At 40.3% G+C, this 72,089-nt stretch overlaps 1 protein-coding gene across 3 annotated transcripts; it reads left to right on the forward strand.

The window, feature by feature from the left end:
* Positions 1–29,875: 29,875 nt before the first annotated feature.
* LOC116766624 (fat-like cadherin-related tumor suppressor homolog) lies at positions 29,876–60,213 on the forward strand. Of its 3 annotated transcripts, none has more exons than XM_032656540.2 (36): positions 29,876–30,210; positions 39,894–39,940; positions 40,378–43,440; positions 43,551–43,830; positions 43,996–44,102; positions 44,208–44,418; positions 44,487–44,677; positions 45,248–45,397; positions 45,482–45,643; positions 45,718–45,922; positions 46,412–46,551; positions 46,640–46,881; positions 46,947–47,378; positions 47,458–47,680; positions 47,753–47,854; positions 47,940–48,164; positions 48,234–48,770; positions 48,859–49,134; positions 49,396–49,753; positions 49,839–49,862; positions 50,515–50,751; positions 50,830–51,042; positions 51,111–51,523; positions 51,606–52,062; positions 52,218–52,532; positions 52,618–52,776; positions 52,850–53,145; positions 53,214–53,472; positions 53,569–53,738; positions 53,966–54,187; positions 54,286–56,826; positions 56,974–57,586; positions 57,664–58,140; positions 58,220–58,528; positions 58,607–58,717; positions 59,062–60,213. In XM_032656540.2, exons 3-36 carry the CDS (start codon positions 40,393–40,395, stop codon positions 59,193–59,195), a joined length of 13,839 nt encoding a protein of 4,612 aa, XP_032512431.2. In that variant the 5' UTR covers positions 29,876–30,210; positions 39,894–39,940; positions 40,378–40,392; the 3' UTR covers positions 59,196–60,213. The 3 variants fall into 3 exon arrangements, with proteins under 3 accessions (XP_032512431.2, XP_032512430.2, XP_032512432.2); XM_032656539.2 differs by having other exon boundaries at positions 29,876–30,200; XM_032656541.2 differs by lacking the exon at positions 49,839–49,862 and having other exon boundaries at positions 29,876–30,200.
* Positions 60,214–72,089: the final 11,876 nt, after the last annotated feature.

Consider the following 72,089-nt stretch of genomic DNA (forward strand, 5'->3'; position numbering starts at 1 on the left):
CCCACGGCTGTGAGAGTTGTCTTAGAAAATATAAATACGTACTCTCTTATTATTAGCACGAGAATCAGGCCTTTCAGGCCTTACCGAGTTAATAACCTGACCGTTGTAATTTTTGCGGATAAAATGCTTATACAGACAGTGACATATTTAATTAAGTCTCGTTGTTTTTCAACTATTTCCATTAACTAAAGGACTGACAACACTTTATTACACACAAACGCAAGCCTGCTCCCATGAGACATACCTTCCTTAACTGAATATATGACAGTATATAAACATATTATGACTTCTTTGAGCTAAAATAAACGAAATAATAAATCGTGACAAATAATTGTGTCTTTGGTTTAAAAAAAATCTTAAAAACGTTTTGTAATATCTACCTTTCGTTTTGTTCTTTATAATTGCTTGACTCTTAAATTGTGAGTTACAGTGACTTTATAGCTACTGCGACTTTAGTAAAGAGAAGCTAACAATATACTTCTATAAAGTCAAAAATAAATATCGGCTAAGATAGTATAAAGACAGGTATTTTGAGATATAAATAAAGAATAAAACTTAAAATTTACCCCAAATTACAATTTCGTCCAAAACATTACTTTAAAGAGAATTCACATATTAAATTCCATTTTGTTCGCTCAACATAATATGGCTGTATGTTATTTAATTTAAAGGGTGATGTTTTCACTATTTTCATGAGCTCGAGGACGGTCCGCATAATATTTGTGATCCGCCGGCCACAGGAGCCGGGCTCGCTCCTCCGAGACATAACTTGCTTGTGTGCTATATGTATATTGAACAAGTTAACATATAACATAATTAATTTTAAATCAATGTTCAAACTAATTACTTATAACTCGACATTTACGATGTCAATCTGTCGACGTTATTGGCAGCAAATTTAAATAACAAAATACACAAAACGTACGTATAGTGACTTTCAATATGATCATTCATACTTTATAATATAAATGATCGAAATAACGATGACAAAACAAATAATAACAGAAGAATAACATACATAATAGGTTTCCATTAACTGCGGGATCACATTAAAACATTGTTGTTGTGAAATACAAATGACAAACATCAAACAGATTTTGAGTCGCTGTTTACAGTCGCCAGGACCGGTTCAAATATATACTCGTATTGACTTGGACGTTCATTTTTGTTATAAGTTGATAATAAAGAGACAACTGATGGGAGTCAGGAGCAGGTACTAGTGAAGATATAAATGACTCTATGAATACAATAAACAATACATTTCCGATGGATTTCCTATAATTTCGTATTTGCTTACTTACTTTCGTATTTTCTTACTGCTGTAATACTTTCATAAAAAGCCCATTTAAGGTCAGGATAGTGTTATTGTCTCTTCACAAAGAAGCTTTTTATGTTTTTTGGCAGTAGGTGTAGGCTGCGTGGTGATGACGTCACACTACCGACCACAGCCACATTCATAATCGATATTTTGTTGGTGCGATGAATTAACAATGCACTGACAAAGTTACGGGGCTTGTGACCAACATCAATGAAGTGATCTCGTCACAGCGGCGGTATGCAGACGTTCATGTTTTCTAATATGGGATTACTAGAAATGGCAAATCTATAAACAAGCCGAATACGCCATAAATTTATATTTATTAAGATCTTACTGCTGGAGAAATAATTTCAAATTATAACAACAATATGTCCACCAGAAGTTTGCTGTGAACATTGTCATCACATCCACAGCTTCATAAATAACATTTCAGTCCTAAAACAATATGGAATATATAATAGTAAAATAGAGTTTTATTTAACTTTTCTTTTTCGTTAAAAACGGTGGATTTCTTTTATGTGTTAATGAATATTTGTTGCTTGATTGAGTGTTTGTGTTTGACTGATAATGAACCAAGAAAAATATAAAATTTTATCATTATATTACTCTTCACTGCTTGTTTCTTGATCGTATCAAAACTAATTTGGAACCTTTTTCAAAATCGATGAAGGAAATCAAAGACGCTTTAAAACAGAACTTTTTCCAAATTTTAATTTAGAACTCTGTACATATCGAAAGCCGCTACTACTCTTACGGCTCAATCTTAATTGATTTATTGTACAGAAATAGAGTTTTTTTCATAAACAGTCTTGTCGCCGCCATCATAAACACGTCGGAAAGGTTATCAGGTAGAGAGTCTTTTACTAATTCTATTAAGACCGTGTATAGTGTCGGAGCCCTGCAGCTCGCTTCATGTTCACTGTAAATCTTTCGACAACTTCCTTTTATGTCACTCATTTTGATACTCGAATTTACTCGCTTTAGTATCAAAGAGCGACGGACATTCTTTAATGTTTATCGCGTCACCGCGTCGTTGGCTTTTGATTTATAACTTTAAATACAGATGTTACAATACAGTCACGTTTATTATTTAACGTAAGAATATTCATTTCCAAAGATAGAAGTCGCCAGGTTGTTCAGAGTCGTATCGCCGCTCGTGTGCACAGAGGTAGTGTCGCCACGTCGAGGAAGCTGATCATTGTAACTGACATCCTCCGACAACTAGCGTGGGACATGACGGTCACGGTGGTGTATACACTATATTGTATATCATACACAAGTAAATATTGAAATACCATAATAATAACTATGCGTTGTCTATAAACATAGCATTGGTTTTAATGTTTATTATTAAGTAGAACTATTTATTATGGAAGCCGTTATTTATTCATATACAGAATCGTCAACGAAACTGATATCGACCCTGTCGTCACTGACTCACTCACCACGTCCATCATCAGGTAGTTGTGCTAAACCGAGTGCTTTACATTTCCCTTAGACAACCTGCCTCCGACACTCACACTAACAACTGCCACTGACACACGCACACGCACACACACATACACACATTATGTTATTACAGGAGTTATTGAACTTTGAATATATCAATGATGATAGAAATCAAAACAAATATTATGAAATCAGAGGACAGTGACGGAGTCAATGTTGTATACTCGTACTATATGTCGAAAGACCAAAATAAATTTCATCATATTTTATAAAAAACATTTACGAGTGTGTCCATTATTTTGTAAAACTTTTAGTAGTATGATCACGTGTATTATACCATTGATATGACTCTATTGTGTCTCAACACAACTGATCTAAGAACTACAAAAACTCACCAAATTAATTAAAAACTCAAAAAATTTAAATGCCACTAAAACGTAGTCTGTTACTTTCACATATTTTCTTTTCAAAAAGACGTTGCTAGCAGTTCGTATAATCATTATTTAAACAGCATATTTAATTCTTAGAACAAATTTTTATTTTCTTATTATATGTGAAACTTTAACGTTCACTTTTAATGAGCTTCATGTTAGAAACGGATTGTCATTGAAATCATTCAACAAACAATCGATGAAACAATGTCAGTAGTCAGCGGAGGTTCGAGTAGAGTTTGCTTGCCTTAATATACATTAAAGTTATTTAAAATCTCCCGCAACATTAACTCGCTCCGATCATTACGGACCTCGATCCGAACTATTTATTACGGGCACAATACACGAACATGTTGATGGAAATAATGGGTGTGTAAGAGAGTAGCGGCATTAAGAGTTGTTCAGGCGGCGTCATAATGTAGCGCTGTCGAGTGTCGGTAGAGCGCACTGCAGCGGCTTAGGGGGAAAAATATATACAGCCGCAGAGAGACGGAGCCGACCAACGAGAGGCGCGAACGACGACGGGGGATGTTAGTAGACTATAATGAATTAGTTGACTATAGACAAAAGACGCCCGAAACACTGACGGCAAAAATATGCACTATTAAAATAAATATTATGAGGAATTAAATGTTTTGAGAAGTGCTTGTTCTTGGTGTGTGACGTTCCGAAGTTAAGTTAAAAACTACATGTTAAGAGTTAATCTTTATAAATGTGATCTGTCCGCTCACCTGTGACTGTGTGAACGCTTCCTCTTAGCTGCAAACCGCCACATTTACATACACCCAGATACACGAACACGGCCGAAGTTCACCCCGAGCCTTGTCCAGGTTCTAAATTTAGCAAGAAATCAATTCTCCTGCAATCGGCTTCATATTCACCTTCCTCAGTGAAAATTATTTAAGCGGAACGCATCACACAGTCAATTATTTCAAAACCTTTAAATATGCTGTGTGCTTTTTTTTAAATGAATATTTTTGATAGACACTATTTGTCATGCGTCTAGTTTCCTGCACATATGTATACCGGGTATAAACCTTCAGGTGCATGTTTAATGTACGTTTTAGGAGACGGTGTTAGTTACATTGATAATGAAACTATAATTAGACAAGTTTCCCTCGTGAATGGGTCGCGTGACGGTTCTCTCTTCTCTTGTCTGTTGACATTACATCATACGTCTACATTAACACTTACAACAATATCTATTTTCGTCCGTCCCCACCTCGCTATCATAAAAAAAAGAACCTCTGATAATCAAAACAAAAAATTACGATAAAAACCAAAATATTTACTAAATTATACTTTAAGTACAATAGTTATCATACATTTTTTCCGCATGTCGCCCTATTTTTTTTCATTTCAGTTATACCTATCACGTTACTGACTCATCACACATAATTAACAACAGTCTATGATCAGAACCTCCACGGTTCTAGTGAATATATATGTAATTATGATTTTTTTCAGACGTATTTTTCGCCGCCAGGTATATGCCGCCGCACGTCTTTTTTTGCGACACTTGAACTTTTCTCTGCTAATCGCATGTGAGATATATTCTGCACCTTCCCTGCCCCCCGACCCCGCCTCTTCCTCAAACCTACTCCTCCTCCTCGATCCTTCTTCCTCCAAACCTCCTGACCTCCTGACCTTCCTCTTTCTCGTCGTACTATTTTGCGCTGATTCTTTCAGTAGTGTTATTGAACGAGCACTTGACAAACCAACCAGTACAATACGACCACAGAAATTTCAAACCTCGTGGATTTTCAGTTCGTTTTAGAAATTTAACAATGCAATAACACAATACTATGTTTGGAGAGAAAATAGAATTGAATATAGAACACAATTTGATGAAATAAAATAATGTTATAAGAATTTTACAGTTGAAGTCAATGTCTCCCATTTGAACATTTTAAACTTATTTTTGTTTATAAAAGTAAAAATACTAAATTAAATTATCAAAAAAATTATGATTATTCTTTTTGATTTTAAACTATCATAGAACATCAGTGAGGACTGGTGCAGGCAACCAACGCTGCTTCGAGTGACAGCCAGCGGATATTAAATAAATGAAAGCAATTAATACGAACAGATCGCGCGGTCAAAGTATAAATATAATCTTCGTCCCTCAAGCGTCTATGAAATACTTGTAACTATACAATTTGAGCAAGCTCAATGTCCAATGAAGTTACTCACTGTTTGTTTTATATTACGTATTAAGACACAAATATTAAAATATCCTACAACATTTATGTACATAATATTTCTATTCTCTTCTTAAGGCTCTCAGAAAGCGAACCAAGGTTCGTGTGCATTTTATTTGAGTGTTATTGTTCAATAAAAGTTGACGTCAGACCGCTCTCAAATATATTTAATATGTTCGGATTCTTTCACGATTCCATCTCAATATAATTGCGACGAGAAATAATGATTCTAAGAGAAATCATTCTTATTACAAAGAGAAATAGTCGATATTTGAATATGATCTCGGCTGGAGCCGTCCTCGTCACGGCGCGGCGGTGCCAGTTCCAAGAAGTGGAGGATCAATTATGTATCATTACAACGTTCTCGTGTCACTGAAACATTGTTTGATCTACTTTAATATTATAACGTTCTAAGAAATATAGTCTTCTAAGATTTAATGTAAAACAAAAAACTTGTAAATAAGTCGAACAATATTAACTACGAGCTGATCATGTCGTTCTATTTCATCATAATCGACAACCGGCTGCCGTCAACACGTCGCTTTTTTACCTAAAGACTCAAGCTTCAACTTTTTCAATGAAACTGAAACGTGTTTGTACTCACACGTGTGTCTGTATTCGGCGTTCGGAATATTTAAACAATTCAGATGTAGATGTTCCGTCTCGCGCTCGTCTCGAGACGGTCACGTGGCGTTGAAACTCAGTTACGACAAAATACGATAATGACCGTTCATTGGTTTCAACTTTGAATGATTAGATTTAACCGATCATAGCGCCTATTATGACAATAAAAAATTATCTGCTACCAATATAGAAATAAATGAGAGTTCATCATAATCATAAAAGTGTTCATGTTACAAGAGTTACTGTTACTGTAATGTTTCCGTCCGCTGAGGGTCGATCATTTCTTCCTTACACTAAATAATTGTGTCTTTTTTTCTGCGCCCATACAGCAGTCCCTACAGCTATAACAGAATCCGTCTTTGGCTCATGTTTCTTTAATAAATATCTTTGTAAGAGATAGTTATTCCTAGTGGACTATAATACTTTTTGTATCATTCATTGTAAATGCCGACCTCACAGTTACACGAACCAGATATTTTTTTTATTATAAAGTCGAATGAGAGCAAAATATACTTAACATAAATATTTTGTCGTAAAATTATTTCTGAATGGCTCGGAAAATGAGGAATTAGATAAATAAAAAGATAGCGGCAATAAAACGCGATCCTCCCTTGAACCGACCCTGTTCACTAATGGTTGTCTGTGGAGCGCAGTTTATGTCTCAACTCGGAAGGCCGTATAAAGGGAATGATTATTGTGTGATGTCCTGCTACTGAAACATTTCTTATATCGCGGTTCAAAATGAATATTTTATTTATTTCAATTGCATAGGACTCTACTGTCATTTCACTAGTTGGTGGGCGGTAGATGTAAAGAAAGGGGTGTCGAACCTTCTATTCCAATTTAATCGTTGTGTGAGCAATAAGACGTACTTATATATGTGAAAACTTTTTTATCCACACGAACAGACAGAGAATGATACCAATCCCTAGATAGTTAGAATACTCCAATGCTTCTACATCTCTTTAACTTTATTGTAAATCGTAAATAATGAATGTATCAGCTTTTTTCGGTATACAATAATAATATTTTTGCGTGTACGAAGCTTCAAGATCAAGATATTCCAAAGCGAGATGTTATTTATTCACGAGCCGTCAGCCTTAACTTGTTGTACATGATTTCTTTGTTACTATAACACATGACGTGTTGCCCAAAATTTACACACATAGTTCAAACAATGATTAAAATATTTTATAAAACTAACATTAATTATAAAATGACAGTTTTAACAAGGTATTTTTTTATTCTTAGTTCTGAACAGTGCCTGACTGTCACCCTGCATCTGATGGTGAGTGGAAACCTAGCCGTAGTTGGTAAGAGCACTCCAAACACAGTGATACCGTTTTCACTATTTCCTTAAAAACCTTCCATACTATAAATTTAAAACAACAGACGATGTACGTCACTACTGTTACTGCGTCACTACTGTTATATTTTGCTAGACCTTTACTCATGAGGAGTCATTATTATTATATTTTAATATTAATTTTGATGACATATTTGTAACATTTAGAATAATCAACTACCTGTATAATGCATACAATGTGCTTATACTAAAGCTGTAGATGTCACAATGAAAAAAAATTAATAACCGAGTATGGGCGATGTTAAAAGTTTAGTAGATCTAATTAAAGCTTTTTTAATTTTGTTACTCTGTTTGTCTGTTTGTGCTAACTAATGTCAAAAACGACTTTAACGAATAAATTAATTTTTGTATGATTAAAACTTTTATTCCTGGTCAATTTGAAACATTAAACGAAATTAATGTTGTAAATTTGGCACTATCATGCCTCATGCTGATGATACAGGGTGTGTGTTAGAAATTTTGATGTGTGGCACCTTCACCAACACAATTAAATATAACCGTCAATTTCTCATTAACTGTCTGTCTGTCTGTCCTAGGTCGCGGTTACTGGAAAGTACTTCAAAATGTCCCACATCCAACAACATATACATATTTTTTGGGTTTGATAGAAGTTTTAAAGAGAATCCGAAGATAATTATATATCCATAGTACGAAGTATAATTGGAGTGTCATATTGTAATTTCAAATCGAAAAGTCTTCATTAAACACGTGTAAGCAGGAATGGAAGCATGTAAAGATATAAAGAAAGAAATTATAAACATTTTGATTCATAAGTCGTCATCCGTCTGCATCATTTAAACTTTTAATACAAACCACAAAAATCCCCAAACAAAGGTGAACATAAAAGAAGAATAAAATATAGTTTTTTTTTTATAACTAAGGTTTTATTATAACTATACTTTACTAACTTCAAAACTATATGTCCTTCTCTTCCCTTGTCTGTATTTGATCTCTTATATGAGATATGAATTTAATATACCAATTATTTATTTATATTATTAAAATGAGCGCCGGTTCAAGGCGCCGTTTTAAAATAAAAATATTACACTAAACTAATACTCGTCAATTACAAGTTTAAAGCTTGATATGTTCCGGTGGAGGAACTTCTTGAAACATCTGCTACTAGGAATGTGTTTGTAAGTTATGTCATCCGTCCTTTGAGTCGGTTCACGGTTTCTTCGCTAAGAGCGGTTCACCTGTTATTAGGGCACCCGTTCTGCACAGACTTAGATATAAAAATACTTAATGAAGGTTACACGTAATCTTTTAGAAGTTAATTATTTGTGTTATCAAAGTCAAACTAATATTCGCACACTGGTTCCATTCTATGTAATTGTATCAGTTAGTTAACATAAAAAGTTACATTCATTTGACTGTGAGCGTGTCGACATGTCACTCGTCAACTTTATCTAAGGAGTCAGTAACGTCCCCGCAGTAGCATCATCAAGCCGTCAATGGAGTGACACAATAACCGCAATAATAAATAAAAACTGGTCATATAGAACAATTAATAGATACTTAGAAAATGAAAAACATTTCTGGTCGAGTCTTAATGCTTAAAAAAGTACAAAACCGATTTAACGTAAAAGTAGAAACAAAATGATTTAAATTTATTTACAACTTCGAATGTTCCCTTGAATTTTCAATTACAGTTACTTCGACTTTTAACTACACAAGCTGCAATAGTTATTTTCCTTTGAAAATAGAATCTATTTAGTATTCACTAAGGTCCTCTCGGATAGCAAATAATATTATAAATTATACAATTACATGTTTATCTTGTCACAATTAAGATTCTCATTAAATGTTATCCAAACATGTTGTGTCTTAAAACTCTAAATTTATTATGTTTTTAAATACAACGTATATAAAGTTCCAATAAAATAACTGTAGCAATATAAAGTGAAAATCGTAACACGCTCGTATCCAGTAAGGAACACATTTAAAGTTACGTGGCGTTTTATTTGAAACAGAATAAAGTAATTTAAAATATTTCACTCAACACAGCCGCAACTAGGAATGAAGACAAGTTTTAATGAAGCATCGTCTATACAGTAAACTGTTTAAAAAAAACAAACACAATACACGTACCTCGCTTAATTATTTGTGTGATAGGTTGAATACTTCTCCCGTGTTTTTAGTAAAATGTGTTTTTTTTTTGTATTGTGTTTTACAAGAGTACGTAAGAGTACTTAACTGTAAATAGCGCTAACCCTTTCACATTACTTTATTTAAAGCCTTACATAACGGTTTTGGAATTAAAGTATACATCCCAGTATTTGATAGTGGAAGAACACATTGCAAGGGAAGTGGTGAGAGCCAAAGTAGTTTCGCAACTAAGAAAGGAAAGGTGAAAGACTATTGAAGGATTTAATAAATATCCTTTAAGTGTACGAAGATCACAACATCTAAAACGTTTCTTGTTATGATATGGAAAGTTAAAGGAAGGTACATGCTCCAAAGAATGAGACTCCCCACTCACAACGACCGTAAGGGATCAAATAAATGTAATGTTTTAAGGAGATTTTTGTTTCTAAATCGTTGTATGTTATAATAACTAAATAGGATTATAGAATGACATCACACACACACACCGGTAATAGACTTTGAACTACATCTCCAAAGGTTAAGGTCGAAAGTGTAGTCTGCTCTTTACTGCTTTACAATTTAACGAGTCAAAAAGTTTCTCTTTTTGAGGGAAATCGATACTCTAACACTGTTAAACATATCATTTATTAAAATAAAATTAAGATTTAGAATTAGGTATAAATTTATTCATTCCTTCTTTAAATAAATACTTCATCATTATGTACAAAAATATGAAATTTATAAAATAAGTTTAGTGACAGCAATTTCACTTACGTTAGAAAAACAAACATCAGCCACAGGAAGTGAGGAGGAAGTTAGTGTTAGGTTTAGCTTTACATGGGAGACATTTTTTTAGTCTTAACAAGCTACCCAACATCCCGTCTATATAAATTTAATACCTGAAGCTTTGAGTTGCAAAGAATTAGTTAAAGACATATATAATTTAAAGTCATATATGTCATATAAAGAAAGGTAAAGAATTTGTAAAGAATCAGTCTTTGCCAAACTTTCAGGACCTGCCAATAATAATGAGTCAGAAATAATCAGGGTTGGTTTCAATGGCAAAGTTTTGCAGATCATGACGAGAATTTATATAAACCAGTATTAAGGAAATCTATCGCTATGATAATCATACTAACACCGCAAGACTTTTATAACTACGTGTCATTAGTATATCTTATAGGTGGTAGAGCCTAGCTGTGGTCAAGGAATTACAGATCGCGTAAAGCAGTCTTAAATAGCTGCGTTTCGCCCGATGAGTGAGAGAGCCGGTTGCCCTTTCCCTATTCCCACCTTTTCCTATCATTTCCTTATTCCCCCCCCTCCCTCTTCGTAAACAACCAAAGTTGGGAACGCATCCGCAACAGAAATGTTGCGGATGTCCATGGGCGTCGGTGACTACTGCCCACCAAGTAGGCCGTCTACTCGTTTGCCACCTTTCACAATATATATATATATAGATTGATAAAAAATTGTCAAAACTGACGCTTAATCTAGAAATTTAGAGAATTCCTTTGAACCCAGGAACGTCATCTAAATTAAATTAAAAAAATAATTTTCGTATACTCTACGAAAAACAAAAATAGCAGATCCCAATATAATAGAAAACATACATATATCTTGATTAATACGTCCTTAATTATTATTGTTATGTTTAAACAGAACTTTTTATTTTCATTCAATAAATCACTATGTGATATAACTTGGATAAAAAATTTCAGTGTTTCAAAGCGAGGAACGAATTAGTACTGAGTGCATTTACAAAATACTTTGAAAACTTCGAGCGACGCGAACACTCGGCACAGACCTACCTCGTGTTGTTAAAAGTGTTCAGGCTCACAGGCTCAGGCTCCTCCAAAACCATCTCATCGTTATTGAGTGAATTTGTTTGTTTGTTTCTGTTTTACCTGAAAAATGTCATTAAACAATAGAATTAAATATTAGATTATGAACAGATTATATTTTACAAATTATTACGACAGCTTATAATGCGACGATAATATAATATATCTTTAACAAAGCGGAGACACTTCCTCGCGTTTTGAGTCCCACCGTTCAGTATTCGACATCATGGTCAATAACAAGCGGGTAATGTTGGGACGGCGTCGAATAAAGTTTTATGAGGACAGATAGTGCACGTGCTAGTTGATACTGCCGTTTGGCACCGGACCAGTGACTATATAGAGGAAACGTTAATATTACGCGACCTCTTTAAACTCTAATAAGGTTAAAGAGCAGACGTGCTGTTAACGTTACACAAGCGACCGCTGCTCATGTTAGAAAAAACAGTGTCGAGTCCAGCGACCAGTCGGCTGGTCGGGCGAAGATGATTGGAATTCATGAAGAATGTATTGAAAGAACTCTGATGGTAACTCGCTTCTTTTACCTCTTTTAATATAAGAGATACCTATATAAGACGTATATAGACGTAGATAAGACTTACCTCTTTTAATACAAGAGATACGTCATCTTATTCGCCGGGCGCTCTCAAATATTAGTCTATAAAAAGTGAGTTACCTTTTTACGATCACAGTACTAAGAACATCACATTAAACTACTCGTAGCGATTTCTTAATGTCGCCGGGTTCACGACAGATCACTTTTAGCAAATTAAATTTTCTGTCTTAAAGAAATATTATTTGTTTGTTTACATTTCGTTAGTGTTTTATATAATTGGATCTGTTTATAAGCAAATGGTTTACGTGTTTTATATTTATGAGTATATGACTGATCTTCAATGGTTCAATTCAAATTAATATTAAATATTCATTGTTTCGTACAGAAGTCGGGAACATTGTTGCTAATTAGTACACAAGACTATGTGACTACAGATTTCAATACATCGTTTAATGTTTTCCTTCTTTGTAATGATTGTTTTACGATCTCATTACATAACCGCAACATTACGATCTCAGACTCGTCTTTCTGTGAGCATCTTTCTCTCAATCCTATACAGTAACGAGTGGCTTTCTCTCTATGACTGTGTTCAGTGATGCTGTGATCGTCTTAAGTGAAAAGTGCGTTTTCTCGTGACGTGTCTTTATATGGTAACATTTGTGGTTCGTGTGAAGAAAACATTACGTGATATCAAGAGATACGCGAAATAATATCACAGATTCATTATTATTTTTATATTTCTTAAGATTAAACACTTCTACGCCTTACGTGACGTATGTACGTTTGTCCCATACTATAGTAAGTACAAAAACCAGTATATATTTTTTACGTTGCATAAACACGTTTTAATTAATACTTTTTGTCCGAAATCCTATTGTTTCTACATAATTCTTTATACGAAAGGTTTGCATTGTTATATAGAAGATAGGTGTATTTATATTTTTTTATTCAGATAAATAAAAAAGAGCCGTTTAAAGCAAAGTATAATTGAAAAAATAATATTACCCATTATTATAGTGCTGAATAAATATTCAGTAACTTTATCATCGACAGCTGTAATGTATGACACTAGACGTCAGCAAGGTTCATACGATGACATCACGAGAAAGGTAGGAAGAAAGAGTGGAACTATGGAAAAACCGCGAGAGAGACGAGGGAACACGCACAGAAGAAGTTAGACAGACACGGGGGATAGGATCGTTGTTACAAGTTTGCTACTTTGGACTACATACAGAGCGTTTTCTGTCACACATAGTATTAACGTAGTTTTATGATTGAAGGTCCGGTACCTCTCAGACTGTAGTGGGTCGATGAACAGTTTTGTTAAGACTACTGACCTATAACAGAAACAATGACTAAAACTAAAACGACAGAGAAGAGTAGAATCGTTAAATTTAAATATAATTAAAATAATAACACGAACCAACACCGGTAACTGTTTTGTTCGAGCGGAGAATCATAACGAATGTTAAACTTGTAAATCTCGTGAGTTTCACAAATATTTGAAAGTAAATAACAGAATTTACTTTCAAGGTGATTTTATGACACACTTTAACTGAAGATAACAATCTGTAGAGATACATATTACACAATGACATCTGTGTCACAAAAAAATAACATTCGATAGAGGGACGAATGTATCACAAAAGATTGTTGTTCTGTTGTGAGTCGTGTTTTGTTAATTTCTTTATCAGACCGGCTCCTCCAACAACTGACTGATTACTCTAACGAGACTCTTACCTTCGTCATTCAATATTTTATATCTTAATTACTATCAATTCGTCAAATTTTTGCTCAGTTTCCATAAGACACTGTATCTATTTAAAACACAAAAGTTTACAAAGCCTATCTCGGTCCGGACAAAATATTTGAAGAAACGAAAAATAAACATTGAAATGTACCTAACAAGGAAGAGCGTCGCATCCGAAACTAATGTGTATAGAAAGATGAAGTATTTAAAGACGACTGTGAGTGAGTTGTGTTCGTGATTTTATTGTATCAGATTAATTTATAAATAAACTACTTGGTGTTCAATACACAAACGCACACCCACACACACACCCACACACACACACACACACACACACACACACACAATATGTTCATGTAATAACAGCTCCTGAGAGTTAGCACTATATTTGTATGTGATATACTATTTTTATTAAAGGTGTGTTCTATGCTATGCTAGTGATATTTTGGTTCTTTATTGAATTAAAAACTATACAGACGTTTCACAAGCTTCTGCATGTAAGTAGTGTTATGGTATAATATTACTTTTCTTAATTAAGACATTTAAAATTATATGAAAATTATTCGGTTTCCGAAACATTCTATTAAAGGATAACTGTGATGTTTCATCGTAGGTCAGCCACACACTGTCCACTCTTATACTCATAATTTAAAACAAACGGTCGCCGCAAATAGCAGAATAGCAGTGTGTGAAGCGCTCAGAGGCATGTCGCACCCCAGAGACGCATTAGGACCAGCGCCGAAGTTTAGGACTTTAAAATATGTAGCGTTAGAGTTTGAGTTCACGACCAGTTCAGTAAGTGAATTGTTCAGACCGTTAAAATATTGTCTTAAAGTAGTGGTAGTGTAATAGAAAAAAAAACTCATCACAAGTATATTCTGATTAAAAAATATTAATTCGAATGCTTTGTTTACGGCTGCATGCTCTTTAATTTGAATAATTCTTCCATTAAGTGTAAACGGCGCGCTCTTTCTGCTGTTCTGATGATAAAATAAAGTAAATGAGAGAGAAAAAGGGTGCGTCAAACAGATAACAAGGCCGTTTGTGAGACTGCGACGCTAACACGCCGCGGCGGATACCGCGAGCCGGGTGTTGTACAGCAGACATATATTACAATACAACAGAATATTGTAGCAACATAACAACCAATAACAGATAGTAATGGAGTCATACCTGAACAAACGTTGAGTTAGGAGAGAAGGTTGATTTAAGAAGAGAGGAAATTATCAATTCCCCTATATGCAACAGAAATAAAAGAAAATAATTTTGAAAATTAGAAAATTGATTCCCATAGATGAAATAAAAAATTTCGGTTGTTTGATATACACAGAGAGAAGATCACATAACACGCGAAATAATTCATCATGGTTCAAAGTGCATCTTTTTTATTTGTCTTGCACGGCGTTGCCTGTGTTACTGACACAAATACGTCATATCTCATTGTCCGAAAATTATATTGGATGATCACCTTTATTAGCGTATAGTCTATTATAATAAAATTTTTCACTTAATAATCAAACTTTATAAAACTTATATAAGACAACACACAACTAATCATCATTGGTATGACATCGTTTACATCAAAAGTTTAAAACATACATTTATATTCACTAACATTTTTTGCACAATATTTAGTTCAGTTCAACTTTACTGATCTTTTTTCTCAATTAAGTAATGATTTTGTCGAAAAAATTCCTGAGAAATGAATAATTATTTTAATAAATATTAGTTTATTTTAATTATAAAGCCTAATCGGGTCTAGCGTTGGCTTATTAATTATTACGCGGATTATTTCTTACGGTTTCTTTAAAGTCCAGTAAAAGTAGGCTGAGAACGAACACAGAGCTATTCATTCATTTTTTATAAAAAAAAAACTAGTTTTTGCCCGCAACTTCGTCTGCTACTTTGAGAGTTAGAAACTTATAGCTGACTCAGCGAACTCTATTCCTTCTTCAAGACAGTAAATAAGAAGATTTTGGATTTCATCAACGTATTTTGTTTCGATCAGATGAAAGTATCCTATGTCCTTTTCCTGGTTCTAAGCTGTCTCTCCACCAATTTTCAGCCCAGCCCGTATGGCCGTTCTTGGGTTATAAATAGTGTAAATGACACAACTTTCTCTTATATATAAAGATACCGATTTATGTTTACACTAATGTTTTACACAAATAAAATAATAAAATCTAGTAATAAAAGTGATGTTGATTTCATAAAACGAAGCAGCAATACAATACAAGGGCGGCTAGTAAGGTTCCAATCAAAGGGATGAAATTAGAAGGGCTTCCTCTACATGCATATAAAGCGAATGCCCTCGCCAAACAACATCGGGGGGAGACTATTGTAGGTATTGTTAATTCAGCCATTATTTTTATTTGTGCTTTTTAAGGAAAACGTCTATCTTGTAGAAATAATGATATCTAAGATTTTTGCGTGAACTCATTTAAATGAACTAAGGTTAGTATTAGTTATGGTTTCATCAGCTAATTCTAATCTTATTGGCATAATAAAAACATATGCTTATCCTCCGTTCACTTATTACATATTCAGACTTCCAAAAAACTGCAATATATATTTTTTTCTTCTTATAACATTTTTTTCTTATTATATAATCTTACCAATATAATAAATTCAAAACTTTGTGTGAGGTGTGTGGATCTATGGATTTCGCGCTGTCTAGAAAAGCTCACTTTATGGGTTTTGATTAAACTTTTAGGTAATGTAGGTGTGATAACTAGGCTATATTTGTTGTTTTTACGAATTTTAAATACTTACATAATTTAAAAAAATATTTGTCTTTTCGGAAGTACTTCTGGTACTTGTCATCATTGTCGGCTTATTTACGACGTTTAAATGTAATATTACATAATTTGACAGTCTTATCGAATCTCTGAATAAAAATTTTACAATATTGTTATTCTGAATTATTAAATACAACAATGTAACAAATACGTAAAGAGGAAGCTTTTTACAAAAAATCATCTTTGGAAGCTGAACAATGTGGATTGTATATTTTTTCCAACTACGTGTTTATTTCATAGTACTTTCAAATAAAACGAGCACACGGACGAATTGTTTGTCGTCTGTGGGACGTTTGGCGGATGGTTGGCGGTCAGTTGGCAACACGGTGTGACGTCACTGCCGCTGACATATTATGAATTTCAAAAGGATCAACCTGCTAAATAACAGAAGCGCTTCGGGTACACGGTTTTATTCATTATAAGCGAACAGAGTTCTCTTCTCGAATAACATTTGAATATTTTGAGAATATCTTTTGACTTATATGCAAAGTTTTAATATATCTTTCGCGCTAAACAAATTTAAAAAATACAGATGTGAGTATAACTTCAAAAATATTTGTAACTTATGAATGAAGTAATGTATGAGTGAAGTACTCGCTCAAGTCTTCCTTAACTGTAAGGTTCTAAACTTTAACGATGCGATTCACGCGCCGGCCACACTATTCCCGACCTGTTATCGCTGAAAGATATAGTAAATTAGGTTGCAGGTATTAGGCGGGTCTAGAGACACATTAAACCTCCTGAAACGAGCCACCACACCGATAAGGGTTTCGGTACCGCCGTCTGATTGCACGGTAATATTCCCGCACGGGCACAAATGATCTAATGAATAATTAATTAACTTCTTTAATCCTTGTAATCTTGTTTATTCGTTTACCTTTTTCGCACAACAAAGCTCTTATATTTTATATGTAAGAATGAAAATTCAATAATAATAGTCAATAAACATGAAATTTTCATTTCGCTATCCGTAAGTATATATATATATATACTTACATCACTAAGATGGAAAAGACGGCCTCTCTGTCGAGGAGACCAGAGCCCGCTCGGTTCACTCGCTGGTCTTCCCGGATGTCGATCGTCGGTCTGCTCTCAGGTCTACTCGCCGGTCTGCTCGCTTGTTGCCCCGCGAGTCTCGTTAGCACGGCATTGACCTTTAGCCGCTATTTTCTCGTCACATTGATTTCTGCCGCGTCCTTGCACTATGTACTCATACTGAATAATTTGCGGGTCCGTGTTATACGACAGTACTAGTCTGTATTGCTTTTAGACATAATACTTTTAATGTTTTGTTTAAAATTTTTATATTAAAGTTTGTTTTTAACTTTTTGATAAACATATGTTTCTTTATCAATATTTTTTATAACATTACAGTTAGAACTCCCTAAACCATAAACATTGTTTATATCTCAAAATTTACTTTAAAAATAATTTACAAAGTCAACTGAAAAGTATATAAATTCCACTTTAATTAAGGTTAGAATCATTTAGGACGTTGAAATTCATAAAAAAAAGTACATATTTTATTTATTTCTCTCACAAAAATATTAAAAATCCTTATGAACCATGCGTTCGAATGTTTAATAGAGTTTTATAACAAATATATCGCAACATGTACTAACAAAGAGACGTCTAATAGAGAGTGAAAACAAATTGATAGTAACAGTTAACATAACAAGGTTCAAAGTCAATAAAAGATTAAAATAAAATAAATTATGTACCAAAAGTCTGAGGCAATTTCTAAATGAAACACTTTGTTTCTGTTACTCGCCAGCCGTCAACACAACACTATTGAGAGTAGGCTCGCTACTTATACTCAGAAATATTTAACAACGCTCTTTGTTTATGTAGGTTGCATCAAAAGCTGTACTGAGAAAAACATCTAAAAACAGTTTTTCAATAAAATGAACGATAAATATGATTACGTTTCAAAGTAAGATTAAAGCAGACAGTACTAACAAATAGTAGACGTGTGACGTCACCGAGAGTAGACCAATTGGAGTTCCCGGACCCAAAACGATCACAAACGGTAACTAATATACACACTACACGGCTACGGAGAGAAAGGAGAAGATTCTAAGCAAATGTATTGATAATATACAATTATACACTTTTTTTATGTAATATAACAAGTGTTCTCGGGCTTCAGACTGTGTGATTTCCCTAACTTCTCAGGTTTCATATTAAATCTTTCAATTTCCATTTCAATATTCAAATGAGAACTGTATCCACACGAGACCCGTTCTTTAGCTCTCAATATTTCAGTCAACTTCAAAATGAAAATAGATCGGACCTTCCTGGCGCGCTCTGGCTTTCAAAATAGAATAAATCTTAAATTCGAATATTACCCTTTATTTATTTTAGCTTCGGCTCTCATTAAAGAACACTCCATATACACGAACGACAAACGTTATAACATAGAAACCAAATTAAACACCTGAAGATGGAATTTATAATTGAACACGTTGTTTGAATGACATACTTTGAATGTTACCCGCTTCGTGTTACACGTTCTGTCATCTCTTCATGATTTATATTTTTTTTGTGTTTAAGGCATATCGCGTTATCTGTAGCTGAATCAGGAAGTCGTTCTGTGATGTTTAACCTATAGCGCGATAATCTAACTTGCCGTACCTAGAAATGAAATGATAAATAATTTCTAGACATCAATGACAGCAGTAAATCTTCCCATACATAACATGTTATGCCTCTACACAATCGTCGTTGTCGGTAGGTGAACGTGTCGCACGCAAGACCTCACTAGAGGCAGCTATCAAATGTTCCGCTCTTCTTATCAACCGTACCTCGTCTGGCTTCTCTGGCAGAATGGATTTGATTCATCGAGTTCAACTCTAGAGCTCTCGGAGACAAGTGGCCGTTCATACCTTCGACGGCCTGAATCTAGTCAATTGCACTGCCTACTCTTAACTAAATAATTAAAACAAATAATGACTCACCTCGTTGACTTTATAATTGTCAGTGATCAAAATATGATAATCTACATCATTATATGAGCATGTGACTCAATCAAAGTGAACATTATTCATTGTTTCTTTTAGTCATTAAAGGAAAATGAACAAACACAGTACCATCGTAATTAACTTGTACATTTGAATATATCAGATGAGAGCCGAATGCGGGCGGAATGAGAAGCGCCTCGCCCGTCGTGTGTCGAGGCTACCTTGAAGTCACAAAATTGATGAAGTTTGTTTTAAGTGAAATATTTAAATTAAATTTAATTACTCCGGTTCGAAGGTATCAATTATATTCACTGACAGGAAATCAGATTACCGTCTGTATCGGTTCCGTGTTAGTGACGCCAATATTTCATAGATACCTACTATTGTTCGGAGCTTCATTGTCAAGGGAACCGCGATTTTTCATCGCTAAGTGCAGTACATTTTCAATGCGCACAAAATTTCAAAGCAACATTTTTAGAACGGATTCGTTTTGATATTAAAGACCTTAATGAGAAAAGACAAACAAGCGAATCCAGGTTTTAGACGTGCCTCAGAAGTTCATAGTATTTAGCTGCCGTAGCGCTTACCCCACCTCTCTAAGTTTCTTCGAAACATTTTTCAAGTGATACGTCAATGATTTCTATTTAAAATCATCTTTAAAAGCTATCTCGCCCCACATTGCGATCCGCACACGGGAGTTGGGAGTAACGCAGAGTAATTATGTTAATTTCAAACAGGATTAGAACGTGTTCTCGCTTAATGTTACGGTTTAGGCGGATAATGTTTGCAATATTACATGTATGAATCGGCCATTCAGTCGTCGATGCGTAGATAATTCAATAATAACATTTGTAAAAGTCGTCAACCTCTTCCGAAATATAACTTTGGTAAAATGAAAATATTTTTGTGACTATGTTCCGGTGCTTCATAATAAAACTATAAATCGAATCTTATCGAATATATTACATATTTCAAAATTCGATCAGTTGAGATGAATCGTTTGTGGCATGTTAAGAGGAACAGCTGCTTTTTAATTCAGTCATCTATTACATTGATGAAGAGCGCCCACGCGGTCGTCGACCCTTGGTAATGATCACGCCGGCTGGCGGCTACACACCATGTTGACCACTACAATTTACACTTACTGACGTTTCCTGCACCTACCACCTACCACCTACCTTCACCTAACTTACCTTGTGTTTTGTAACAGTCATACCTGATCGCGAACCACATAGCAATGAAAAAAATTGTAATAATTAATAAAACAATCGTCTTCAACTGTATACAATAAATATTATATAACTAATTAGATTGATTTATTAATTGATTTAAAAAAAACATTACTGTCAGATAGAAATTCTTTAACAAACATACACTAGAACTTAAATGTTCTAAAACTCATTGACTGCCAACAAACGACGTGTCATGAATATCATGAGAGGCTTAATTATGCTATACATATTATATTAAATTATATTTAAATATAAAAGTATTCTGCAGTCTTAAGGGAATAAGATTTATTTGTAATCACAAACAATTATACGCAATAATGAAACGAAGGAATTAGTTCTTTCTCAGAAGCCTTTTAACTGAAACACTATCTGCTCAGTGAAAATTCCATCCTGAGGGAGCTTCTTAAACAAGATTAAAGCATTCCCTGTTCAGTGTCATGAGGTAATGTTATCAGAGCATTATAACTTTGAGGTTCATTGAAGTTAGAAGATTAACTAAAACGATAAGTTATCTGATGAAAAAAGAGTTAAGAAAAATTAAAATAATTGGTTTCTAATCGGCTGCCTTCCGATATTTGAAACCCATTGATGTATGAGAGGACATACACCTAGTTTAAGATTATAAAGGCGTTCATACTCAACACATGTTCAGAGGATCGAGTTCCACTTGAAACGCTTTTTACGACATCACTGTACTCTATTTTAATGTAACTTATCACAAGAATTTTATTATATGAGATTGTTGGATGTAATATATTTCTCAGTGGTTGCGTTCTCTAAGTGTTCGTCTGAAACCTGTTTACACCAAAACAAAAAAAAATACTTTGTTACACTGAAGTATAGAAACGTTAAAAACAGTCATTTCAATATTAAGTCATAAGTCGATAAGGCGGTACACATGTCGCCGACAGTGTCCTAGTCTGTGGTTCGCTTGCGGCTCCACACATACGGTACTAACATCAATCAATCTCACCGCCCAGTCTGATCTAAGTCGGTAACTGGATCAGTGATCGATAGCTCGGGGACCATTAGCATCTCCATCCCCCTCGTGGCTCCGAGTGAATAGCCCTCCATTTAGATGGCCGACATCGGCTTCGTTAGTTGGTAACACAAGAAATACTTTAATTACCAACATTGATGAATAATGAGAAGAGTATGATGTCGTCGATGGTGAAGTGTCAACGTTACAGCGGATGTTTATTATGATCGTATGGAATAATGTAACGTTCGCGGGGAACGTCCATCAGTTGCCATCGGACACGCCCCTGGATGACGCGAGCGCTCGTTGACCTCGCTCTTGACTTGCGCAAACAGACACAACTAGTTCAGTTAACTTACCCAATTAGCGAGTGATCGTTTGAAGCGCTCGATACTAGACATCATCCGTCATGAAGGATCCAGCGAGCGAGGTCCCGACGTACTCGTACATCTGAGATGTACGCTCCTCAATGTGCTTCCATATATAAACTCTTAATCAACTACCAAACTCTTGTGGTTTTCATGAAGCTTCGCGTGTTTACCTTCTCGAGTTGCGCGCGCGTGTCTGTGTGTGTGTGTGCGTGTGTGTGTATGTGCGCACGCGTGTATATTAATTTATCTCATTTATTGTCAATAACTAACTGACGGGTCATGATATATATACGACGTAGATTTGTTCGTTCTTAACTAAATTACACCCTCGTATACAATTTAGCAAACGAAAAGCCGATTGTGTTTCAATTTAATGTCATAATGAATTTTGGAAATCCCTTAATATCCTATTTTATCGATTCTATTATAGATGGCATCAATTTGTAATTTGATTACTAGAGTTTGATAGATGTTTGTTGTTCACACAAATATTTGGCTACCAGAATCAATTCAACCTACATTTGCTTATCATAGACCGAGTGATCATCTACAGTTGTCGTGGCTCAAACCGTAAATAATAATGAACACGGATATTAAAATTTTATATTCATACGACAAACTTAATGAACTGATTTCTTAAAATAAAATATCTTCAAAGAAAACTGGAAACATCAAAAGGGAGAGTAGATAAAAGGAAATAAAAAAAGATATTTTCTTGTTCCACACCTGATAGGAAACAAACAAACGAAGTGTTCGGTCGGACGAGAGATGTCCTTTTGGTTTCGACACGCTCCAGAGTTATTTCAGATCGCCCTTCACGGACCAGCTATAATAAGGAACTGGCAACGACTGGCCAGGAATGAACAAGTGTCCGCAGTCCTTCGTAATATTTTGAGTATTTAATATTTATGATCAGGTGCAGCAAGTACTAGAAGTCGGTAGCGTGGTTGCTTATGTTTAAAGTACGTCGTATCAACATTTACACTATCGGTTAGTTGGACTCATGTTTTATGTCTTTAAAAATATTGCCAATAATAAAAACAGAGACTGTCTCTCTCCACTGAGTCGGGAGTGATCGGAAAGACGGCTACTGCTTTATTCCTTCATTACGAGACATCCTCAAATAATGATATACATTATTATCTTTATAATTTCAGTGTAGTGGATTCATTTGTCAAATATGAACTATTCCATTTAAATGTCTTTAATTTCCTAACATTTATTTGTACATTATTCAGGTATATTTTCGTACAACCTAAGACAGCACGCGACCGCCGGCTCGTCCGTCCCATCCAGTCTAATTGCCTTTATTTATATAATGTATATAGTGAGTGAGTCGTGAACAGAACGCGCCTCCTCTACTGCCCTATATAGGTACATATGTTTTTCGTTCGACCCATCGATAGAACATTCTCGAATAACAGAAAGTTGTTGTCGTCGCTGAAAACAAATTATAGCAGTCGTTACTGAGATAAGTTCGTGCTTTTTTACTTTAAGAGAATTAAACTGTTGTTAATATCTGTTCATCACAAATACGATGCTTAGTGGCGCTTTTCAATTCTTATTCCCTGTCCACAGTTGACGGGACTCGCTCATTCTCCACTATACTATAGGCTGTATTTTCAGGATTCCTGAATTTTGTTTTGAATATTGTTCAACCATATAAAGTATAATATTAATTATTTTTTTATTTTCAAAACGTCTTAAAGGTTTACGTATTTTATTATTCATCTTGCTGCTGGTGATCGATTTACGTTCAGGTGTTTGACGGTCCTCGAGTAATGTAACCCGAAGAAAAAAGAAGAGAAGAGAGGAAGAGAGGAGGGAGATGAAAGTTAAATCACATATGACAGTCACTGTACTAAACAGGTATACAGCTAATTCAACTATATGTTGAATTGGTATCCATATTAATGTCAAACAAAAAATCGCTACATTTCTGTGAGTATTTTCGTTATTTCTTATATCGATATATCAAAAACGACTATAATACTATTATTGTAATGTATAAAGATTAACTAAATTTTAAATTTCTCTCCTTAAAGAAGTGCCGGCAAAGTGCCAACACTGTGCTTTATGGAGGATCGGAGACGAGAAATTTTCAAAAACATGGTGAAGAGTCTTTAGAAAACAACGATGTTTTTTTTATTATGCTTGTCTATGGAGCTGCCCTGTACCTGTGAGAATATAATGATGATGCCTGTGTTACCTCTTACAACCTCCGTCCACGTGACGTCAGGACGCCGTCCCGCGACCCAGCCCACACCTCGTCTTGCTGGCCATCATTAAGATGAACAGTGTGTCTAATACAATTCACATTTGCCGCTTGTAAATCTTCAGTCAGCAAAATCTAACCCAGCCTTTTAAGTAACACAGTACTCCACGTCGCAATATATAAATTTGCTATTTTGTGTTCTTTATATTAATTATTTTTCTCTGTAGCGTTTCGTATCGATATATATACGATGGAGCGATGTATATTAAACAATGTAATGTAGTCGCTCCTGTAAAGCGAATCCTTTATGTTCTTCAGATCTCACGATGAACGAGATTACCCGCCGCTGACAACAGCTATATATGTATATTGTATATACTGGTATTTTCTACTTCACTTTAAGACGGTCCAAGGCTTCGAGGGCAATACAAACAGCAGCTTGTCACTAGGCTGGAGCTCGTTCGATTTTAAAGTTAAAACAACAACAAAAAAAAATGATATGTTAGGAAAATATTTACACATTATTATAATGGAAAAAATTACATAAAAGAACACGCGTCAACTTAAAAAACATGTTTCTGTCATCAAAAATACTTTAAAAGTAACCACCTTCTCAGTAAAAACGATTTTATTAGTAATAAAGGCGATATCACTATAAGGTGTCAAATAACTTCAACGTCGTATCATCAGAGAAGGACTTTCAACTACAAATACACACACGCACACGCAAACGCACACACACTAATACACGACAATCGCTCCCGACTCAACAGTAATCCGAAGCTTGTTTGTGTTCATTGTGATTGTCTTGTGCTTGACGTATCGCTTTTAAACATAAACATTATTTAAATCAAATCACCGTCATTACGAATCTTATAACTTTATCACCTCGTATTGCGCGTCCCTATCCTTCCTTTGGATAATAATTCATTTCAGGTCATCGACCTCCTCAACAGAACTGATCCAATATTTATTTATTTCGTGATACTCGTATCAATAACAATATTCACTCCACATAAATAGTAAACGTGACACGATAACTGTGTAGGTGCGGGTCGCTGTCCGTCGGAGGTTAAAGGAGACTTAAAAATACTTACTTAAATACATATGACATTAAAGATTACGCGACACAAAATATTATGAACCATGTTTAAGGCAGGGGGATGTCTTTGATGAGGGATTCCAGTTATGCTACACGTATGTATTGTTGTCTAGGACGTCTCACCGAGAGACGGAGACTGCTGTATTAGAAATTATAATATATTGTAGAAAACACAACAACGCTACGTTTTGTTAAAATATGTAACGTAGGTAGTGGCATCCTCACCCTTCCAATAATAACATAATAAACATTGAAAGCGAACCGTCCTCAGTCCTCAGAACACTGCTCATGTTTGTTTGAATTCGTGATGAATCCTTACTAATTTAAATTTTCATAAAGTCATTCAATACAATTTTTCTTTAAACTTTAATAATAAGCATATCATAGTATTTGTATGTTATTAGACATCAAAACTAATTCTTAACTCGATCGCTGTTCCAGTTTCTAGTTTAATTTCAATCGGAAAGAAAACATCTCCGTTCTGTGAACGCACCAGAGTACTTGACATATGATGTTACACGTATACCTAACGAGCGACCTTCACCCCCGTGTGAATATCAAAATAATTGGTACAAATTTAAGTTTATTGACAATTTATTAGTTTTTTTAAGAATTTCTCAAGGAACCAAGTCTTGAAATTAATTGTGCGTCAATAGTATATAAAAGGAAGTCAAAGTCCTCTCCGAGATTCGACCAAGACGCTGGACCGTCGTCTCAATGGAGTTTCTTAAGTAAAGTCAGATTTGATGGTACAGAACTCTTTTTGATTGATTGATGGTACAGAATTCAAAGCCACCAGCCACCCAAACCGAGACACTTTTGTATTTTGTATAGTAGGACGATAGAATCACTTTCGTTTGTTATGTTCTTCAACAGGAAAAATAAGGTGAAAAAACAAAAAATACTACTGACACACATCTGATAAAATGTTTAGTATTAATGCGAGCTTCTGGAAGAAACCGTCATCGGCAAAGGGACAGGAGGATCCTGATGATACATCGACACTGTGGGGTTCACTAGTGTCTCTACCCCCCCCCCCCCTCCTTCTAAAACCAACAGAGCACCGTCCATCGAGGTAACGATAAGACAAATTAAGTAGCCACTCGTAATCGGACATTGCCATAATTTGGATAAATATATAATTGTGTCGAAGGTGGGTGCGGTGCAAGTTGTTTGTTTAGTCGTCGCTCGCTCGTGATCGCTCCGTACACTGAACCTACTTGGCTTTATAGTCGATTGATAATGATAGCGCCCGCCTGATGTAGCAACAGTGAGCGATAACGGCGCGATGATTGTGTGATAAGACGATTCCGAAGCCACGAATTATGAAATATACTATGAACGTACATCAATAAAGGAACGGAATCTGACTTCCTGTCCGTCACTGGATCCTATTGATGGAAATCTGAAATTCATATCATAACATAAAGATACTTAACTCTGAGGTTCCTCGTAATTTCGTTGAGCATTTTTGCATGATTTTATGAACATTTTACTGTTGTATAATATTATAGTATTAGTTGGGTGGGAGTAGTGGAGCGCTGCCCTCATGAAGGCTATAATAAATAATATATATATAATACGGTTTCATATTTCATTACAATTAAACAAAAAAAAAAGTTAATTCACTTATACCTGAATACTTAAAAAACTGTACATAAACAACCATTTATAGACCAAACCATTACTGCAAACTATGCCTCCCGGAATATCTCCTTCTGGTGTCTTCTTGAACCGGTCGATTCTCCTACTGAGTTGTCCTGACCCTACTCCAACCGGTGAATTTAGAACCTTCCATATTTCTTCAAGTGACATATCATGTATCTTTTTCTTTTCTTCATCTGAACTGATTGATGGCATGTTAATTTCAAGTAACGTTCGTTAGCATGTCATGGTTCATAAACATTAAGCTTACATTTGCTCTGTTTCAGTCGGCGAATCGACTCTGATGCGACGTGATAGCTGGGTTTAGTGAAAAATTAATCATCCCTCCGTAGATCAGCCGTCGACGGACGTACACTCTGTTAAAATGGCATAAAAAAAAACGTTTGACAATAGAACTGAAAATACACAATTGCTCCATTATAAACAGGCGAGTGACGTGTGAAGCGGACGCGTCTCAGGGAGAGAGTGGAGGATGTTTGCTGAACACTCCACGGACGACTCTCACTCCCGGGAAGAGCTACGAGTTGATAAAGACACGGCCAAAGACTGATGGTCGGCGGCTTGAATCTTATTATCATTAATGTAATTGCTTCGACCCGGAAGATTTTTTTCGTAATAATTTTAATAATTAAATCATTCTACCTCCCGTCAGTGCAAAGGATAAAAATATTATAATACGACTTAGGTGCATAAATCTCCTTGGCTTCGAAACCATTACGATAATAGGAAACATCAAAGCAGTCTTCGATGACATTTTCCTTTTACGAACAAAGCCATTCTAAGATTTCTTTGTCATACGACGTTCATAGAGATTAAGCATGTACCGTCTGCGATATCGAATACTGAGTCAACCGATTCGTCACCCCGGTAACGAACCGACGCTTAGAAGACATACATACAAACCTACAGAAATACTTTTCTTTTCATTAAAGCTTTCAATAAATAGATAGACAAAAGCTTAGGTTGCCTGTGGCCTGTTCTAGTATGTGTATGTATATATATCTGTATTTTACCCCTATATATGTACATATGAACTTTTATTTGTAACAATGATCTAATATTTCTAATATAATGCATACAAAATACAAAGACTTACTGAAGATAGTTCCATGTCATATCTCAACCTAAAAAAACGGGACACATTAATAATATATTAAAAAAACGTTTTGGTAACGAGTTAAAAAGTTTAAAAGATGTTTTCTTCTTAAACGATCTCTCACAAACACCTACTAATATATATTTTTCCCAACTAGTCGTAGCATGTCTGTGTTCTGTGGATCTACCTGTCATCGGTGTACAAGCAAACATTGAATTTATCGAAGGGCGTGTGTGAGCGCGGTCTAATTCATAATTGAAAAGAAGCCTCAGGGGCGTGTAGTCCGGTCGCGTCGATTGCCAGCTCTGAATCATAAACAAATGTTTGCGAACTCGAACCCACCCGTCACCTGGCGCTGCTCGCAACAGCCTGGGAACAGTCTCCGGCCGGCCACACCCTCACCTACCATCTGTTACATTCGTTTGATGGTCGACCTGACACACAAATAAAAGCACGAGTCTTGTTAATATTTCCTATTCCGCTGCATCAATTGCCAGATACTGTGATCTGAGACCTTGATATCACTCGTGTGCGGCGTGAGTGCGACACCAGGTAACGGCTAGGAAACAAGCAAAAGCGTTAGGAGGCTACGAGGAGGACATTGAAATGTTTGCTGATAAACGACGAGACGACTACTGCGACGAGGTGTTTCATAAGAAATCAACATGAAACGAGGGCAGACATGATAACAATGTATTCGGTGTTTCGTGTTAAAAGTAGTCTTTCGTTATGTAGAGTTATAAGTTTCATAAAAAATGTAGTAAGGATTGAGTCACGGACAGCTAGCTAGTCGTATTAGTAATGAATCAGTTGACTTGATAGAGAACGAGCTCTGATTAGTTCGTGCAGCGCGCTCTGGACAACGAACAATAACTAAATATACAAAAGAAACATTAGCCGCTCATCAGAATGACTGGATCCCCAACCAGTTCTATATGCAACGAAACACTTTCCTGTGATGTTGTGTTATGTTATGAACTAGATTTATTTGGAAGAAAACGACCTCTGGACTGTGGACAACCTCCCGCGACCCGATGAACCGAATCATTCCATGAGAGTACTTCGGAGTAAGCCGCCTGCTACTATGACCTTGCTCTACTTTAGACGACTGATACATGAACAGAACACATGACAGTTGGCAACTTTTTGTTGAACAATGTCTTCATCTGAAAACCAACACGAGTACTCTCGTCAAGTGCACAACGTTGACATCAGTTTGTTTGAGTGTGTTTCCAAATGGCCGTGCTATTTGTGAAACATTGCCTAATACAATCTGCATAGTCCCACGGGCCCGCTGCCCGCACCCACCTGCTCGCGCGCTCCTCGTCTAGCGTCGTGTGTTGGAGCTGCAGTGCGTATTATTCCTACTCCTCCATTCAACGATCGCCCACGAGCACTGAGGAGAGTGTCGTTCAATGTTTTCATTGACACTAGCGCTGTGAATATGCTCGCAAAGTTTAGTATATGATAAAGATATAAATAAAATATGACATAAATATTAATCCGATCGCAGATAGTTTCAGTAGAAGCTTTAAAATAAAGAAATTCTAAATCTCAAAGCGAATTCGAGGTGATACGGCTTGTGGCTGTAGGTATCCGTCATCCGTACAGCTATAATGTAGTTGCAATACGATTTGCCTTTCACACAATTGCACGAGGATCCAGCCTACTCACGACATGAGAGCGGGTAAAAAGCAAGTTTATAGGGCAAGCTGTGGGGCAGGTCCCCCTGCCCCTGCGCCCGATCCCTGCCCGCGCCCGCAGTCCCCTCTCTCCACCCCGCCCCGCCACCCGCGGTGGTCTGTGAGCGGTGCAGTCCAGTCCGTGATCGCTCGAGGCATGTGGTAGACGTGTTCTCGCTCGGCACCCTCCCCGCACACCTCACTAGTAACACGCGCGTCACGCCGGGAAGTGAGAAAAAAACTTGTGAGAAGTATTCGTCAAAGTCAGAGTGTAGTAAAAGTGTTCCAGTGCTCGGTGACCGAGGAGTTCATTATATAAAAGTGGTCTGACGGCAATCCTCGCCGGTGGTGTGGTCGAAGCCGGCCGAGCCTGCCGACCGCCGACCGCCCGTGCTTTCTAAACGGTCCCGAGAGCAGCGGTTGTGTACGTTTTGTGAACGGATATATAAAGTGATCGTAGCTCTGGATTTCATCAGGTACGGAACGGTACTTTAATGTTTATATTATTTTAACAAGTATGTTTTAGTATTCGAATCTGTGAGTCTGTTTCCCTCCTTTATGTTTTTGATTCTTCTGTTTGAATTACAACTACTACATTTAATTTTAGCTTTCTTGTTCCAAAAGTTAACTTTCCATAAGCCTCGCTTACTATTAAAGGGTATATGGGGTACCTGTAATATATATAATATAATAACAAAGATTTCAATGACTCGATTTGCAAAAAAAAAAAAAACAACACCTTAACAAATTTCAAGAGAAGTGAGTCAAGCAGGTAGTTGCCCACTTGTGAGTAAGTCTTGAAAACATTTCAAAAGTTTTAAAACGGAACCTATTATTACACTTATCATTTCAGTGAACGTCGTTAAACTTACAGTAAATAAATAAAAAATATTGTTTACTTCAATAGGTCTATATCCTTAACATCTTATTTCGTTCTTCAATAAATACCTGTTTTAAAACCTGAAACGAGATATGAACGACCGAGACAAGGAGTGGCTTAAATAATTAATAATAATAATAGTGAGAGAATCGTTACAAACCTAAATACAATCTGCAAAATATCTATTTTAAGTATAAACAAAGTTTTTTCGGGTACATCAATCCATGTCATCGACAGAGAACCTGACACTGGACTAGAATTATATCGAAGTTATTAGTAACATTATTATTTATGAATAACACATTGTCGTCTGTTAACTATGGTTGTAACTTAAAATAGAAACGTAATGTAACTAACTGTGCTTTCCGAACCGGTTTTTATTATTGACATAGTAACAACATAAACAACCTTTTTTATATCTATCTGTCTGTTTTTTGTCCGCCTGGGGGCTGTTAGTGGAACAACTGAACATCTACAAAATTTAAGAGGAATTTGTGAAACACGATTTAGGGTTTATAATTTTATATGGGATTAAAGTATTTTTTTTACGAAATTTCAATGCAGAAAAATCTCCCAAAAACAAGACACGACTATAAAAGATATATTAACATTATATGTGAAACGCTCTACATAACCTACGAATATCATGCGGCATGCCCCCTAAACATATTGAGTGAACATACAGATTTTGAGAACTAAGTCGCCGTCACCCGGTCCAGTCTGATACTGACACCCTCCATTACACTTTGGAACTTTAAACTTGGTATGACTTGAATTTTAAAAGAAAATTCTATGTTATGTAGTAATTGGTTATTTACTTGTTAGTATCAGAACAGTTGTTAACGCGCGTTTGGAACTTCGTAATGTTGAATGCCATCAACATGTCGTCATCGTAGCGAGTCTGTGAGGTCGCTCTCCTTGCCGCTGTGATATTATCCGTGTTTCTGTCCACTAAAATTATTTTATTTATTATCGCGTTGTTAGCCACCGCCGCGCCGCTACTATGTATCATTCACTATTTAACCTGGATATCGTTACACATGAATTCTGGTCAATGTATAAATTTAATCAAATGAACTCGTTGCTCGCTGCTCCTTCAATAAATAAAAAAAAAGTTAAATCGACTCTGTGTCCATTTATTCTTAAAGTAATTTCAACATTTTTGCTGATAAGAATCCATAAATTTTTTGATATTTATTTATTTATGTAAGAGCACAAAACAAAACTCTACTTGTGATTTACTCCCGTGTAAAGGTTTTTATCCGAATCTTAATTAAGATAATGTACCGGCGGCTGGCCAGTCTTCCTCATACTCCTAGAGAGACCTGTCAAGAACTATATCTGTTATTAAACTATAACTGAACTTGTATTGTGTATCTTACATGGTAGTAGTGGCTGTTAAACGACTGCTGGGTCTAAACAACGCGTAGTGATATGGAAGTCTTATAAATATCTGTGACTGTTTCGTTAAAAGACAGTGAGGCGAGTCGCACGATATTATTGAAGTCGGAGGATATTAGTGGTCAGGAATGTGCCGGGGGACGGACGGCTACTACGGAGCAGACTTAGGAGTGCGACCCTCCAGCGGTACGGAAATAATACGCTCGGAAAAAATGGGCCCTTTATAGAGACAAGTTAAACGACGTGGTGTCCAGGGGAACGGAAAATACATTTTATGTGAGATGCCCCTCTAATGTGTATACGTTTTTGTAATCAATTTAATTCTTAATATTTAATTCTTTTATATATCTGAGCCTTTTATATATCTGACCTAACCGTGGTTGCTCAAGAAGCCGGGTATCTAAGTACTTACGGAGTATTGAATAAGTTTATCTAGAATATTTCAGGTTCAGGCTTTTTTACATGTAAGCCTATTTATTTTATATAATATCAGTGACTCAATAATTTTTATCCTCGGCTTAATTGTAAAATAGATCATTTAATTTATAGTTTGTCTTTAAACAAACCCTCATGTAGTTCTTACCGATCACTTAGTCTGGGCGATCTCTTCACTCTTCCATCTGTTACTCTGTGCTCATGACGTCTCTCACGTGTCTCCTTTCTAACTGAAGTCTACTTTAAATCTCTTCCTCTTCGAAACGAATATTTATTTTATTAAATTCGAGCCACAAATCCCAGGTGGATCTCACAGCCTCTTTGTTCAGACGTCGCTGTTCTTGTACAAGATTTATTTAACCATGGTATCCTTGATCCTTCACACCTGACCCTCAAGTATTAATATACCAAACGTCAAATTTAAACGACACTTGATTTTGGAGCCGCGTTATATAAGAGATCGCAGAGAGCTAGCAGTTCGTGGTACATTCAGCGACGATTAAACGCTGAGACAGCACAGGACGATGAGAATTGATTTGAGGAGAGACTCGGTTAAGAGAATCAGTCCAAGAAATAAACAAAACAAAGCATCGACCTGTCTCGGTAGGATTTGTAGTTATAATGTAGCGATATTTGTACCTTTTCAAGCCGAATTATTATTAAATATGTGGTATTAAAAATATATTTTTAAAGAAAAAATTGAATGTTTTGCCGACACCGACACAACGGTCGATGGAATTCTAAGAAAGGAGAGAAATTCTACAAAAGACTATATGACCGAAAACAAAACGAGAAAAAGATGGCCGGTAATATTTGCTTCAAACAGAATTATTATGAAGCGTGAAGGTTTCTAAAGAATCAACGTTTCAAATTAAATATTTTATTTACCGTCCAGTGAGTCACGGTTTGCTGATAACAACAGTTACCTACTTCAATAAATTCATATAATATAAGGAAAGGTACGTAAGTACGTCTTTTTTTTAAGTGTAAAGCTATTTGTTTTAAAAGCCCTGGTATTATCGAGAGAAAGTCTCATAATGGACAGTCCTACTGAATCCCTCTTCGTGAATACAATCAACGTATCCTGGTTGGAGTTTTTATTTCAAAGATGCGAGTGACTTCGACCACAGAAGAAATATGAAATAGCTCTGGAGGTCCCGTTCCTTTGAAACCGGACACGACACCGCTCCTCAGGTCAATGAAATATCAGCAACATAATAAGATACAACAAGTTACGGAACAGTAAGGTCGCCAGAGACACACAGCATGGCACGAGGACTTGCCCGCTAGGAGCACGGAGGAACAGGTTCACGAGAGGTCACACGGACAAGCCGCTGTTAGCAGTTACTAGAAACGAAGAGTTCGCTAGTGTTCTGAAAGGCTTCAACGAAAACAGTACAGTGTGAGTAGCACAACATGGCGCCGGCCGCACCCCTCGACTACACATGCGGGGGACTGGGGAATTGTGTGTGTGTGTGTGTGTGTGTGCGTGTTGCGTGCGTGTGCGCGGGATGTTTGTCGCATACCTGAGTCTCATTCCGTCCGCGCTCCCCTCAGATATCCCTGACAAGGTGTCGTCAGTGACTCTTTTTAATGTACCTACTACCGATAAACATTCAGAACGTGCTGTGTATACAGAAACTATAACAAGATGCGAAGAACGAAACGCGAGTGTCGCTAGCCGGCGTAGCCAGCTTGTATTATTTAATACATAAAATAACTGGGAACTATATTGACAACTTATCAGAGTGAAACAAGTTCCTTCAACTTATCAATGTTCACGTCAGAGTAGGATGTGAACGAGTGGCGGCGAGTTAGTGAGTGAGGATCAGTGAGGCGGCCGGCGGAGGAGGCTGGCCCGATGACGTCATCACAATAGACACGGGAGACGAGATTCAGTAAAACACGGCGTTTTATTCATTACAAGAATATACAACAGTGTTTCACCGCTTTTGCTTTTGACAAGTTTACATTTATTTACAACATGGCCACCTCACTGTCTCGTCTCGACACATTCTTGAGACATATTAATTTTAAATCAGATAACAGTAAAAACATAAATAAAAATAAAGCTTTATTTGAAACCGGAAATACATGTAAATATTTTTTATGAATATATTTTACAACGCATATCGTTTCATACATACATAGAACACAACTACCACAACTCATTTCTCTATCAGCGCCTTATATTTCTTATCTAACAGTTTAACAAACGTGTTGATCGTGACAATTCTGAGATATTATTAATTTATTGCAATGTACCTGTATATATGATAACAGATAACAACACAGAAAGTGTATGTACATATGTACACGTTCTGTGTTGTTATCTGTGTCCCAGTACAACTGAATGTTACTCTATTAGTGGTGTCGGGGTAAAGGGCCCTCACGTGTTTCTGTTTGTCCATGTGGCGGGCGGCGCGAGTCACCGGCCTCCTTTAATGATTCCTCGTTACGACACGCGCACTACTGACGACGAAACGTGCTCAGTGTGAGCTCTTACTTTGATTCGTCCCAATGTGAAATAACACGAAGCAGAATACGACCGGTCCGTTGATAAGACGCGGTCGTGTTGCGGAATATCTCTACGAAGAATTTAAAATTAGTAGTATAATTCATTAACGTTTGCGTGGAGAGCCTCGAGACTGCGCCTCGACAATACGAGCGTCATACGAGCCAACCGGCTAAAAGAGAAGAGTACAGTACCTATTGAATAATACGAGAACTGAGATTAGAACAGTCCGGAACCGACACAGACAGACATAGATACCGATACAAACATTGACACCAGAGACGGAATGACACAAATATAGAATGAGACTCCTTAGAACTGTACAAGTTGCAAGCTCCGCCTACAATTATACTTAAGACTAACCAATTATATATTGTTACGGGACTTCCTTTATATATTTAGTCCAATCATAAAATCTATGTCATAAGTGTTGAAGGGAAGACAAGCTTCCTGCGCTGTTTCCACCGTCTCGGATTGTTTTTGTGTTTCGTCGTTTTCTATTCTAACACAAGTAAAAGCTACTCAGTAATTGTATTATAATACATTCATAATCAACATTCTCACTGTCTACACTGAACTTCTACTTCCCTTGATCGTTAATATTGAATATTTCTCTTTTTTACATTATTGTCTCTCAATATTATAATTTATGTGACATCGTGTTTAACATAAAGAAGGGTATAATAAGGATTATACAGAGTGAGTATTCGGCTTCAACGGAGAGGACTAATTACGACCTTCGAGAGATTAATGAATGCTTTAAGCCCAGACTCAAATAGTACTAAATGTTTAAAATAAATCAATAAATATGGAAGTATTATTTATTGTTAACGGACCATAAATATTACGTGCACACGGTGACGTGGTGCCATGTAACAAAGTTTTAAACAAACAGTGAATTCAGAAGTATAAATACGACATCTGTTGTGTCCGAGACAGATAGTCTTCATGAGTGGCGTGGCGGGAGCTGGACACACTAGTAGCTGTTAGCTATGTAAGAGGGTTCAACGAAAACAATACGAAGGAGAGTCTGACATTGACGGAAGCGAATTAGACAAAATAGCGGTTGACGACTTTTCCTGAACATGAATACGAGGAGGAGTCGAGAGAAATGTGTTGTTGATGTTAGGGAAAGCAGTTGCCTCGAAGGATTTTTTTTTATTCACACTATTAATATTATTAATATTATTATTTTTTTATTCACACTATTAATTTATATTTATTGAATTTTTTTTTAACACTATTTTCTTAATTTAAATTTATTAAAATTTATTTTCTATTTTTTAGTTCATTTTTCTATAAAAGGATTGTATTTTAGTTTTTTTAAACTATTATTTATTTTCCAATTTCTACAAGTATTGATTTTTATTAATGAAAATTTTTTACACTATTTTTAAATCAAATTTATTAAAATATATTTTCTATTTTTTAGTTTGGTTTTTATAAAAAAAGTAGTTTTAGTTTTTTTAAAACTATTATTTATTTTTTACTTTTTACTTTGGTTTCTTTACAAATGCGCGATTTTTTAGTTCTTTTTTTTTCTATTATTTGTTTTGTAGAATTAAAATTCTCCGAAGTATTCAAAAATTTGTCAATATTAGAGAAATCGGCTAAAGATAATTATTGGAAATCAAAATTATCATCAAGTCCTGTCCTATCGACTTTAGAGAAAAATTATAAAAAAAATTAAGTAAGTTTCTTACCTTATCGACTATAGATGAAAATTATATAAATTAACAAAAAACATATTTTGCAAATTGAAAAATGGAATAATTTTATCAAATTAGTGTATTGTCATCGGTCCTCAATAAATCTACAAAGTTTGAACGAAATCTGGCCGTTTAAAGTGGGTCAAAATCGCGCCCAAAGAAGTCGGTTACAAACAAACATACAAACATACATGTGAAGCTAATAAAAAGCGTGTAAAAAAACTAAATATTAATTCGGACGTCAAGAAACTACCTACATCGATATATAATATATTAAGAGGTTCAGTAGTGTGTACACATTGTTGTCACGTTTATATGACCTTGACCCGGCAAATGGAACCGTTCACTGCTTGTATTCTTTACAGTGGTGAGGGATCAGGAAGAGTGCTCAAGGAATTGAACACGGATGGTTACGATCGCTCAATGTCCACATCGATAATGACGACCGTTACTGAACAACATAACTCAAAGCTGTAAGTGCAGTTTCACGGCGCTCGCTCTGACCGACGGTTCGGTACAGGGCTGACAGATTGACAGAATTATTATATCAGGAAGAAACATGAAATAAAAAACGCGAGAGTTTGGACTGCTTACAAACAAACATAACATTTAAATTCTATTTGAAATACCAGTAGACGAGGATAGGATACAGATTCGAGCGTCGGAAGAGCGGACAGTCTGCAGATACACGACAGTATATTTAAATGTCCGTGTGTATAAAACTGCATCTCAACATTACTCCCAAACGAAACACGTCCAGACCTGTGACTCCGAGACGAACCGCTATTAAAATGACAGAATGCCGACTAACGAAGGTACTCGAGTCGTCGCGTTTCGTTTAATCCTGCGAATATAAGAGGCCTTTCTCTGAAAAGACTTCCTTTCTTTACAAATGAGTAGACTCGATCGTACCTGTAGGCTCGTCGCAGGAGACGCGGCCATTGTAATCTCGTTCCGTCCGAGCTCGCTTCCTGCTCCTACTCGGAGACAGCTCTCGAGACGAGACGTTGTCTGTTCTCGGCTACAACTCTACCAATTACAAGACACTCGTTCAGGGATCACACGGTATATATTACTAGGAGGATGACAAACAAAATTTTTATATGAAGCACTCAAATGTTTGGTGAAATGAAGTAATAAGTAGTAGTGTCTGGTGTAATAGTCGCGAGTTGCGAGGAAATATAAACAACAAGGTCATTGACACGACACATACAACGCGTCTCACTGGACGGGGATCTTGACAGAATTAAACCGGATTTTTTTTTCACTTATTTAATTAAAAAAAACACTACTAATTAATAATATATTTAAATGAATAAATTCATATAATAAAAAAAGTAAAACTAAACACTCCAAGTCAGAGCGTGAAATGAATTGTATGTCCCCGTGCTCCTATACTATATACGGTTATTATCAATGCTCCGATTGTTACAATCATTTATTTCAATACAGACGATGAACGCTGCCTCGCTGAGGTCGGCAAAACGGTTTTTATTTTTATAGTTTGGTTTTTATAACTCTCTGATACTGGAGACAACACGAACAGAGACAGACGGACAGCTTGTGTGAAAGGACATAAAAATGTATTTAAAGAAGAACAATAAATATTACAAATAGTTATTAGTATAAAAAAAGTGCTTCGATAAGACAAGCTATTACGCAAAGCGACTTTCATAAAACATCCCATGAAAATAATTCAAAATCCCTGAAACTCTCATTCCTCTGTAATTAAATGTAAACTGTAATTAAATTATTTTCACATACAGTGAAAATAATTTAAATACTTTAGAGTCTTAAATTCGTACAAACTATGAATTTTAATTTCTCCATAAGGTGATTTGCTGGATATAATGAAATTAAGTTTTAATTCGGTAAGGCTTAAATTAAAAAAAATACAAGAAAACCTGTGTAGGAAGTGAGAGCGGTGCGGTGACAATGTATGTACTAACTCTGTACTTACGACGTGACGAGAAAACTCTTCATCTTGATTCTTTTAGACCAAACAAGTCCCGTGAATTGCGCCGCTGTCAGGCTTCATTTAATTCTTATTTTTGGTAGAATCTCTACCCGTTTCGAAGACTAAGGCGAACAGAACACATTTAAAAGAGCGAGCATCACGATAAACACGACCTGGAAATAATGATAAAGAAACGCTTCATACATCCTAAACATTAAATAACTCGAAGCGGACATCAACAGCAGGTTTGTTCCATGTGTGACACTAAAACATAAAGGCAGCTTTGTATACCTCTTCCTTGGATTCTGAGAGACAGTTTCTGTGTTTTAAACATTGGGAATGTTCATTACAGTTATTTTCGTAATTTTTTCTTTTACTACTAATTCTATTAAGTTAATTAATTGTTTAAAACTAACTGCTCGAGGATTAATGTCAATGGAACATTCTAGAGCAGAAGTGTTATAAGTTAGATTTAAGAGTAAGTTTGTTAACTGTGAGAGCCTCACGTCATATAGCTGGTTCATTCGCTTAATAAATAACCAAGGAACAATGTTACATGGCCGTCGTAATATATACAGCGTCAGCTGGCCTCAATTCTTTTCATATATGTAATATGTCTGATTGTATATTATTATTATTACTACTCAGTCTGTATATGTTTAGTTTTTATATTAATGAACCCTTAGTTTTCTCCGTGATGTATAGTAATTTTTTCCGTTAAACAGTTAAGTGACGTAAGACAACACAGGTCCTATAAATGATGGTATCGTCGACTTCCAACCTTGTCATGTTAAACATCGTCTTGCATATCGGAGGAAACGCTTCTTAATTCATCGATACATCGCTCTAGACTACAGTCACAACTCACATCCACTTCTTGAATGTTAGATGTGCATTCACCTTAAAGACACACCGACTGGGATAATCTGAATTGACGCTGCGAAATCGTCACAATTATTTGACATAGTTACTATTTTATAAGAATAATATATAAAAAGCTTACATTGTCGACAATAAAACTTTAATATGTGAACAGGACCGTAATTCGCGTACTCTTATTTATAATTTGTTTATATTGAAAACAAGCCCATTTTTCCAAAAACACTACAATATAAGATTAGATTATATCTATTGGTAGGTATGTAGGTGTATACCGGTAGGGACATGCTGTGCAATCAGTATTTACTATATCAATATGAATAATGGTACGTTAGCTATTACAGTAGTCATATAGTCGGAGAGCTCACTAAAAAAGTTGTACGTTTGTTGCAGATCGTCCGCGGTCGGGCGACGAGTCCGCGACTCCTCTACCACATGAGGTACGAGTTACAACCGTTCCTATGTTGAACTGTCTTTATTATTCCCATTTAGCCAACTTTAACTGACGTTATACGCTTCACTGTTCACATTAAAAGAATACGAAAAATATTATTATTTAGTATCACCCAAATAAAACTAAACATTTCCTTAAAAGTTTCGTAAAAAATATCTTACGTTAATGAATGTAAGCAACCCTGAATAAGAAAATAATAAGTAATAAGTAAGTAATTCATAAATGTCGGGAAAATTGATTTCATTTATGACAGTTGCAGTGCTTTTAATTAAATCAGTGCTTTCAATTACTTACTTAACTTAAAATTATATCTCGACTTTGATTTAGAAATTATATATTTAAATTGACAAATTCTTCTTCTGAAGAACGGTTTGGCTACCGCTACGTACATTAATTATATAATTACATCGTTTATCATTCCAGAGATCGTCACAGGAGATGGAATGCGGCCGCGTGCTGCTGGTTCTGGCGCTGCTGAGCGGGGTGCGCGGCGCCGGGCCCGGACCACCCACCCCCCCGATGGATGTTTTGTCCTTCAAAAATGCTCTGTACAACGTGAGCATTCCGGAAAACAGTCCTCCGAGAACTTATACCGTACAACCTCCTGCCGCTGACCCAATGGGGGTATATTTACCATCGCCAGACACTCGAGTCAGATTTAGAATAAAACATGGCGACCGTGATAAATTCTTTAAGGCAGAAGAGCGAATTGTTGGCGATTTTTGCTTCTTGTCTATACGCACACGAGCAGGAAACGCCGATGTTTTGAATCGCGAAAGGAAGGATTTATTTCGTTTAGAAATAAGAGCTACAGCACACTTTCCAAATGGACGACAGCTTGAAGCAGACACGACGGTGGTTGTTGAGGTGACCGATGAAAACGACCTAAGTCCACTTTTTTATCCGACGCAATATGAAGCCCTAGTAGCCGAAGATACTCCATTACATTCGAGTATTGCTCGAGTTTCCGCAGAAGACGCTGATTTAGGCATTAACGGTGAAATATATTACAGCTTAGCTGAAAAAACGGACCGCTTTGCTGTGCATCCTACTAGTGGCGTGGTGACAATCACGAGATCATTGTCTATTATGGAAAGTTCTCGTCACGAAGTTACAGTTTTAGCCCACGATCGAGCATCACTTATATTGCACGGCGCGGACGCTCCAGCAGCGCGCGCGTCACTGTTAGTACATGTCATTCAAGCTAATTTAAACGCCCCTCAACTAAATGTTCGACACCTACCAGTACTAATGGAAAATTCTTCAGCTGAAATTTATGCAATTGTTGAAGTGACTGATAAAGATACTGGAGAACATGGCCGAATAGCTTCTTTAGAAATTGTTGACGGCGATCCAGATGGCCATTTTAGAGTAAAAAACTCAGCGCAGCAAGGAGAATATGATGTAATAGCGCATGCATTACTAGACAGACAAAACGCTCCTCTTGGCTACAATCTTACCCTTAAAGCAACGGATGCAGGAAAACCACCACGATCTTCCTACTTGACGCTACCAATAACACTTGTAGACATAAATGACAATTCACCTGTTTTTAGTCGTGAAATTTATGAAGCAAGCTTACCGGAAACTGCTCCACCTAATACGCCCGTAATCAGACTTAAAGTAAGTGATCGAAATCAAGGAAGCAACGCCCGTGTTTATATCGAAATAGTTGGAGGAAATGAAGGTGGAGAGTTTATAGTAAATCCAGACACTGGTGTTTTATACACCGCAATTCCATTGGACGCTGAAGAGAAATCTTTATATACTCTTACAGTGTCTGCAATAGATCAAGGTAATGCTGGAATAAGAAAACAATCATCTGCTAAGGTCAAAATTGCTATAATTGATGCTAACGATAATGATCCTGTTTTTGAACGGGAAGAAATTGAAGTGTCTTTACAAGAAAATGGTGCCACTGGTGTGATCGTGGCCAGAATTGTAGCACGTGATGCTGATTCGGGAGAAAATGCATACATTTCATACAGTATTGCCAATTTGCAACCGGTACCTTTTGAAATAGACCATTTTTCAGGCGCTGTAAGGACGACCAGATTACTAGATTATGAAAGTATGCGACGAGAATATATATTACAGATTCGTGCAAGTGATTGGGGATTACCATATCGCCGCCAAGCTGAAATGCGTTTGACTGTCAGACTCGAAGATGTCAATGACAACAGACCACAATTTGAACGCGTGGACTGTGTTGGTTATTTATCCAGAAATCTTGCTATTGGTTTAGAAATTGTAACACTTTCTGCGATAGATTTCGACTCTGGTGATGTCGTATCATATCGTATTATAGGTGGGAATGAAGACAACTGTTTCTCGCTTGATTCCAGCACAGGTGTACTTATATTAGCTTGTGATCTAAGTGATCTACGTACTGAAACTAGAATACTTAATGTCACTGCGACTGATGGAACTCATTTCGCCGATGCTGCAACATTGACATTACACTTAGTAAGTGGAAGTACTGGTGGCAGCAGTAGTTCAGATTCAACAAATTTGGAGTGCCGTGATACTGGTGTAGCTCGCCGATTGACAGAATTACTAGCTGCTGCAGAACGCAGTAATGCACCTATTGATTTTGCTGAAGATTTCCCACTTGCTCCGAGTCGATACGGTGAAAATTTACATTACCCAGAATTTATTGATTTTCCAGTGGAAATAAAAGTTAACGAATCTGTAGCTCTTGGTACATCGCTGGTTCATCTTCGGGCCCGTGATAGAGATCTAGGATACAATGGTCTTTTGGTATATGCCATATCTGGAGGTGACGCCGACTCAGCCTTCCGTATAGATCCTGTTACTGGTGAATTAAAAGTTATTGGTTATCTCGACCGAGAACGAGAAAGTGAATATTATTTAAATATAACTGTTTATGACCTCGGTCATCCGCAGCGATCAGCTTCCAGATTACTTCCTGTAACAGTCCTCGATGTAAATGACAACCCTCCAAAATTTGAAAAAACATTGGCCAGTTTCAGAGTTACCGAAAATGCCATTAATGGGACTGCCATATTTCACGCAAATGCTACTGATCGCGACAGTGGTGGATATGGTCACGTGACATATACTTTAAGCGGTGGAGGTGAAGACGAGTTTTGTATCGATAGGGAAAGTGGTGTTTTATTGGTATGTGCCCCGCTAGACAGAGAGCGAAGAGCTTTATATGAGATAACAATACGCGCAACGGATGGAGGTGGATTGAGAGCCGAAGCTTTAGTTCGGGTTGCAGTGGACGATGTAAACGACAATGCACCAAAATTTTCATTATCAGCCTATAGCGCTCGTATACGAGAGGATGTCCCCATTGGAACACTAGTTGCCGTCTTAGAAGCATTCGACCCAGATTTAGGAGCTGGTGGAATCGTTTCCTATTCTTTACCTGACCAATCAGCTGATGATATAACTTTTACCGTTGATAGTACGTCAGGAACCTTACGCACAGCAAAACAACTAGATTTTGAGGAAAGACAGGTAAATGTGAAGTACATTACATTATATCAGAATATATAACAGATTCAGTGTCGGCTATGTTTTCTTTTTTGAAATGTGTATATTCTATTACAACCTCTACATGTGTTTAGGTGTACGGCGTCACAGTTCGTGCGACGGACGGTGGGCGACCGGCCATGTGGTCAGAAGCAACACTCATAGTTGAAGTAGCAGACGTCGATGAAAATGCGTACACGCCTGTGTTTGCGGAACGTCAGGCACTTTCAGCATCGGTTCCTGAAGATGCTCCACCCGGTACTGTTGTTCTGTCAGCTGCGGCCACGGACGCCGACCCGCCCGGTAGAGACTCCCGACTGGCATATTACATCGTCGCAGGCTCGGGCAAAGCACACTTTTCCATCGACGATACCGGTATGCGTACTTATTAAAATCTATCGAATGCAAAAATATCTCTTAGATTCTTCTCAATCCTCATTACTTCATAAAAAAACTTACGTAATTTTATTATGTTTGATCAGATTTTTAACAGATTTTTGTTGAACTAGACGTATGATAACGCCTGATCCTGTTTATTAGGTGTCATAAGGAGCCAAACACCATTAGATCGGGAAACGACCGCTCACTACTGGCTTACAGTTTGTGCTCAAGATCACGGACTCGTACCGCGTCATTCTTGTGTTGAGGTAACATTGTGCACATTTATTGCAACACGTCATTATTATTGTCGAGGTCTACGCTGCTATCATCAAGCGGTAACAGTTGGTGAATGTACAGATCACGTTTCTCAGGTGTATATAGAGGTCGAGGACGTGAACGACATGTCTCCCTGGCCGGAGCAGGCGGAGTACTCGGCGAGTGTGCCCGAGCACTGCGCCGGCGGCACGAGTGTGGCTCGGGTTGTGGCTATCGACGCGGACGCCTCGCCCACACCCGCCAGACTGCGGTATTCTATCGTGGCGGGAAACCCAGACGGCTTATTCTCGATAGACGAATACACGGGTATAGTACTGAGATGTAGAGATTTGATTTGTCATTTAATATTTGCTAAAAATAAATGTATATGAAAGGTTCGATCACGACGACGGGGCGGACCCTGGACCGGGAGGCGGCCGCGACGCACGCACTGGAGGTGGCCGTGAGTGACGGAGAGCTGTCGGGGAGCGCGCGGGTGCGGGTCACGCTTACCGACCTCAACGACCACGCGCCCGCCTTCACACAAAGGTTCTATGATGTGCGGGTCCCCGCGCCCATTACACAGGTACTTTATTAATAAAAACTTACTAAAGAACAACAGTTATACTTCAAGGTACTGTCACGGATATTGGAAAGTTGAATGAACTTATTTCTTTTTATTTAATTTGAACATAATATGTATTCAGATTGTAATTTCTCCTTCGCCTGAGTTGTGTTTTATCATACAAAATGTACATAAACATGAAAGGAGATATCTGCATAAGTGTTTGGAACGTCACCCGCACGGTATAAACACTCTTGTTACGACATCGGCAATCCTTGAAATACATTTGACAAGAGAAGCCCTTATATCCGATTTATCATACTATAAGTAAAAATAACCTTGCTCGTGAAATCCTACGTATGTGGTCTAAGCCTTATTCGTGATTGGGCCGAGAAAACTATCAATTTCGATGGCTCGAGGCCGATCAGTAAAGGCAAGAAAACTCAGGAAAAACATTATCACACATCTTGTCCTGGACATACGAGTATGTATAGATAATGCGGTTTGACTGGACTCTAGAGCGACAAATTTATATCTAATTTACTTATAGACATCCTACTGTTAGCATAACAAAACGTTTTATTTATAAAGGACGACGAAGGGGCCAGGGTCGAGGGTCCCGACATCAGTGCAGAACTTGACAACGAATCTGACGCAGAGGAAGAAGAAGAAGGTTCAGGCGCTCATCAAGTGTGGGACGAGTGGGAGGACTCAGAGCCAAACGGAATATACATCACCACGGTGAGAGGCTCGTGACGTCCCACGGACGGAACAGATTACCCCGAGTCACGACGGGCCAGTAACAGACAGCTCCTTCACCTGCAGGTTTCGGCTCTGGACGGAGACGCGGCGGAGAACGGCACCGTCCGGTACAGCGCGCGCGGCCGCGGCCCAGCGCGAGGACTGTTGCGGGTCCACGCGCGCTCGGGCCGGGTGTACGCCGCCCCGCGCCTCGCTCTCGCTCCGCACCTAGCCTACGATTTGGCCGTACTGTCGCTTGTGTCACCCTCCGTCAACTCGCCCCACGTTTCTCTCCCCTAACGCTCAGCCGCCGTCCTCAGGTCCGCGCGTGTGATTCGGCCGCAAAGCCTCGCTGCAGCGTGTCCCGCGCCCGCGTGCGCGTGGTGTCTGCGGGTGGCGGGCGCGCTCCGTCCGTGCGTTCGGTGCCGCCGCTACAAGCCGCGGAGCTGGACGCGCCCGGCTTCCTGCTGGCGCTGCTGCAGGCCGCCGACCCCGACGGAGACGCGCTCTACTACGATATAGTCGGTAAGAGGTCCTCCTCTCGAACGCTGTATTGGTTCAAAGACTTGTTTACTGTTCGTGTCTCCCTCTCAATAACCTCAGAATATTTTCTTCCTGCTAATAATACAAAGGCGAGAAGTTTTGACGACCTATGTTTGTTGTTCTTTCACATAAAAACAACTAAAAGCTTTTCGACGAAACATTCCCGCGATGCAACATTGACAGTTGTGTTTTGTGTGAGGCTAGGTGTCACAGAGCATACATGTCGCCGGACTGGCGGCTCTTCAACACGATCTATTAAACTATGCATTATTAATTTCTCTCTCAATCTTTAAATCCGCTCAGTACTATTCTCCAAACCTCACTTCCTACCCAAGTCATATCTTTACAACATGGGTAAGTAATTTAAACAACACGAACAATAATTAATATTAAATACAGTTTCATCGTAAGTATATCGCTATCAGTAGGAAGTTTGCACGTTCTACATTAAGTTGTTATTGATGCAATAAGACGGGGACCCGAGGCATCAGTTTTACGTCGGCCGCGAGGACGGCAGCCTGGTGTTGGCGCGGCGCCTGTTGTGGGAGGAGCAGGCGCGGTACGCGCTCAACGTGTCCGTCAGCGACGGCCTCAACCTCGTCTACACCACGGTGAGCGGGGAATGGAATTCCGAATTAACTAGAGAGGAGATCGCGTCGTGTGGCGGTAAATGAGTACCGAAGACGATTTCGCTCGCAGGTGAACATAACCGTCATCAACGATGCCAACGAAGGCGGCGTGAACTTCTCCCGGAGCGAATACTCGGTGGAGGTGTCGGAGTCCGCGCGCGCGGGCGAGTCCCTGGTGACCCTGCAGGCCGCGGCCGGCTCCGGCGCCCGCCTGTTGTACGGACTGAGCGCCGCACGAGCGCCGGCGCACGCCTCCCTGTTCCGTCTCAACGAGCTCACTGGCGCCCTCGAGCTTGCGCGGGCGCTGGACAGGTACGGACCGACCGAAGCGACCCCGGCGGCCGCGACCCGACGCTGACGAACATCTTTGTTTACAGAGAGACGGCGGCCGTCCACGAACTCACCGTGTGGGCGCGGGACCAGGCGCCGCGGGCGTCCGTGGCCTACGCCCGTGTCACGGTGCGCGTTCACGACGCCGACGAACACGCGCCCGAATGGGGACGTCGTCTTTACGAAGCACGAGTAGAGCGCGGGGCGGCGCCCGGGACGTTGTTGGCGGCGCTGCGAGCTGCCGACCGGGATGCCGGAGACGCCGCGCGGGTCCTATACTCGCTCGTGGGAGGAGACGCGGCCGGCTCGTTTTCCGTGGACGCGGAGCTGGGGGACGTGCGCCTGGCGCGCTCTCTGCCCGCCGCGGGCCCCAAGGACTACACCCTCCACGTCCGAGCGTCCAACCCACCGCCGTTCTCGAAGTCATCCACGTTACCTCTTCACATTGTCGTGGTCGAGCCGGAAGACGCCCCGCCGAGGTATCGATCGATGGCACGTTGAAGCCTCATTAGAACTGTTTTCGGGCGCCGCTCCTATAATGCTTACCGCCTTCCCCAGATTCACTTCTGAGGACGTCGTATGTGAGGTGTATGAGAACGAGCCCGCCGGGACGCTCGTCGCCACACTCGAGGCCCGCAGCTCGTCCTCCGTTTGGTACTCGCTGGAGGGCGGCGAGGGTCGCTTCTCCCTCAATCCTTCTTCTGGCGTTCTCTCGTTGGCTTCGCCTCTGGATTACGAAACGCAGGATATGTACAACGTGACAGTCGTCGCCCTCAATATGGTATGTTAAGATTTTTAAATATTTCGTTGATCTTCCATGAACCGGTTCTCGTCACGGTTGTCTTCATTACAGGGTGGCGGCGGCGCCCGGGCTCGAGTTACGATACATGTCCTAGATCGTAATGAATCCCCGCCGGTTCTTCTTCGCCACGAATATCATGGTCGCATATCCGAGGTACAGAACACTCGACCCCATGACGCACCGATGTCTTTATTTTACCAATGTCTTTTGATATTCAAAATGTCCTATATCTTTGCAGGCGGCCGCGGTGGGTGCGCTGGTCACGGACGCGTCACGGGGCGGTGCCGAAGCTTTAGTTTTCGAAACGACCGACGCGGACTCATCCGCCAACAGACAGCGAGCCTTCGAGATTCTGGAGCCGAGGGCGGCCGGCCTCTTCCGCCTTGACCCGACCACGGCCGCCCTGCAGCTGGCCGCCCCTCTCGACTACGAGGAGCAACGAGTGCACGTGTTCACAGTGAAGGTCACAGATCGACCAGCTGCCGCGAGGTCACCGTTGTTTAAATAATACTAAGAGCTACCGACCTTGCAGGTCCTCGACATGGGCATGCCGAGGCTTCCCTCCGACAGCGTGGCCCAAGTGACGGTCGAGGTGACCAACTTCAACGACTGCCCTCCCGTGTTCTCTCGCTCCGTGTACGAGGCCACCGTGCTGCTGCCCACGGCTGCCGGCGTCAGAGTCCTCACACTGAATGCGACCGATCCTGACGAGTTGGACTCGGTCGATGCTTTGAAGTACGACATCATAGACGGCGACGTCCGCGGCGCCTTCTCTCTGTCACCGTCGGGCTCGCTCTCCGTGTCGGAGCCGGGCGCGCTGGGCGGCGCGGGGGGACTACACCGACTCCGGGTCCGCGTGTCCGACGGACTGTACTCGGGGACCGCACGGGTCGACGTACGAGTGCGCGAACCGGACAACTCGGGGCTCGCCTTCCAGAAGGCGGATTATTACGGATCGGTGGTAGAGAACACTACGAAACCGGCGACGATAGCCGTCCTTAACGTGCTCGGCGCGGCCTTGAACGAGCATGTGGCGTTTCGGATACTCAATCCCGTGGAAGGATTCGAGGTGACGCTGCTCGTACTCTTCTAAAATATTCGTTTCGCTGACGGGCGACCGCCGAATGCACTTATACAATATGCATCGATGTCTTCAGGTGGGTCTGACGTCGGGCGCGGTGCGGAGCACGGGCGTGGCGCTGGACCGCGAGGAGCGAGATTCCTACACTCTGCTGCTCCAGGCGCGGAGTGCGGGCGGCGGCGCGGAGCGGGTGTCGCACGCCCGCGTCCACATCGCCGTCACCGACGTCAACGACAACTGTCCCGTGTTCACCGAACGGCCCTACATAGCTGCGGTGCTGGCCGGCGCCGAGCCCGGGGCGCCCGTGCTGCGAGTGCACGCCGTGGACGCTGACGCCAACGACAACGGAGAGGTTCAGTATCCGATACATCTGATTTGTGATGGCACGCGGGGATTCCGCTCCCTGACTACTTTTTCATAGCGAGCTTCCCTATCGCACTCTGAACCTAAAAAATATATGCATGTAGTGTTTGATTCACGCGTGTCTTGAGTGTTTCGTTTGGTTTGTTTAGTTTTCTCACCATATCCATAATCACTACTTTAATATTTCATCCTCGCATTCGCTCAGGAGGAACGCTTTCGTCTTCACTTTCTCATCTCTGTAACGGTTCAGGTCCGATACGAGATGAAGCGAGGTCACGGGGAACTGTTCCGTGTAGACCGCCGCTCCGGCCAGATCACTCTCAAGCAGACCTTGGACGCTCACAATCAGCTGTACTCCTTGGTGATCGCTGCGTTCGACGGCGGCACGCCCGCGTGCGGCGCGGATGCGACCGTGAGCGTGCGCGTGTGGGGCGGCGGCGCGGCGCCCACGTGGCGCGTAGCGCACGAAGCGCGCTCGGTGCGCGAGGACGTGGTCCCGGGCAGCGCGCTGGGAGCCCCCCTGCAGGCGCGCTCGCCTCTCAACCGCCAGCTCATCTACACGCTGCACGACTCGCCCGACGACCTGTTCGAGATCCACTTCGACACAGGTGAGTGTTCGCCGCGCGCCCGAGCTCCGCCCGTTGTCTCCGGCCGCGCTCCTTCCCGTACTAACGTGTTGATTTTGTCCCGCAGCGCCCGACAGGGGGAGTGGTCCGTGTGAGTATTCGTCGCTAGTAACCGTTCAGTGTTCCGTTAGTACGCGACCCCTCGTGCTAGTCCCTCCCGGCCAATGACCCCTGTTCCACGAAACATTTGATTCGTTGCACATCACACATATGTGTCGTGAAGCATGTTGTTTGTAGCCGCCTTTTTAATTACAGCTAGTTTTTTAGTTTTTTGTAATTAATCCAAAGCCGTGGCAACATCCGTCGCATATTTTAGTTCGCCGCCTCACTCACGCGGTTTCACCATTCCTAAGGTCGTCGTCACCGTTACCATATTAACTGACCCAAAATTTATAATTATAGAAGAAACTGCGTTGCAAAGTCGTCGCTTTTAACACTATTAATTACACAAAATTAATTAGTCACCAGCTTGTCGGTCACTCTCATCTAACCCTAGCTTTAGTTGTCGATTGCTCTGGAACAGAAAAATATACGTCACGCTAAATACGCTGTCGCACTCACTGTATTGTTTTCAATTTTCGATTAATTTATGCATTTTCATTGTGAGTCACATCTTCTACAAGTTCATCTGTCAGTTTTCAGCGCCCGCCTGCAACTATCAAGTTTTTTTTACTAGAAATAGAGTCGAGCTCTTGAACTCACTCGTCAGTTTAACAACGGTGACAGTAACTGTTCGACGGCAGGCACTCTGGTGGCGCGAGCGGCCCTCGACCACGAGACGGCCCGCGAGCACTCGCTCACCGTCCGCGCCACGGACGGCGTGACCGGAGCCTTCGCCGACCTCGCGCTCACGCTCACCGTCACCGACGTCAACGACTGCGCGCCCGAGTTCGACACGGACGAGTACCGCGCCGGCGTGTCCGAGGCCGCCGCTGTGGGAGACGCCGTGCTGCGCGTGCGGGCGACCGACGCGGACGCCGGTACTGACACCCGGCTCATGCTTCGTGGACTGTGACGGAAGATGAGCACTTCGTTATAACTACGTCGATATTCTGCAGGCGACAACGGCAACGTGACCTATTCTCTGTCGGCGTGGGGCCCGGAGGGAGAGACCGGAGAGGAGCTCGCGTTCGCCGTGGACCCCGCGACGGGCGAGGTGAGCGTGGCGGGACAGTTGGACCGCGAGCGCCGCACCGCGCACCACCTGCTGGTCACCGCCACCGACGGCGGGAGGCCGCAGCTGCTCACCACGGCGCATCTTTTCATCACGGGTGTGTATCCGCGATCGTATGCGAGGTTGAGAACGAGTCGGACGCGCTTTGACACATTTTCATTCTAGTGGAGGACGTGAACGACTGCTCTCCCAGAATGGAACGGTCGGTGGTCGCTGCGCTGGTGTCGGAGGAGGCGGCGCGCGGCACGGCGGTGGCGCGGGTGGTGGCCTGGGACGCGGACGAGCGGGACGCGGCGCGCCTCACCTTCGCCCTGGAGGGCTCGGCGGGGGAGCGCCGCGCGCTGGCTCTGCACCCGCGGACTGGCGTGCTGTCTATACTGGACGGCCGCTCGTGGCTGTCTCCAACGCGCTCGCCCATGCGCTCCTTCAACGTGTCCGTGTCGGACGGCGCGCACGCTGCCTTTGCGAGGGTCAAACTATCTCTTGCGCCCGCAAACCGCGCTTCGCCACATTTCCCTCATGTCGTTCACGAAGCGCGCGCTCTCGAAAATCAGCCGCCCCCTCTCCTTCTTACCACAGTGAGTGTTCTATTTATCTCCTGATTTCTGTTTCTTTATTAAAAAACGGTCGATAATTCGTTCCCGTATCTCTCTCTTCCAGGTGAAAGCTTACGACGATGATGCCGGCGAATACGGGACCGTGACTTATTCTATACCATCGGCAAAACTACGAGAAACTTTCGCTATAGACCCTAACAGCGGCGCCCTGACCACCCGGGTACCGCTCGACCGCGAGCGACGGGCGGAGTGGGAGGTGCCGGTAATGGCTAGCGACGGAGGCGGCTTGCTGAGACACACGGCCGTGCGCGTGCGGGTCGCCGACCTCAACGACAACGCTCCGGCGTTTCCTCTGCGAGAGTATCGCGCTGCGGCAAAACACGATCGCGTGCCCGGCGTACCTTTCCTCACCCTGTCCGCCTCTGACGAGGACGTCGGGGAGAACGCTCGACTCAGCTACTCCGTGTACGAGGGCGAACTCAAAACGGACGCGGCCGGCCTGTTCGCCGTCGATCCGCTCACCGGAGCTCTCTCCTTCGCACGCAACGCTTCAGCTTTCGGCGAGTCATTTGCTCCTTACCGACCGAAACTTAGCGATCCCATAGAATCGATATCGAATGGAACTGTGGTCTTCGAATTTGAATACTCGATAGTAAAATAATAAAATGGCTTAGTGATCTGAACAACATGATTTCATTTTAATTTTTTTTTGCAGCGGGTCGGACGGTGCAGGTGTGGGTGCGTGCGCGTGACGGCGGAGGGCTGGCCGGCGAGGCCGGGGTCGCCGTCCGTGTGTTGGCGGCGGACGAGCGCGCTCCTCTGCTGGCGCCGCCTCCGCCGGACCTGTTCCTGCCGGAGGACGCGCCGCCCGGCACCATCATCGCTGAGCTGCGTGCGGCTGGCGGCGACCTGCCCGCGCTACGCCTGGCGCCCTCCCGCGGACTGGACGACCTTTTCGCACTGGATGCGGCCGGACGCCTCGTACTCTCTGCGCCGCTCGACCGAGAGACCGCCCAGGAACATATCATAGGTAGCGGCTTGTCGAACGTACCGCGGGAAGGAGAACGATTTGATCTTTGATTTTTATCTAAATAATCATAATTTATTTTTTGAAGGAATAATAGCGGAAGGATCTCTCGGATCTGAGTCAGCGACGATGGTGACGACGAAGCTTCATGTGTTAGACGTGAACGAACACGCGCCTTCTTTCCACTCGCAGCCTTACGTGGTCCACCTCGCCGAGAACACTCCGGCCCATTCGAGCGTCCTCCGATGTGAGATATGCTATGACGATCATATCGGCCGAAGTGGCGATTCAGATCATCATACTCTTTGCGATTTCGACAGTGATGGCGGACGACCCTGATGCCGGTTCAAATGGTGAAGTCAAGTATTCCTTGGCGGAAGTGGACGTGGAGGGTGCGGAGGGCGGCGGGGCGGTGCCGTTTGCCGTGGACGCCCACAGTGGCTGGGTCACCACTACGGCGGCTCTGGACCGGGAGACGCGGGCCGAGTACCGCCTGGCACTGACGGCGCGGGACGCGGGCGCTCAGGCTCGAGTCGCGCGCGGCTCTCTCGTCGTACGTCTCGTCGATTACGATGACTGTCCTCCTCGCTTCACACAGGAAATCTACTCTGCGGAGGTGAGTTGCGCCACATTCTCCAAATTTCATAGTCGTTTAAGTTTTCATTTTCGATGCACTCGCTGCAGGTGAGGGAAGACGCCGCGGCAGGGACGGTCGTGACTCGCCTCATGGTCCAAGACGACGATGTGTCCGGAGCGCCGCTCAGCTACTTTGTATCCGCGGGTGACCCGCGCGCCCGTTTCCAGGTACGAGCTTCCGGAGAGCTCCTGGTGGCACGAGCGCTGGACCGGGAGACCGAACCCGCCTATTCGCTCTCTGTCGCTGCCACCGACGGCAAGTTCACGGCATACACCGCCGTGCACATCACCATCATCGACGTGAACGGTAAGTAGAAGGATTAGAGAGAAGTCGATCACACTCCACTCCTTCGCCAAGTCAAACGTGTTCACTCTTTAATACCGCACGCCCTCTCTCGGCCAGACAACCCGCCGTACTGCGTGCGCCATCGGTATCGAGTCCGTTTGTCTGAGGATGCTCCTCGTGGCACGCGGCTCGTTTCGCTTCTCACCAGAGACGACGATGAGCCGCAAAACGCGAGGCTGCGCTACTTTCTAACTGGGGAGCAGGTCGAGCACTTCACCATACACAAGGTAAATCAGTGTCGAACCTTGACCACATTAACCTCGAATACGACTTTTACTCAGGGTCACGACTGCAAGAACATGACTTGGATATGGAACGCACATACAAGTCGTTTACTATGCAGATGAAGTATTTACAGTTGTGACAGTTTTGTTAAATTTTACAACTTAAAATATCCACAGTCCGTTTTTGTGTCGAAACAAAAATGTATATTGAAATTAAATAATGTTTCCAGGAGATGGGTGCGGTGAGTGTGGCCGCCCCGCTGGACCGCGAGACCCGCTCTACGTACCGCCTCACAGCACACGCTCAAGACCGGGAGCGTAGCGAGTGGGCCTGTAGCTCTGAAATCGAGGTGACTCTCGATGACATCAACGATAATGCACCACGCTTTTCGGCGCCGCTCTATAGCGTCACTCTGCCTGAAGATGCGGAGTTAGGGACTCTCGTAGCGAAGGTATTATTTGTTTGAGTTTCTATACTCTCGCCCGTTTCGCCTATTCTTCTATATTGCACCATAATTTCCAGTCATCTAAACTCTTCTACCTATTTCAGGTTCATGCGACTGATGACGATCTCGGAGAAAACAGATTAATACGATACTCATTCGTTGAGCCAACGGAAGCGTTCGAGCTCACTGCGGACAGTGGGATCATCACGTTACGGACGGCGCTGGACCGCGAGACGCGGGCCGAGCACCGTCTGCTGGTCCGCGCCAGTGACGCCGGCCAGCCGCCGCGCTCCGCCACCAGCACCGTGCGGCTCACTGTGGCTGACGTCAACGACAACCCGCCGGAGTTCGAGTTCCAACACTACCACGCCGCTGTTCCCGAGATCGACGCCCCCGGGACTGAAGTGGTCCGCGTTATGGCCACCTCACGCGACACAGGCGTCAACGCTGACGTGTATTACTCGTTGGTTGGTGGAGACGATAGAGAGGATTTTTCTGTAAATCGTTCTACGGGAATTGTATCCATAGCTCGTCCTTTAGACTACGAAAGGCGGAAAGAATACTATTTGACTGTTCAGGCTGTAGATGGAGGATCGCCTCCTCTGAGTGACCACGCTACGATCAACATCACCATCATGGACAGTAATGATAATCCTCCCGTATTCTCTCAGACTTCATATGGAGCAAAAGTTCGAGAAGATGCAGGTGTTGGAGTCCGCATAGTCCAAGTGATAGCGGACGATGCTGATGCCGGAACAAATGGCCGAGTTACATATTCTATAGCCCGTGGAGATCCTGACAACTGTTTTACTATTGATGCTGATACTGGCTACATATCTGTATCCTCGAGGCTGGACCGTGAGTCGAAGCCGGCCTACGTGCTGGAAGTGCGCGCGCGAGATCGTGGTCTCCCTGCTTTGGAGGCGACCGCTGTAGTCAATGTCGAAGTCTTAGATGCCAACGATAACCCTCCACTTTTTGAAAAAACAAACTACACGGAGGTAGTCCAAGAAAACAAGCCACTCGGACATACTATACTCAAGTTTATAGTAACGGATGCAGATGCACCCCCCAATTCCGCCCCTTATACATTCGATTTTCAATCTGGCAATGAGATGGGGGCTTTCAGGCTAGAACAAGATGGGTTCCTACGATCAGCGACGCGATTCAATCATCGAATTAAGGACAGATATGTTTTACAAATACGCGTTTTTGATAACGGAACGCCACCATTATATTCAGATGCTTGGGTATACATTAAAGTCATCGAAGAATCCCAGTATCCGCCTGTGGTGACGCCGTTGGAAATTATTGTTAACTCTTACCTCGACGAGTTTCCGGGCGGAGTCGTTGGTCGTGTTTTTGCATCAGATCGTGATGCCTACGACTCCTATACGTACTCTCTGGCTCCAGTCGATCGAGCTACCTATCCTGCAACTGCTCTCTTTGAAATTGATCCGAACGATGGTACTTTACGAGCGGCACCAAGATTAGACGTGGGAGATTATCGACTCAATGTTACAGTAAACGACGGAAAGTTTGTTGGTTTTGCCATCGTAAAAATAACTGTTGTATTAATATCGGATGAAATGCTTGCTCAAGCAGTTGTCGTTCGATTTCGAGAAGTGACTGAACGGGACTTTGTTCTCAGTCATAGAAAAGGATTCATCAGAGCCGTGGGAGAAGCGACAGATTGTGAACCAAATGATGTCGTTATCATAAGTGTGCAACCGTCGGGTGACGAAACCCAAAATCTAAAAACCCGTATTCGACGGCAAGTTCCCCAAGACCTCGACGTCGCCTTCGCTGTTAGAGCCCAAGGTAGTGACGACTTCCTGCTTGCTGATACCTTAAGGCGTCGCTTACATGCACACTTAGTACGTCTGGAAGAAAGGACGCGGCTCGTCGTCGAAGAGTTAGTTCGTGCGGCGTGCGGGGGATGTATTCAGGGTACTTGCAGTGAGAGAGTAGTACTCGCGACCGCGAATGCCAATGCAGTAGCCACTGACGTATTTTCCCTTGTAGCGCCTACCCATCAACTGCGAGGAGAGTGTGTCTGTACACCAGGTTACACCGGAGACAGATGTGAGCGCGCATACGAAGAAAATACGGCTCTCGGAGGTATATGTGAGTGTAATGTCGCCAGTTGTGATCCAGCTTTAATACCACCCGGTGTTCGATGTTGTAATAGCGATGAGTGTCGAATCTCTTCGTCGGTAGCTTATTTTTCGGGAGACGGCTATCTTGCATACAGACTAGAACGAGGTGTAGTAGAAGGTGCTCGCTTACTCGACGACGAGCTTGTCGTCTCGTTACGATTTCGTACGCGAAGACCTCGTGGTACACTACTTTACGCTGCAGGAAGAGTGGATTTCGCCGTTCTGGAGATAGTCGAGGGGCAGGTGCAATTTCGTATGGAACTGGGATCCGGGGTGGCGAGAGTGCGTGCAGGTGGTTCCGTTGCCGACGGCGAGTGGCACGAGTTGCGTTTGGAGCGACGGGGTGCGGGCGTGCGACTCGCAGTAGATCGTCGCACGGCGCAGACGCAGGCCCCGCCGCCGTCTGCTGTGCTCGACGCGCGCGCTGACCGGGTTCTACTCGGGGCCATGTTGCAGCGACACGCTCATGCTTTAGCACCTGAACAGGTTTATAAGTTTCTAAAGTATTTTTGTAACATCAGTTCATTTTGGTATTTTCTTTTCCATATTGTTAAACGAGTTGATACTTATAATTGTAAAAAAAATAAATAATAGAATATTCAATAATTGGATGATATTCTTTTTGCCACCTAGGTAACATACGGATTTCACGGTTGTCTGTCTGACATAAAGTTAAGCGGAGCCTTATTGCCTTTGGATGAAGGAAGGACCTCTAATGATCTGCGAGCGCAACTGGTGAGACGAGTTCGGGTCCGCGTCTCTTCTTCCTGCCCGGCGTTGCCGCCTCCCGGTCCTTGTGCTTCGCAGCCATGTCTCAACGGAGGCACATGTCGAGAATCTATGGTCCGACCAGACGAAGTGATCTCTTCCGCGGCCTTTGAATGTTCTTGCCATGCTCGTTTCCTCGGCAAGCAATGTGAGATAGACACCGATCCCTGCGCTTCCCAACCGTGTCTGCATGGAGGCTTCTGCACGGCAGAGGGAGCGGGCTCTTTCCGATGTACGTGTGGGGCGGGGCTAGGGGGCGCCCGCTGCGAGCGCGGTCGTTGGTGTGGCGCCGGCGTGTGTGCTCACGGTGGCTCTTGTGAGGAAGGGGAATGGGGCCCGTCGTGCCGCTGTCGCGGGTACTACGGCCCGCGTTGCCAGTACGACGTTGACGAATGTATCGGAGAACCGTGCCTTAATGGAGCGACTTGCCTGAACGAGCCCGGATCTTTTCGATGCCTTTGTCCTCCGGATAAGACTGGTATATAGCTCGCTTTCTATGTAATACTAATAAAGAGTAAAAGAAATTATATTTGAATTATGTTTACATGTTTTCAGGAATGAACTGTGGTAATCCTTTATATTCTGACGCAGTCGTCGCTGGAGATGTGGTGGGCGGAGGACGCGCTCTTCGTGAACTTTTGGCGTGGGCATTGGAGGAGCGTTGGCCGATTGCTGTGGCCGTTATGGCAATCGTGCTTTTAGTGATATTGGCTTTACTACCGGCTCTATGGAGACGCTCGCGTCGTCCTCGCCCTCCTCCTGCTCCTCTCAATAGCGCTGTTGAAAAATTGCCTCCGCGTGCTTCTAAACTAAGTAATTTAGAAGCTGTACGAAGAGGTCGGCCCGCATCCTGCGCAGACCCCCCTCCTCTCAACAACATAGACACCTTACGTTCCTACGGTTCTGCCGGAGACGAGCTCGAGGGTATTCCACCGGATTATTTAAGAAACCTAAATATCGATTCCGTAGACCGCAAACCCTGGTCGGAACAGATGCATCTGCACACTTTCGTCGATAACAAAATTTACAACGGTAATACCATGATGCCTCTACAGCAGTCGCACGGCAACCTCTAGTAATCGTGTGTGTCAACATATCATCACGTTTTCAGATCTGAAGGGTTGCAACACGCTCGTGCGCATCCCGTCGCCGGCGGGGGCGCGGCGCGGTGCGGGCGAACCTCACCTGGTAGGCGGCTACCACTGGGACTGCTCAGACTGGTGCGGCGGCGGCGCGCTGCCTGGCATCAGCGAGGTGGCCGGCTCCGAGCGCCCGGACTCGTCGTCGGCCCCCTCCCCGCCCTCGCCCCGCTCTCCCCGCTCTCCCCGTCTTCCGCGACATTCCCCCAGACGCACCCTAGCCCTCCCTCTAGACACCGACTCGGCGACGGATGATCACGATCCTCTCCGTTTCACGGACGGTAAGTCGATCTCTTTCCTTTCCTCGGTGTTTTTGAGAGAACGCGATGATGAACTATAACGTGCCACTTCTCCCCCAGCCTCGTCGTACCTCTTGAACGCCGACGAGTTCTCGGCCGCCGGTGACGACGGCACCCTCCGCGCGCGCTCCGTCCGCGAGCCCGACGCGCACAGCCTCATCACTATGCTAGGTCGGTGACGAGTTACATGACAAGTTTCAGAAAGTGATTCGAGCGTGTGACTCGATTCCTTCACTCGTTTGTTTATCTTCTGTCGCTATTCATCCGTTACGATTTTAAAATGTTGTATCGTAGTAAGCTTCCCCAGTATTTCTTTTATTGTATTGTCCACAAAATAAGTATTTGTATTGCCCACAAAATAAGTCGTGGTTCAAAAACTTCGACCTCCTCTAACATCATCTATCTGACGTATTCGATTTCACTAACTGTATTCAGATAGAATTTATTACTTTCGGCAAAGGCCGCTGACACACATCAATAAAATAGAGAACTGACATTCGTGTGGTCTCCGACAGAAGAGCGGCATTCCTTACTGGACGACGACTCCTGTAGCGATTTGTCCGCCAACCTGTGCGAGATCGAGGAGTCCGAGGCGGAGGACGGCAGCGACAAACCTCCGCCGCCCACCTCGAGGCACACCGACGTGTGACGGCGGCCAGCGGCGCCTCGGCCGCCCTCACCCCGCCCCGCCCGCCCTACGCGCCCCCCGCGCCCTGCCTCGAGCCACAGACAGCGGACGGCTTGCAGGAGTTCATTCGGAGCAGCGTTATGTAATAAATTGCAAAACATTACGTTTGGATCGATGAGAACTGTCCCGGGACTCGTGTATACTCGTGCCGTCTTTGCCTAAAAGGGAAAATTCAAGGGGACAATTTTTTTTGCTAAATGGATTTTTTTTAAAGATGTCAAATAATTGTAAATATAAAACGTCATAATTATAATGATATATGTAACTTTAACATTAAACCTGTCGGTCGCAAATACCGACATCACTGAAGTAATTCTCTGAGAATAAGATTCCTGTGTGGTCGGTGAGTCGGTTCGGAAGTCATGGTGACTCATCTGCTGTTGTGATAACGGAGCACTTGCCTTTGAGTACTTGCGAAGTGAAGTGTGAGAGTTGAAATGTACTTTAAGTGTAAATTGTATATTATAGTGTGGTATTTAAGTGAGTTTTGCGAGCGGACCTCGACCGCCGCGTCGGACGCCGGCGTAAGAGGAACTCCATGTAAATAAAGTCGTCGTAAGAAATGAATCTTTGTCATATTTATGTATATAAAGTGATGCCTGCGAGTGAGCCCGAGGGCGGCCGCGGGCGGTGCGTGTGTGAGCGAGAGACGCGGCCGGCGCGGCGAGGCGACGGTCGCCGTATGTTTATATAAAATGGTGCTCCGACTATAGTTTCATATCATGACCTTAACTATGCATTTACAAACCTCTCTCCTTCTAGGATATTATTGTAAGGAATCTATTTTTGTATATGTACAGTAGGGTAGAGCCACCGCCGGCGACCTGACTGACTGCTAACGGTCGCCGAACGGTGCGCGCTCGTTTTGTTACGGAAATGGTTCGCGACTATTGAACTGTTCATAAATTATTTAACTATTGTTATATGATAAATTTTGACACAACTAATGAAGCGAATAAAAGTACAAGTAATACTTATATTTTACGTTTGTTTCAATTTTGCTTCCCATATTATAGATACGATGTTCAACACTTAATAACATAAATTTAATAGATTGAAGCAATACAGACACCTCGATGTACTTAGATGACGTGGGCCTGTGTTTTAGTGACTTTTTTTATGTCAAAGGGCTCAAACGAGCAGACGGTCTACCAGATGGAGGTAGTACCGTCGCCCATGGACATCCACAAAAGAATTTTGTGGATGCGTTGACACCCGTATATGGGGAAGACAAAGAGGAAAGGGTGAGAAAAGGGAAATGGCAACCGGCCCTCTCACTCATCGGACGAAACGCAGCCGTATAAGGCTACTTCACGCCGATCTTCTGAGAGAGGGTGGTACTTCCCTGGTCGAGCCAACTCATGTTCGAGCTGCAGTAATTTGACCACAGCTAGGCTCTACCACCTACAAAAACGTGAGTGAGTGTCGTGAGGCGAAGGCTATGCAGGAAGAAGTCACTTAAAGTTTTTATTGTAATACCCCACGATACGGACATCATGCGACTCTTCCGTCATCTCCTGCCAACAATATTTATTTATAATCCTTATTACTGTGTATAAAGTGCGTCTGCAGTCTTGAGGTGCGATAACGTAACGTGCATTTTGCAATATTTTTTAAATTATGGAATAGTAAGTTCTGTGCTCTTGTCGGAACAAAAGTGGTGGTTTGATTTTAAACACTGCTGATTTCAAGTTATGTCTATCTTTGTTGTAAGGGATCTGTCCACTTCCTTAATATTTTTGAAATTAAAATAGGACTCCTAATCCTATTCTTACTGAGCCAAACAGCAATACACTATGTTTATTTTATACCTGAAGTGGCGTCGAACTATTGAAACTATGTGAGGTTTTGTAGGTTTTTGCATAATACTGTAATTTTAAATTTTCGAAAACAATATCGTTGCAAAATATAAATCTAATTATCCAATTTTACTCGAAGTCGTTACTAAGAGATCAGATATGAAATTTTTTTAATAAGTATTTTTCAACTATAGACGAACTGTTAGCAGCTAAAATACCTAAACAATTCCACGATAATAACACACTGATTTTATCCCCATCAAGTAAAGCCCTAAGTTTCAAGATGTCATCTACTGAACCAGGCACTGAAACAGAAATTTTAAATATAATTAACCAACTCGATTCTAACTGAAGTGTAGGCCTTGACGGTATAAGTACCAAAGTGATAAGATGTGTAAAAAACGCGATATCGGGTAAATTAACAACTAGCTTTAACAAATTGTTTTTGGATGATTTTTTCCCGGATACTTTGATAATTGCAAAAGTATCGAGAAACTATCGTCCTATCTCTGTTTTACCAGTAATGTCAAAAATCCTAGAGAAACAGCTATACACTAGATTACAAAATTACTTAGACTCCATATGGCTTTAGATCAAGTAACACGCTTACACCTTCTGTTGACCTTGTTACTAAAATAAAACAAAACATAGAAAATAAAAATGTAGTTCTCCGTATTTTTATTGATTTAAAGAAAGCTTTTGATTATCGATACAGTCAGCCACAAATTACTTTTAAATAAATTAGAAACTATTGGAATGGCTAGTAAGGCTTTGCAAATGTTTGAGTCATAATTAACACGAAAATCGCAAGTAGTCAAAATTTTACATTTAGAAAATATTTCACTTTCAATAACGTGTGGAGTGCCCCAAGGCTCGATACTGGGTCCTTTACTTTTCCTCGTGTATATAAATAATATACATGAGTTAGGTTTGAACGGCCACATTACTCTTTACGCCGATGATACTTGTTTGTTTTACTTTTGTCCATCAATACATAATCTTATTTCACAAGCACAAAACGATTTAAACGTTCTTTAAAAATGGTTTTAATGGTAGTTTTCCAATTACAGAGCATAATGCGACTCAGTGGCCCACAATGCCGAAGTGTGCTAATGCTTAATTGGAACGTGAATTAGTTTTCTAGTGCACCGGTAGAGTGCGCTAAGTTCAGAGTTGAAAATAAAAATTGTCATAGTCTATGACAATTATGACATAGACTTAACATCCCCATCAGTGTATGAGTAAAGTGGTATAAAGTAATATTTGGTTGAAAATTATTTACGGTTATATTAAGTTATTCGGATTTTGATTAATATTTTTTTTGTTTTGAGTATTGTAATTAAATGAGTTCTAAAAGAATTATATACTTTTGTAATCGAATCATCTTACCTAGATGATAGTGATGATGATGATGATGATTTATCGCGTACTCCTAGTGTAAATCAATCAATTAGTTCATTATCCAGTTATATATTTATTGAAAATGTTTATGAAAACGAAATAGATGATTTATTTGAGCCATTGATGACCACAGGTTATCGAAAGCAACGAGTCGAAAATTATCTCAATGTTGTAAAGTCTTGGACGGATGCTGAATTCAAAGAAAACTTTCGGTTATCGAGAACAACTGCATATCATCTGATAAGTATATTACGTACTTTAGATTTTCATATTTTTGAGGTATAACTATTCAACCTGAATAATATATCACTAAAACTTTATTTTAGAAGATGAACTTGAAACATCGATTTTCATTCCCAAGAACACCTTTGGGATGAAACCCATGAGATAAGCTTCTTAATATTTTTGTGGTATATTGCAAACACAGAACCACTGCGGACTATATAAAAATATTTTTTGATATTTCAATTTCATCAACACTTCGAGTCATTCGCCGCGTCATAACTTGGATTCTAACGAAATTGGATGATGTTATCAAGAGGCCTCAGACTAATTACGCCATAAACAATACCTGTGAAAGTTTTTCCACAAAAAAAAACATTTATCAGATATCATAGGAGCAAAAGGTTGTACACATATCTTAGGATTGCCAAGCCTCCTGAGAATGTCTTTGTGAACAATTCGTTCGGATGGCTCACAATATTCAAATGTCATATGATCTTCACTCTTCTTGTTGTTGTCGACACACTCTTTATATTTACTGTTCAAGCGATTGAATTTCCATTTAACCTGATCTGCTGTTATCTGTAAAATCATAAATAAATGAGATATCGAAGATAATAAAAGATAATAATTTCGAAGAGTTCTAATCAATAAAATATGTATAGTTTAATATATAGGGGCTATTGCTTCCCTAACTATTTCGGAGGTTTCTTGAGTATAGTAATAAACTTGTTGATGCTTCAGGTGGAATGATTTTATTTGAAATTTACACAGATATATATACAAAAATGACAATTATTAATAACCAATAAACAATATTCACAGAAATTCGTCTCCAATAATAACTTCAAAAAGTTTCACATTATAACCAATGAAATTGGATTATAATGTGAGTTACAATTTAATTACCGGTTTACCAATCGGAAGGGCTATAACAAGAATAAAACTCTTTAAGAAAATTATGTACAAATCAAAACATTGGCTTTTCTACCAATAGCGAGTGAGTATGTAAGAACAATAATTATTTCTTACGAATTGTACGAGAGGTGAGGGGCGCACCGTCGCCGCGGGGGGCACCATATAAATACGCGCCTATCTGTGTCCATACAAAACCCGGCGTATGTGCTCCTACGTTTTAGTAACCGCGCGCCTTCGGCTCGCGACGGTCATATGCTTGATGTTTTGTATGGACGCTGCGTGTGGTAGGTAATGTCGGTCCCACAAATACATCTTCACCATTAATGATATTAAGTGTGTTTACCTTTATACTTAAGTCTTTTAAGCCTTCTGATATTTTCTTCAACACCTGTGATTTCTTGCCGACATCTTTGAGCATCTGTATATTTGGCTTGTATAAGCTAGTCATTGCTATCGTGGCTTTCTTTGTCCACACAGCATCTGAAATATTGATAAACACAACAGACAATTATAATTTAATCAATACTTCAAAATATAATGTTCAGTCTGTAAACTATTATTTATAACACATTTAAAAGTCCACTAATTCTTACTTTTCTAAGTATCACTGTCTGTTTCAGCATCACTTGAGTCTTTATCGCTTTTAACCTTTGCAGTAGAACCTAAAATTAAAAAATAAAAAATTTAGTTCTAATCGGTAGACAATTTTAATTTACTTTACGCTAAGAAATTTGAAGAATTTCAAACGTTGAAAAGTTATTTAAAATATGAAAATTTTTATTCTTTAATTGTTTTAAACAAAGTGTATTCGATTAGTAAAATTCATTTTATAAATTCTAAAACATTATTTTTTTTTATACCAGTGAGAACTGTCTGTACCTATTGATGAAGAATTTTAAGCTTCAAAATGTGTGTGGTTTAACCCATCATCTTTAAGATTTTCGTCATTTTCATATTAGTCACCTTCAGCAAGTAAGATTATGTTGTCTTCTTCACATTGATAAATGATAAATGTATTTTTTTCCTAGAAAACATTAAGATTACCTGCTTCATTAAGTGATTCGATCAAGCCATTGCAATGTTAACAAAAGTGTAGGCCTGTTATAAAAAAATATTTATAGTTTTAAATTTTAAAATGGAAATGTATTCAAATTTTATGTATAGAATATAAAAAGTAGTCAATCTTTTTCTTCATCCATCCTTACAGTTACTTTGTAACAAGTATGAATTAAATTTCTGAGTATGTCGAAAAAACTACGACAAGACGAATGCTTAAAAATATTTCTCAACAATAAAGAATGCTAATTACTAACATTAACAAATAAAATTTCGATCATTGCCAACTTAAAGAAAAAACAACTGTCAATTTTCTGTCATTGAGGTTGGTATCGATAGCACGCATCACAAAGCAGTACTTTTAAGTGTGTTTGATTATGCCAAGCGTTGCTGTAGTTAAAACATTCAACGTTGAGCATTATGCCGCATAATGCGTTCTGGTGCTGTAATTGGAAAACTAGGAATGTAACTTACTGCCTATTAATATTTCCTAAAATTGTATGGTATTATTTAAAGCAAAAAAAAAAACAATAGCACCGCACGCGTCGCTTACCATTAATAATATACCATTACAGCAAAAAAACTCATGAAAAATACCTTGGCTTATGTATGGACACGTACTTGTCTCGGAAACACCATATCAGTCACATAAAAAGAAAATTAGTAAGTCTTACTGGTTTACTACGCAATATTGGGAGGTACGTACCTCGTAAGTTACAGCATACACTATATAACGTATTAGTGATACCACATATATCTTACTTGATGGAGGTCCAGGGTAGTTCGGCTATAAGCAATATAAATCAAATCCAGGTCTTACAAAATAAATTAATCAAATTACTTTTTAAATATCATTATCTAACAAATACTAAAAAAATATATACGATGAAACAAAAATGATTAACATAACAAAAACCTTTATATTTACAACGTTTGCAATTTTATTCGAAAAACTAAATAGGAGTATCCATACTTATATAACGTTCAAAAAACAAGTGTCAAGCGGCAATCGTAACCCACGTCGAGCTAGTTTTCTCGTTCTACCCAAGATTCGTACAAATTACGGTAAAACAATGATCACTTTTGAAGGTGCAAAACTGTATCATGAACTACCCACACATATACAAATGTAAATTTAACGTAGGTATTTTAAAAAGAACATGCTAAGTATATTTTAAATAATAAATAATTAATAACTAAGACGTTAAATTAGTACTTAATGTATAAAAATGTTTCTTAGTTAAGCCTTACATTAGAAACAACTACTCATTGTGATTCCATTTTTGTTACAAGTGCGAAGTCGACCTGTATATTCATAAATGTTTTGTTATCAGTGTAATTCTCATGTAAGTGATAATAGCGACTTAATGGAAAAAATATCTTTAAACTGAAACAATAAAGTCAGTGCTACATTTAACTGAGAAGTGTACAGTTTCTCTCAGATTTTACTTATTTAGTCCAAGTTTTCTGCTAAACTTATTACTAACTTTTTACTCACTTTATTATAACAGGCGAAGTTTCAAACAAAAGATCCATCCTAGGGGAAGCGGGAGAAGGTGAAGATGAAATTTATAAGTTTTCGATATTTATTTAATTTCTTTTTGTTGTAAGGGAGATAAGGATCCTCCTGTCCGATAGAGCTACTCATGGTTTTTCAAATAAGCACAACCTCGTTAGTGGTAGATTTTTTTTTATCGTCTGATGTAGACAAAGTTCAGATTCCTTGCTACATTTTTCATTCCTCATCCCATGTCTAATCTGTCATCCCTATTCTTTTTTTTTTTCATGCCATATTTGTTGTGAGCCAATCCATCTTACTATTTTTATTTAATTCGAGGTAAATAAGAATTCTATTTTTATTTATTGCAATAATTCTTTCCTAAATGTATGTTTACCATTTTTAGCATTTTTTTAAATGTTTAATAAATATTTTTGTAGTCTTTTTCATTGCTATGATTTCTTGTTTTCAGGTCATTCCTTTTCTCGGTGTATACTAGTTTTCTCTCCTATGCTATTTGTTACTCGCAGCTGCTGAAACGTTGCTGTTTCTTTCGAGTTTTAAATACATAAACACATAAAAAAATATTTAAAGCATTATGCCCATTGTTACGTTATTTTTATTTTACATTAATTTCTAAGATATGTTGCTTACTTCTATTTAATGTTAATGCTACAATTCTTAAAATAGTACTTACTTCCTTTTTCATGCTTAATTACGAGTGTCTTATTATTAATAGTTTTTTACATTGTAGACAGATATTTGCTAAATCTAATGTTGGTTTAGTACTTAATACTGTTTTTTATAGAACTACAAATGTCTAATGATATAATGTTGTCATAATTATATGCCTACTGTTACCAATGCAAAACATATTATTTGTTGTTACTGTTTGCACTAAGTTATATTTTCTAATACATAATGGTGCAGTGTCTTTATTACTATTTTATTTTTTTCACTATTTGGGTGGTAGGATAAAGGTGGAAAGACATATGTGGATTTGAAATTTTTTTGGGAAAAGATTTCGGGTAGTGAAGTTGCGCATGTATGTGACCAACCTTATATAATTTATATTATCCAAATTTTATTTATTTGTTATACTGTTTGATTCCTATTTACTATATGTTTAAGCTAAAATATGACAGGGCGGTCTGGGTGAAGATGCTTGTTATTGAGTTTTTTTAGGAATTTAAACGTTAATTGAAAAAAAAATCTTTTAGGCCAACGCCTACCAATTACGTAAATAATTTTGATTATAAAAAGATAAATTTGATTTCAATGTTTTATGTTCTTAGGGCTACTATAAAAATTATTTTAGCACAAAGTAAATATCCGGAGAAGTCTTGTAAAAATTGTTAGAAAGCACAAAATGTTAGAATTATTGTACTGTAGGTCAGTAAATATTAGTAACTTATAGATTATTAATCCGATTCTCACAATTTTTTTCACAAAATTCAAGCTAAGGAGATGGGGAACATAGGTAAACATATAACGTCCACGCGAAAGAAAAACTGTAAATTTTTTAGAATCACAACTACAGTAGTATCAATTAAAACTATGTAAATATTAAAAGTCTTATAACTTAAAAACTAGTATACTTAGAAAGGTAAACTAAACGCAAAAAATTTAATAATACTAAGGTTAATAGAATAAGCACGAAAAATTAAGCAATTGTCTGAAACAAACAGTTTTACACAACAACAATTGTAAAAGTAAAGTTGTATATAATATTAGGTAAATAAAACTAAATGAAATGCGGGGGGGCAAGAGGCTTTGCGATTAGATACAATGGTCCTCCAGTCTCCGCATGCATAGGGTGATCATAGGATGTAAATGATGTGAACGATGACATGATTTTTTTAAAATATAAACTTAAGACTATTGAGTCTTAGCCGACATAAAAAGTAATGAGTGCAACAAATAAAATAATTAAGACCAAACAGTAAAATTTAAACACAGAAAAGTTAAAATAAAGAAGAACATGAGTTATCTTAAAATTCAGGGAATCCACCGGTTGGTGGGATTTCTTGGCCGCGTGTAATTTGTGATGGGTGTACATGACCTCCTGCTTGTGAGCCTCTAAGGCCTCTGTCCACCAAGGAGGTTTGCATTTCGCTCCGGCCGATCTGACGGGCATGGAGTCCCTGCAGGCGGTGTGTATACATTCGTTGATGGTGTGTGAAATCGCCTTCCTTATCTCCTGCGTCGATTGCACGATATGTGTTTTTGGCCGCGGAGGTAACACTCTTATTTTCGACGACCGTTGTGATGATGGTCGCCGCGAGTGCTGTAACGACGCTGTGCAGCCAGCCAGCGTCACTCACGTCCTCGGCCAAGACCGGGAGTGGCTTGGGGTTGGAAGGGGGGGCCATACTGGCGCTCGCAATGTCTTTTAATAACCCTTACACTAGTCACTCATATTTCTTAAACTTAACTAAATTACTATGTTGAGGGGGAGGGGGTGGATTCCCAGAGGGGAAGAAATAGTCTGTATGGATAGGGATTAGAAAACAATGAACTATGGCGAAAGAATTAATTAAAAATGTTAATAAATGGCGGAGATATGGAATTTAATAGATTTTTTTTTTGTTTTTTTTTTATAAAAACGGAATTACGTAAATAAAATTGACTTTTTTATTTGAAGTGTTAGGAAAGTGTTTAATCTCTTAAATGGGAGAGGGCATGAAAAAAAATATTTTAGAGATGGGTTTAGGTGTGAGGGAGGCTTGGAATTTTTTTTTATAGAGGAAAATGTATAAAGTCGGTGATTTTGCTTAAAATTAAAACTGAGTGTCACTAAAGTCTTAATAACTTTGGTTGCAGTAGTCCGATATTTGTGTAGTTTGCACTGAATTTTAGATGGGTTTATGGCGAAGATAATTATGTATAATAAGTCCACGCAAAATAAAAAGAATGACTTATTATATAGATTTGAAGTTAACTAGAGTCGTTAAAGTTATTGAAAACTTAAAATCTAAATATTAGAAAAACTATTAGAGATAAAATTAAAAACTAAACGCTAAAATACTAAGTAAACTGTCCTAATCACTATAAAAGTTCGAAATTCAGAAAAGCAAAAACACTGTCGAAATTTTCCGTGCCCCTCACTTTCTATATGTTTCGGAGTCATCAAAACGTTCTCTACAAGATGGTATAATTTGTTAAAACGAAAAAAAAAAAAAAAACCGACCACGCCCTACATCTCTTCGGTGAAAGTATCTCATTACTAGCCGGGTATCAAAAGAAAGGTCTCGTCCAGACGCTTCTATTGAATGTAAACAAAGTAGGTCAAGGCGACTAATCGGAAGGGAAGAGAGACGGTTTAAAACGATCCGTTCGCGACGGACGACGGCTGCGGTAGGTTTTTTTTTTTTTTTTTAACTAAATATATTGACTACGGGTAAATAAATTTTTGTACACATAGGGTAAATAAAACAAACACGGTAATAGTAAAATAATAAAGCCACATGAACATAAAAATGTTGATTAAATTTGGACACGACTAAAACTAAGCGATGAGCTGATGAGGAGCCCGAGGGGCTCGAGGACTTTTGAAATTTGATACAGCGATCCTCCAGCTCCCAAGTGCAAAGGGTGATAATGAGGGTGAAAGATGAATGAACTTATGCTAACTTAATATCTAAGAGTCTGAGCCGACAAAGATTAAAAAAAAGAAGTAAAAGTATAAGTAAAAGTGTAAGGAGACAATTAATAATTATAGCTAAGGGTGGGGTAAAATGTAAACAAAATTTCTTATGTCTAATAACTACAGCTGATATTAAATAAAAATAAAGGAGAAGGGAAAGTTACAACTATTCGATAAGTCTTAGTGCTAATTATAAGATAACATAACATAACATAACATAACATAACATAACATAACATAACATAACATAACATTTAAAATAATATATGCGTTTGTCAAAAGTATATGTACATGTTTAACAAAAGGAAACAAAGAAAGATTATTTACATTAATTGGTTATGGCTGCTGGTGCACGTCCAGTGACAGCCAAATTGTAAAGATTTGTATTTACATGTGAATAATTAGTTATATACATAATTTTTAGTTGAGATGGAGCAAGAAAGAAACGGAAAAGAATTTACATTGAGGTTAAGTGTTGTTAAAAGCTTTGAGGTGGTTGATAATGTATTCGGAAAATTTGATAAAAGATATGGTAGCTTCTTTGTCCTCCAGAAGGGAGGCCATGTTGAACGGAGAGACCCCGGCGTAGCTGCAGATAATCTGGTGGTCGGATCTCGGGGCGATGAACCGCGGGCAGTCCTCGAGCAAGTGACCCATTGACTGCACCGTGGTGCCATCGCACGGACAGACAGCATCCTCCGTGACCTTAACCCTGTGTAAATATTGCTTTGTGTAGGCGTGTCCTGTAAGTGTCTGGGTAAGTGTGAATGTGTTGTGAGCAAGTGAGTGTAATTTAATGATGTGTTTAATTGTAGGGAGGTGTTGTTTAGTGTGTTGTCCTTGTGGCTCGCTCTCGTATCGAGACTGCCAGACTGAGGCGTGGAGTGATCGTGTATAGTGTTTTATAAAGGTGATGGGAAATTGTGTGTAGTCCGGGGCTTTGTGGAGCTTAGCCGCCCGCTTGGCAGCGGTATCTGCAGCCTCATTCCCCACTATGCCCACGTGGGCCTTGACCCACGCGAACTCGATGGACCCGGACGTATGGTGTACTGTCGAGTGTATTTTCGCAACCAAGGGGTGTGTGTTGCTGCGGTTCTGGATGGCGAGAATGGCAGCGCTGCTATCTGAATAAATAACCGTGCTTGTATGTTGGTTGGAAGAGGCCCATTCGCAAGCTTTGAGGATGGCTAGAAGCTCAGCCTGGAAAACAGTACAACTGTTATGGAGCTTGAACTTCTTACTGACAGGATTGCGTCCTCGATCATAACTGACGAAGGCCGCCCCGACCGTACCATCCTCAAGTTTGCTCCCATCGGTGAAGGTGTGGGTGGTGTTAGGGTGAGCTCTTGACTGAAATTCCTGGACCTCGTTTTGGGTCCAGAACGTGTGTGAGTCGTATGTATGTCTGTGGGCTGGATGAAGGAGAAGATGTGGAGGAGTTGGAGACTCCAGTGTGATGTGAGCCGGAAGTAGTGGGGACGAGCCGGTGAGGCGCGTAGCTTCGACCCGGTTCGCCTCTTTGACCTTAAGATCCAGGGGGGTGAACAGGGCGAGTGCGAGAGCAGCAGAGGTGGACACTGTCCTAAATCCTCTGATGGCCTTTAGGGCGAAGGCTCTCTGCATAGACAGGAGTTTCTTCCTCACGCACTTCTTATCGGCCACATGTCCCCACACTCCGGCTGCGTATGTAATGATAGGCTGGATCACCTGCAAGTATATAATGCGTATGTTTTCTGGGTGGGCCCCCCATGTATGTCTGCAGAAGAAGGAGAGTCTGTTGAAAATTTTTGTTGCTTTGTAGACGATGTGGTTGATGTGTTCGCGAAAGTTAAGTTTATCATCCAGAATCACACCAAGGAACTTGATGCTCTTCTGGAAGTGAATTGTGTGCGAGTCCATGGTGATGAGTATTTGTTTGGCTTTGGCGCTGAATGCTAAAGCCTGTGTCTTGGCGGGGCTAAAAGAGAGCTTGACTCCTTTGCCCCAGCCGGTGATTGTGTGAAGTGCAGAGTTAATGTTAACCTGCAAATCAGACGCGGTTTTCGCTGATGCAACCAGCAGAACATCATCCGCGAAGGCCTGGAGTTGACAGCCCGGAGGCAGCTCGATTTCCAGGAGCTCATCGAGGATAATATTCCATAGGTGAGGGCCACAGGTCGAACCCTGAATGCAGCCCTTGGACATGGTCTTAGACACCCTGGAGCCGGAATGGTCAAGCATGACTGTGCGGTTTTGTGTGTAACTGTGAATGAGTCCGTAGATGTTTAGTGGACAGCCGATATGCCTGAGTCTGTGGAAAAGGGCAGGCCACCAAG

The sequence above is a fragment of the Danaus plexippus genome, chromosome 15 (genome assembly GCF_018135715.1).
Source record: "Danaus plexippus chromosome 15, MEX_DaPlex, whole genome shotgun sequence".
In the NCBI taxonomy this organism is placed as follows: domain Eukaryota; kingdom Metazoa; phylum Arthropoda; class Insecta; order Lepidoptera; family Nymphalidae; genus Danaus; species Danaus plexippus.

Bases quoted from the DNA above. Each gene is read 5' to 3' on its own strand.
- LOC116766624 (XM_032656540.2), top strand. From the start codon at position 40,393: ATGGAATGCGGCCGCGTGCTGCTGGTTCTGGCGCTGCTGAGCGGGGTG. The intron at 56,827-56,973 runs GTTTATAAGTTT...TTTGCCACCTAG, and splicing joins ATGCTTTAGCACCTGAACAG to GTAACATACGGATTTCACGG. The intron at 57,587-57,663 runs GTATATAGCTCG...ACATGTTTTCAG, and splicing joins TTGTCCTCCGGATAAGACTG to GAATGAACTGTGGTAATCCT.